The sequence below is a fragment of the Erpetoichthys calabaricus genome, chromosome 10 (genome assembly GCF_900747795.2).
Source record: "Erpetoichthys calabaricus chromosome 10, fErpCal1.3, whole genome shotgun sequence".
Lineage (NCBI taxonomy): Eukaryota > Metazoa > Chordata > Cladistia > Polypteriformes > Polypteridae > Erpetoichthys > Erpetoichthys calabaricus.
Genome location: NC_041403.2, coordinates 53,985,715 through 54,057,803, shown reverse-complemented (window position 1 = coordinate 54,057,803; position 72,089 = coordinate 53,985,715). Strand labels below are relative to the sequence as shown.

The window sequence follows — 72,089 nt, the reverse complement described above, 5'->3', positions numbered from 1 at the left end:
CACCACAGGACACCTTCAGAGCCTCTTGTGGAGTCCTTGTCACAGCGGAGCAGAGCTGTTTTGGTGGCACAAGAAGAACCTACAATATTAGGCAGGTGGTTTTAATGTTGTGGCTGATCAGTGTATATTTTATATTCTATTACAGAAAAAGGCACAACCATTAAATGGGATCTTTGTTTTTGCTGTAGCATTGAATAAGAATTGAGTATCGTGAAGTTTCACTGGTATTGGTATGAAATACACAATTCTGCTATCATGACATCCCAAGAATAAAGACTTAGGTGGTATTTACACAAAAAGGCTGGTACTTGCATAAAAAGGGCAACTTTTTTCTTGATTTAAAACTGTATGTTTCTTGCCACAGTATGCACATCCACCCATTCCTAACTTGTTAATTGAGTTTATAGTTGCAGGAAACTGTCTAGTACATGCCAAGGGTAGATTTAATGACGCTGTATTTACTACAGATCACCAACACACGAGGACACGATAAATTCCAGTTATTTACCTATACTTAGTCGGGTGTTGTACCGTGTTAGACATTATGGATGCAATGAGAAGTGAAGCAAATTGACCTTTTATGAGCTAACTGAACAGGCCTCTTCTTCAGGCAGTTTGCCTCAAAAGCTTGCATATTGTAATCTGTTCAGTTAGCCCATGAAAGGATCTCATTTTCCGTCACTTCTCATTGTAGTTATTTGCCTGGAAACAGTCATGGCTTCTGAGTCTGGCTTTGTAAACATATTGTATTTTTGCACATTTTCATGTGTTTCTTATAAAAATATAGTTTTTCAAAGAAATAGTAATTAAATAGGTGTTAAGGGTCTGACTTACTTCTATTTGTAGCATAGACATTATACTCGTCACTTATCTGTGTCTTTGCTTTTTGTCCACTAAGTAAGTTCCAACTGAACTTTCCAGCCCCATACATTATTTTGGAGTCTGTGACTTCTTTAAGCTGCTATTCTGAAACTCGTTCTAAGTATAACATTATAAAATTATGACCTTTATAAAGGCTTCATTACCTTATGTGAGTCCGAATGCATTATAAAGGCGCACCAAATGCAGTTGTTATGCTGTTAGTTTGGTGCTTCTGTGTTTTAGTCTTATAAAGAGGAAGAGGTCCAAATCGACATCATGGTGACATCAACACTTCTCTTCAAGGTTGGCTCCTGCTTTTCAGGAGGTGCTGTTGGGATTGGAAGTCAATGGATATCACAAATGCTCTACATATCTGTTTAACTCTGAGGTTTAATTGGTGCAGCCATTGAAAACAGGTAATGTAATTGTATATTTCTGCAACTATTTATTCATATATTAAAGAAGAAATGTTGCCTTAATGTTAAAATAAACTGAATGGAAAACTGTTACTAAATATTGCTTTTAATTTAATACTGTATATGAAAATTTTCTTTGTGATGTGGCCCAGTGGTTATAGAGTTAAGACAGTAAGCTGCAAAGATATCATTTTGATCCCTCAGTAGTGTAATGGACAGGCGGCCTATCCAGGATTAGTTCCTGCATTCTGCCTGAAGTTGTACGGATAAGCTCTGAACCATGTCAATAAGTTTGAACTTGAACTGGATTAAACAGGTTTGAGAATATTATATGTTATTGTAAATTTACCTTCTGACTCCCTGTGTCACACTGGCTAAGTTACTTCTCAAGCCAGCCTTGCAGTAGTGGGCATTTAGAAATACTTGCAATTTGCAAGTTGCTTTGAGTAAGAGCTTTTCATTTTATGTATAATCCTAGCCCTATGGCAAGCAAATATTTAAAGTACTTTTATCTAGCCCAGCCAATATTTGGATATCTGAATGTGGTAAGGTGGGTTCAGCAGACCAAACTGGGTCTTGAGTTGTTTTTGGCCAGGCTTTTTGGGATCAGTTTTATGTTTAGAGTCATAAAACAAGACCTGTATATGTAAATAGTAACATTAAGACTTGCTGACAATCAGCACTTAATATATACATGGATCTACCTTCTAAAACCCATCATCATATTAGTAATGCACAGACTCTATTGAAAGGCAAATAAAATATTAGGGTATACCATATAACTGTTCAGTATAAACCAAGGGACATTGTGCTCTGTGTGTATAATGCTCTAGCAAGTTTCTTTGAAGCTTTGCAGAGAAGGGCAATCAAGTTCATCCTAGTACTCCTACTCAGATTCCAACAGGTTCAAAGAATTAAACCTGTTTAGCCCCAAGCAGAGTAGACTCTATGGGGTCTTAACCTACTGTAGGTCTTCAAAATTCTCAAAGGCGCTGATAAAGTAGATCCAACCAAAGGATATCCATGGAAATTAAGTAGAAGTGCATTTAGGACTGAAGCCAGGAAGCACTTCTTTCACAAGGAGTTGTGGGTGTCTGAATCAAACTACCGTGTCATGTAGTTGAAACAGAAATCTTGACAACCTTTAAGAAGAATCTGGATGAGACATTGGGACAGCTTAGCTATTAACCTGATGGATTGAATGGTCTTCTCTTGTTTGTCAAATTTCTTATGTTCTAACCCCTTCAACCTGAGGTGTTGCAATTTGGAGCAGTTTGCCCCACTAACATGAAATCTTGAAAAATATATATATATATATATATATATATATATATATATATATATATATATATATATATATAAAAATCTATACAGTCATATGAAATAGTATGGGAACCCCTCTCAGCCTGCAAATACTAATAATAACAGTGGTATGTCTTACATTTCTTAGGAACATCTGAGTACTGGGGTGTTTTCCAAACAAAGATTTTTAGTGAAGCAGTATTTAGTTGTATGAAATTAAATCCAGGGTGATGACAAAGAAGCCCTTTCTGCACTCACACTACAAACAGAGTCACTGGTTGTATGCAAATACTCATTTAGACAAGCCAGATTCATTTTGGAACAAAGTGCTTTGGACTGATGAGACATAATTTGAGTTATTTGGTCAAAACAAAAAGCGCTTTGCATGGCGGGAGAAGAACACCGCATTCCAAGAAAAACACCTGCTACCTTCTGTCAAATTTGGTGGAGGTTCCATCATGCTGTGTGGCTGGTTCAGGGACTGGGGCCCTTGTTAAAGTCGAGGGTCAGATGAATTCAACCCAATATCAACAAATTCTTTGGGATAATGTTCAAGCATCAGTCACAAAGTTGAAGTTACGCAGGGGTTGGATCAGAGCCGGCCTTAGGGCGAAGCGAACGAAGCGACCGCTTCGGGCCCACAGCTGGAGGGGGCCCACTGCGCCCTCGGTATCAGTTTGCTTCGGGCCCGAAATTGTCTAGGGCCGGCTCTGGTTGGATATTCCAACAAGACAATGACCCAAAACACAGTTCGAAATCTACAAGGGCATTCATGCAGAGGAGAAGTACAATGTTCTGGAATGGCCGTCACAGTCCCCTGCCTTGAATTTCATCGAAAATCTATGGGATGATTTGAAGCAGGCTGTCCATGCTCGGCAGCCATCAAATTTAACTGAACTGGAGAGATTTTGTATGGAAGAATGGTCAAAAATACCTCCATCCAGAATCCAGACACTCATCAAAGGCTATAGGAGGCGTCTAGAGGCTGTTATATTTGCAAAAGGAGGCTCAACTAAGTATTGATGTTCTATCTCTGTTGGGGTGTCCAAATTTATGCACCTGTCTAATTTTGTTATGGTGCATATTGCATATTTTCTGTTCATCCAATAAACTTAATGTCATTGCTGAAATACTACTGTTTCCATAAGGCATGTCATATATTAAATGGAAGTTGCTACTTTGAAAGCTCAGCCAATGATCAACAAAAATCCAAAGAATTAAGAGGGGTTCCCAAACTTTTTCATATGACTGTGTGTATATATATATATATATATATATATATATATATATATATATATATATATATAATAATATATATATATCCATCCATCCATTTTCCAACCCGCTGAATCTGAACACAGGGTTACGGGGGTCTGCTGGAGCCAATCCCAGCCAACACAGGGCACAAGGCAGGAACCAATCCCGGGCAGGGCGCCAACCCACCGCAGGACACACACACCAAAAACATACTAGGGACAATTTAGAATCGCCAATCCACCTAACCTGCATGTCTTTGGACTGTGGGAGGAAACCCACGCAGACACAGGGAGAACATGCAAACTCCACGCAGGGAGGATCCGGGAAGCGAACCCAGGTCTCATAACTGCGAGGCAGCAGCGCTACCACTGCGCCACCGTGCCTATATATATATAAAACACACACACACACAGTGGAACCTCGGTTCACGAATGCCTCGGTACACGTACAACTCGGTTTATGACCAAAAAGTTCGCCAAACTTTTGCCTCAGTTCACGACCACACACTCGGTATACGAACAAGCCAGTTTCCCTTTCGGTTTGTGCGCGCTGATGATTTCCGCACGTGTTGCATTGTTCTCGGTCAGACGTGAACTGCTGCAATGTAAGAGTGAGAGAGAGAGAGAGAGCAGGCAGGCTCGTGTGCTGATGAGAGAGAGAGAGAGAGAGAGAGCAGGCAGGCTCGTGTGCTAGAGAGAGAGAGAGAGAGCGCGTGCAGCTGAGCAGGGAGCCTGGGTGCTTGTCAGTGTTATTCAATGTTTTTACATTAGTTTACTATTACACTGTGCATTCTATGGTGTAATTAACTATATTTGTGCTTACAAATATTTAAAAAAATATATTTACATACAGTTCGTACGGTCTGGAACGGATTAATTGTACTTACGTACAATCCTATGGGGGAAATTGCTTCGGTTCACGACCAATTCGGTTTACGACCAGAGGTTTGGAACGAATTATGGTCATGAACCAAGGTTCCACTGTGTGTATATATATATATATATATATATATATATATATATATATATATATATATATATAGTTCCAGTTTTGCTTAATGTGTTTTACATAATAAAAATTAACTTATGAATTAGGTTCATTAGGTAAAATGTGACAGTTTCCAGGACAGCAGTGTGGTGTTGTGTTCATATGACTGCTTCAATGAGTCAGGTTTCAGACTTGTTAAATTTGACTGTTTCAATTGCGAGTCCAATGGTTTAAACATGTCAATATTACCCTCTGTCTAGAGTGAAGTGTTTTGGTAGCTGTATACTAGGGAGCCTATACATTAACAGTGTTATTCTGGGAACGGTGTTAAAGAGGTGGAAATGGTTGGCTAAACTACAGAAGAGACATTCTTGAATTTTTATGCCAAAAGTTTATTTTTTTTAATTGTATTTTATGATCTTCTTTTGCACTGAGCAGTATATGTAATGCTGCATGTTGGTTTCTTTTGTGTGAGGGTGTACTTTACTTGTGCTTAATCAACACAACCTTTGACTGCCTGTGATGTGAACCTGCAGAGCTGCGTTATGTAAGATGAAGTTCTGTTTGAAGTCTGTTGTGTATGCACTCTTGTGCATATCTGTTGTAAATCAAAACTATGGTGGCCGTTATTTACAGTGTACAGTATTGTAATCATGCATCAACCCCACAAGAAGGCCCAGTTCCACTCACTAAATTTATTCTTTATTCTGCGCTCCAGGACCCTCATTTATAAAAAAAAAAAAAATATTATGCACATGGCAAAAAACAGGAAAATGTGTACACTAAAAAAATCAGATCTATAAAATCTTCCATACATACATTTCTATGCGATTTAGGGTTGATAAATCACAATCATCTTGTAAATATGCATTTGTGAATGTGCCTCCAATGCCACCCTGAAACATCCATATTTGGGACGTAGTAACCAACCTCATACAGATGCAGTCACGATGCTGTAGATTTTCCCTCCTGACACAATCATGCCTGGTATTATGGAGCCTCTACTCCATGCTCTGGGTCCAAAAAAAGGTGTTAGGCACCATCGTCTGAATGGGTAGACGCTATCACATGTAATGATGTAATTGCTCTTACAATAAACAGTACAGGCCATATGAAACACTGAGGGCTCAGCCAGTTACCTTACCAACACGCCAACCAGCAAGTTCAGCACCATCACGTCTGTTAAAGCTACTTTGCCTCAAAAGAAATGAATCACTGGTTGACTCGGACCATCGTGACATGATGTTCGCCGGTCACATCTTGGATGACTTCTGCATTTAACAGAATGTATCTGCTTACAGTTACCAAGAGCAGCTTCATTTTCGCTATGTACCGTAATTTAATATGAATGCAGTAAATTATAATAATAATTTATTTTATTTATAGGTGCCTTTCAAGGCACACAGGGACACCTTTACAGAGCACATTAATAACAACAGTCACAACATAAAATTAATAAAATATCACAGTAAAATAAAACCAGAATAAACACAATAATAATATTAAATTTATCAGCTAAAATTATCAAACAGAATAAGCCATCTTAAAAAGATGTGCTTTAAGTTGAGATTTAAAGGTAGGAACAGAGTCGATATTACGAATGTCTTGTGGGAGAGAGTTCCAGAGGCGAGGGGCTACTCGACTGAAAGCTCTAAACCCCATGGTAGTCAAGCGAGCAGGAGGTATAATAAGACTGATAGAGGAAGAAGATCTAAGGATACAAGAAAGAATGGAGATGTGAAGAAGATCAGGAAGATAAGGTGGTGCCAGATTATGAAGGATCTTGTAAGTAATAAGCACAATCTTAAAATCAATGTGATATTTAATAGGGAGCCAGTGAAGCTGCAGATGGACTGGAGTAAGGGGTTCTGGCAACAATACGAGCTGCAGCATTCTGAACCAATTGAAGTTTGTACAGGAGATTGTGAGGAAGACCAGAAAGGATAGAATTACAATAATCAATATGAGATGTAAGCAGAGCATGAACAAGCTGAAAGAAAAGGGCATAAACGGCTGATATTATGTAGATGGAAATATGCAGGCAGAGTAACATTATTAATATGTGCCTGTAGAGAAAAGCCAAGCAAAATGACACCTTTTATTGGCTATCTAAAAAGATTACAATATGCAAGCTTTCGAGTCAACTCAGGCCCCTTCTTCAGGCAAGATTTTGCCTAATCTGATTACATCTTGCCTGAAGAAGGGGCCTGAGTTGACTCGAAAGCTTGCATATTGTAATCTTTTTAGTTAGCCAATAAAAGGTGTCATTTTGCTTGGCTTTTCTCTACATTCATAATGGCTAACACGGTACAACACCCTAGTACTATTAATATGTGCCTCAAATTTTAAGGTACTATCGAGAATAACACCCGAGCTCTAAACCTGAGCGGAAGAAGGGATTAGAGAATTATCAATCCATCCATCCATCCATTTTCCAACCCACTGAATCTGAACACAGGGTCACGGGGGTCTGCTGGAGCCAATCCCAGCCAACACAGGGCACAAGGCAGGAACCAATCCCAGGCAGGGTGCCAACCCACCACAGAGAATTATCAATAGTCAATGAAATATTATCACATTTATCCAAAACAGATTTAGTTTCTACCAGAAGAACCTCTGTTTTATCACTATTTAATTTAAGAAAGTTAGCAGACAGCCATGATTTAACTTCCTGCAGACAGTCAGAGAGGGAAGAAGGTATGAAGAGTGGAATCAGGCTTAGCAGTCGTCAGCATAACACTGAAAAATGCTCTGATTATGTTAGCAACATTTTTTAAATGTATGTACACCCACACCATACAAGAACTGTATGTAGTGCAGCATTGCCAGGTCTTTAGATCTCCCGCCCAACTGGACTATTTTTGATTGTCATCCACTGGAAAAAATGGCTTTTGTGGGTTGCCGGTTTTTTGGCTACTTTTCTAAAAGTATTGTGACATTCTGGGCTATTTTTCAACAACCCTGCATTATCACCACAATTATTATCCATCTGACAGCCCTGCCCCTGCTCTTCAAACTTGTATGTGTACTTTATCGTTGTAAAATCTCTCGACCCCAAACCTCACTTTTTGGTGTGACATTTATTTACATTGGGTATTGGGCTATTTTTTGGGGATAAATTCTCACTTTTAAGCTGTCTTTAGGCTATAAATATTTAAAAGATCTGCCAACCCATTGTAGTGCCTCACTGGTCGGTTTATGGCTTCCAGCACAGCAGGCATGATGGAGTGAAGCTTGGTTTAGATATTTCTGAGTTCCCTGAGAAGTGACAACTGGTAGACTGCATCAGCTGATGAAAACCCAAAACATTTCTTCAGAGTAAATACGTAGCATTGGTCCTTTGAAAAGGAAACTAAAAAACAGTCTGTACATCATATTCATTGTTATGTTTGTAATGACAATGCACGTTTTAATAATGGCTTAATGATATCAGTAACTTATTAAGCACCTGAATCATCGTCATTTAGCTGGTTTCTCCTTATTTCCCAGTTTCTCCAAAATGTCGCGTACACATGGGTCAGAGTCACCATAGATATTTACACGTTCCCCCTTCAAGTTTTCTTTTATAAATCACGACGTGTGTGTGGAAATTTGTATACACAAATTTCCAGCCTTTGTTTGTGGGTACGCAAGCTTTATAAATGAGGCTCCAGCACTGCAAATTTCGAAGTATAACCAGTGTTCACATTCTACCGCTGCACTCTGGCACTCGACTCTGACTAAAGCCTGCGCTCCTGCTTTAACATTTAAACTGTACTCTGTTGTGGAAGAAGCAATGGCAATAAAATGAAGGTGCTGACACCAGACTCCAGCCCCTGCTTATTAATTGATATTTTTGTCAGTCAAGCTGGGAACACAAAATAAATGAACTACAACATGTCTGTTTGTGACGTTGCCTCTCAGTTATGGCCAACGAATCCTGGGAGGGGCTCACAGTGAAGACATCACATAACCAGTGGACACTGTTGGGGGAAAACTGTAATGGGAACAAAGCGGGAGAACATGTAACATGAATGGTATGTGTGACTATTGGGTGAAACCCTAAAAACATACATAATTTATACACCTGCAAGAAAAGCACACACAGAGAAGTAAACACTTTTATTTCTGTGTCGTGTTTTTTTTTTAAATAAATGTGAAATAAGTAGATCTTAAAAATGGGTGGATGGTTTATTTTTGCCATATAAAGGATGTCCCTTGTTACTTTTACTGACTTAGTCAAAGATCACAATTAAAGTTATGAGAGTTCATTCACGAATCACGCATTTATTTTGCTTGCATGACTTAACCATGGACAGCTTTTTCACTGTTCATGTGCTCCTGATAAACACACAGTGGCACTGATACTATCAACAGTGTGTGGAAAACACTGAAGGTGAGGACTTGTGCTTTAAAGGCAGACAAAAGTAACACTGTACCTCCACCAGGGGGCATCAGTGTCATTGTCATAATTAACCTTGTGAATTGTTTGTGGGGAAAAAAAAATACTGGAACTCCCATCATAGAAAGGTCACAGCTTTGGAGGAAAGAAGCGGACTATTTACTACTGTAGTTTTGCAAACCAAGAACGAAGTTTTACCAACAGTTTATCATTTCCAAAATATGAAAATCACGTCCCATTCAGTGCACACTTTATATAGCACAATTCAGAATAGGATGTAGACTTTGATTTACAGCATTCTTTGTATTTTTGTTTAATGACCCAGCAACCTAAAATAAAAGTAAAGAAGGTGAAGCTTAGTTGCATTCTAAAGTTGCCTCCTCACAGCATTTAACAGCCAGTTGTATTCCCAGGCTGAGGTGCCATATAGGTGGACTTTACATGCTCTCCTTTTACCAGCTTCAGGCCTTCTCAGGAACTTCCAGTAAAGTCTACTGGGAGCTCGAAACCTCTCTGGGCATCAGTGTGTTCCGACTCTTGTGGGCTACGCTGTGTTTTTTGCTCCTTGCTGCCAGGACAGGTTTGATCTCCGTACAACCCTGAATCTGTTCAGTAGGTTATATAAAATGGATGGAGGGATGGGTTGCATTTGAAAACACATCATTGTTTGTAGTGGTAGACACACTGCACCTTTATAATCAGCACTAGACACAGTAATTAGGTGACACAGTAAGGATTCAAGCTTCGTGATGGGCAAAGCCAGATCAATGTGGAGAGCTTTATTAGGAGTATATTTGTAATAATAAGTACTCTTTCATATAAGTCTGAGACATTTTTTAACCTTATAACAATTTAAAAATAATAATTTAAGTGGAAAATGAAAAGTCCAGGGGCCTTAGTGGACTCTACTTTGTTGAGAAAAAAGACTAGAAAAGCAATTAAATAAGCTAATGGGATGCTGGTTTCTAAAATGCAACGGTGGGTGCAAGTCAAGACAGGGTATCTGTAAGATGTAGAAGATTAGTATGATGGCTGGCAAAATGATGACATGCAAAATTGTGGAAACGCTCCCCTCTCCTCAGTATCTCCAGCCTTTGGTCTGCCTCTGCTTGTCTGCTGACTGTACTTCCTCTTGTCAGGCCTGCCAAGACTGCACAATGCTTCTCCATTCTCGCTCCAAAGCTGTGGAAATATCTCCCTTTGGCCATTTGGAGATTAATAAAGTTATCTATCTATCTATCTATCTATCTATCTATCTATCTATCTATCTATCTATCTATCTATCTATCTATCTATCTATCTATCTATCTACAGTGCATCCAGAAGGTATTCACAGCGCATCACTTTTTCCACATTTTGTTATGTTACAGCCTTATTCCAAAATGGATTAAATTCATTTTTTTCCTCAGAATTCTACACACAACACCCCATAATGACAATGTGAAAAAAGTTTACTTGAGGTTTTTGCAAATTTATTAAAAATAAAAAAATTGAGAAAGCACATGTACATAAGTATTCACAGCGTTTGCCGTGAAGCTCAAAATTGAGCTCAGGTGCATCCTGTTTCCTCTGATCATCCTTGAGATGTTTCTGCAGCTTAATTGGAGTCCACCTGTGGTAAATTCAGTTGACTGGACATGATTTGGAAAGGCACACATCTGTCTATATAAGGTCCCACAGTTGACAGTTCATGTCAGAGCTCAAACCAAGCATGAAGTCAAAGGAATTGTCTGTAGACCTCCGAGACAGGATTGTCTCGAGGCACAAATCTGGGGAAGGTTACAGAAAAATTTCTGCTGCTTTGAAGGTCCCAATGAGCACAGTGGCCTCCATCATCCGTAAGTGGAAGAAGTTCGAAACCACCAGGACTCTTCCTAGAGCTGGCCGGCCATCTAAACTGAGCGATCGGGGGAGAAGGACCTTAGTCAGGGAGGTGACCAAGAACCCGATGGTCACTCTGTCAGAGCTCCAGAGGTCCTCTGTGGAGAGAGGAGAACCTTCCAGAAGGACAACCATCTCTGCAGCAATCCACCAATCAGGCCTGTATGGTAGAGTGGCCAGATGGAAGCCACTCCATAGTAAAAGGCACATGGCAGCCCGCCTGGAGTTTGCCAAAAGGCACCTGAAGGACTCTCAGACCATGAGAAAGAAAATTCTCTGGTCTGATGAGACAAAGTTTGAATAATTTGGTGTGACTGCCAGGCGTCACGTTTGGAGGAAACCTGGCACCATCCCTACAGTGAAGCATGGTGGTGGCAGCATCATGCTGTGGGGATGTTTTTCAGCGGCAGGAACTGGGAGACTAGTCAGGATAAAGGGAAAGATGACTGCCGCAATATACAGAGACATCCTGGATGAAAACCTGCTCCAGAGCGCTGTTGACCTCAGACTGGGGCGACGGTTCATCTTTCAGCAGGACAACGACCCTAAGCACACAGCCAAGATATCAAAGGAGTGGCTTCAGGACAACTCTGTGAATGTCCTTGAGTGGCCCAGCCAGAGCCCAGACTTGAATCCGATTGAACATCTTTGGAGAGATCTTAAAATGACTGTGCACCGACGCTTCCCATCCAACCTGATGGAGCTTGAGAGGTGCTGCAAAGAGGAATGGACGAAACTGGCCAAGGATAGGTGTGCCAAGCTTGTGGCATCATATTCAAAAAGACTTGAGACTGTAATTGCTGCCAAAGGTGCATCGACAAAGTATTGAGCAAAGGCTGTGAATACTTATGTTCATGTGATTTCTCAGTTTTTTTTATTTTTAATAAATTTGCAAAATCCTCAAATACTCTTTTTTCACGTTGTCATTATGGGGTGTTGTGTGTAGAATTCTGAGGAAAAAAATGAATTTAATCCATTTTGGAATAAGGCTGTAACATAACAAAAGGTGGAAAAAGTGATGCGCTGTGAATACTTTCTGAATGCACTGTATCTATCTATCTATCTATCTATCTATCTGGATGACCCCAATGCACTCCAGTTTCTGTGTCTTCTGAAAATGCACATTTTCATTTGGAACTGCTTAGTGAGTCTTCTACAGGACAGCAGCTGTTGTGCTGACAAAGAGTTTAGGATACTGAAGTCCGTCTTAGTCTAGTTGTAGGTATAAATTATATAGTAGTATACTATGACTATTTTTACTACTACTACTCACTCTTGCTTGCTTTTCATTTTGTTGTTGGTTTGTTTTGATGTTTGCACATTCTAATCATCCTCATCATACCCTGCTTTGTAAGTCACCTTGGACAAAGGCATCTGCTGAAAAATTTTTTAAAAAGTGCTAGAAGTGTTTATAAATCATAATAAAACATTTATTTATAAAGCACATTTTATGGTACAAAATATTTTTTTTTAATTATTGATTAAAGCAATTAAAGCAGCTGTTTAAGACTGAAATAAGCAATTAAGGGTGGGGAACCTTAACAAGCGAGACCACTAAAATGAAGCATCAAAATGTCACTTAAGCAATAAGTGCTTCATCAGCAATAATTGACTTCTCATTAATAAACTGACCTGGAACAAAATCCTGCAGCCACTGCAGCTCTCCAGGACCGACATTGCCCACCCCTGACACAGACTGTCCTCAAGAAACCATGAAACACAGACACACACCCATCATTGAGATATCAATGCTTTCTGCATCAAGGGAACCCTAAAACGTCAAGATCTGTCAAAAACGGACATCGAAATTTTTGACGAATCTAAAGCTTTCGCTCCTCCCCTATGGACGATAGGTTAGGGTGATGGAGTGCGCAAAGCAAAAATAATAAAAATAATTTTGGAAGTTAGCTGAATCTGTGTGAGGACAGACAGCACAGATGACAGCTGCTCAAGAGTGAATTTTGTATAATTTTTTTAATGCTTCATATGAACTGTGTATTGTGTAAAGAAGTTACTCAGTGTGACTGGAAGTAGCACCGTGGACTTTTTGATCTCAGATTGGCCTTATTTGAGCACATTAGGTGACGCCGTATGAGGCTGAATAGCCTGTTCTTTAGCAATCATCTCTTTGTTGTTATATTATATAAACACCTCGCTTTTTATTCTCAGGTACTTGGATCAAGTCGACTTCTCTTATTCTAAGCATTTTACACTGTTTGAGCAAACAAATACTGCCACACAGAAATTAGTTTTTAAAAAAGTTATTTTTAATCTTTAAAAAACATAAATATAAACATATATTCTCAAAACATTTTGAAAATTAGAAATCATGGATAGAAGAGACTGTGTTTAAGTTTTTCCTTAAAATATTGACAGCAGAAATGTCCAGAGGGCGAGTGAATACTGAATGAGTCAGCCTGGTATCAGATTAGCTCGAGTTTTATCGCGGGGTCACACAGAGCAGCTGTTCTGCGTAGCCTACCTGCTCAAGATGGTAAATGATACATTCCTTTAACACAAAGCAATAAGAAAACAGTAACAGAACATTAGTGCTGCCCCTCCAGGACAAAGCTAAATCTAAATCGAGGTGCACTAGTTTGCTTTGGCCTCTAAATTGTGGATAAAACATAAAGTTTACATATACATATTGAAATGAATCCTACTAATTTTTTCACCTAATGAAGCATTCATTTTATTTGAATGGTAATTCTTCCCTAAGCAGGTTTACTTCGCACACTATTTAAAAATATATTTCACTCTTTAAAACACCAATAAGGGAATGATATCCCTGTAACAGTAAATGTTATTTTAAAATTGGCATTTTACTATATATCATCGAAGAAGTGAAATTCTATATTAGTAACACAAAATGGTGTTAACATGTCATAGTCATGAATAAAATCGCCAACAGGGTCCATTTTTTCCATGGGAATCTCTATTTAACATTTGAAGTCCAACAGAGTTTGCTGCAACTTGTGTACATCAGTACAAAATGGAAATAAATTACATGGCAAGTGTAAGGTACATGTTGAGAAAAAATGTGGTGAGAGTGAAAGGGAAAGAAAGGCACACAGGAAGCAGGACAAGTGGTGCATAAAAGAAAAACAACACAATAGGCAGTTGCAGAGCTACCTGCCAGCTTTAGGATTATAGCGCCATGTCCACTGTAGCACTCGCTATATATTCTGTTAGGTTCTCTCGGTTTAGCTCCTGCTTCATAATGCAAATCAAAGATGGGCCGTCTTGTGGGAAAGGAGAAAAGGTAGGTGACTATTTTATAGTATGTTGGCCACTGTCTTCTGTCACAGTTTGTGCCACGTCTTTTGCTCAAGACTCCACAATACGAGGTTACACTTTTCCCAGAACTTCAAGCCTGGGCAAGGGAGCTGGCTCAGACTCTGAAGGTTACCCCTAGATCAATGTCCAGAGAGCACACTTTTGACACACACCTCAGACGGGTAGCTTAGAAGGCAGTCAGAGTCAGGAGAACAGAGGACAGAAAACCAAGTGTGCAGTAACAACCCCATCTATTCTCGTGGCCCTGCAGTAGTAAACTGCCAATCCCTCGGAATCCTGTATTGTAGTCTCTCGTGGGTCCTCAGACTGTCTCACTTGTCACTATCTACCACATTATGACTCAGATACATTTTTTGTTATTGTAGTATTGGAGCGTGAACCAGCTTCATGAAATACTGGCGTTCGCTCCAATGTACTGTCGTTTATAAAATCAATAGGCACTTTATGCACAATGGCTACAATTACCACCTTACCATAAAGGTTTGCCGTTGGTTGAGAACCTTGTAAGGTTCTTCTGTAAGATACAAAAGTACACAGTAAGTGAAAATGTAGCAATAAATGTAACCTGCAGTGCAAGTTTAGGAAGAGTAACTGGTTTTGCAAGAAAACGAGTATTTCTTAATGCAAACACATCAAAACTAAAACTGCAGTGCTTCTGGCTTTCAGTCAAACAAATGTTAATGTCACATTCCGTTCCAATTTGTTTATGGTACTGAATTTTTAGGACGCACTTATCTTGTGTTGCGCCACAGTCAGTGCTTAAAATGTCTTCATGCACATAAATACACAAAATAAATTTGTAGTTAGCTGTCAAAATATCTCTTAGGTTTCTGTTGTAATGTCTGATTGTGGTTTTTTTTTATATGGACAAGCACTTTCTGCCACGTGTTGCATGGGGAAAATATAGAAAAGCAGCACCATTTCCCTGTTGCTCTGTAGTCTGATTCCTTTCTATCATCAGTGATGAGCGACCACTCAGCAAGTCTACCAAAAAGCTTTTTCAGGACAGGTCCACATTTTCATATTCACAATGATCAGAGTCTTCGAGATCAATACCGGGAACAAGGTTATAATAATCCGTCGACTGGGCGAGATATAGTTTTTCTCTGTCTGCTGAATCTCTCAGAACTTCAGTGACACTCACCACTTCAACATCAGGTTTGTTTTCTTCCATAAACTTGTCTCCTTCCTCAATACAGAGGTCTGGTGAGGCTGGACAGGAATCCTCTGGATGGGTCAGAGAATCCACAGAGGCACCGAGTTTGATTTCTACTTCCTCGTAAAGGTCACGACTACTGCCTAGTAAAGCAGCCGAAGGCCTCAGCATTAGCTGGTTCTTCAGAAGAATGTTTTTCTCTCCATCATTGGGCAGTGCCACCTCACAGGGAACATAATGGTGCTGCCGGTCCAAAAACCCTTTTGTTCCATTCCTATCCACTGTTGCCAGCTGTGTTTCTGGTTTTGCCAGATCAAAGCTGGCTTCCTTGCTTTTTTTCCTCCTTCCACAACACCAACAAAGCATAATCAGAAGAACAAAACAAAGTGGCAACAGAATAAAGAGAGCTGTTAATCCATGTGACCTACATAACTCAGACCTCTGCATGGCCTCCAGACTTTTTCCTATGTAATGTTTTGGGGTGGAACATTTTAAGCCCAGTTCATATCCTCCATTTCCAGCTTTGGGCAGGTGACGGTAGTTCTGAAGTTCATCGTATAATGAGCAGGAACATTCCCAGGTGTTGTTAGAAAGTACTAATCTCTTTAGGCTTGGCTTCACAAATCCAGGAGGAAGATTAGACAAATGGTTGAAATCCAGATACAGTTCTTCAAGATGGTTGGATTCTCGAAGAAAAGTGTCTGGCAGTTTTTGCAGCTTGTTTTCCTCTAGGTGCAGGACTCTTAGATTTGGTGCATTGGCCAAGAAAGTCTCTGGAAGAAACTTTAAAAGATTCCGCTCCAAGTAGATAACCTCCAGCAAGATGCTGCCATCATCACTGTGTATTATTTCCTCAATTGAACTCGATGAAAGGTCAAGAATTTTTAGCTCAGACATGCCTGAAAAGTTGCTCCATCGAAGGGTGCCGACAGTAGATCCGGAGAAATTTAGACAGCAGATCTGAGAATTCATATTGAAGTCATATGTCTCGAAGTCTGATGCTAATGAACAGGAGCAGTTCCTGCTGTTACCTTCGACAAGTGCCATCTCAGAAAGGAGTAGAAACTGCCAGGATATCACCATCCTTAACAAGTGACCTAGAAAAGAGAGGAAAGAATAAGCAATGAATGAGTGGTGTAAAGCTGGAATATTTATGAATTACAAGACAAATTTTTTTGCTGCAATCATCACCAGGAAAAGAAGTTGAGGAGATGAGATAAGAACATATCTCTCTATATCTAAAATCCAATGTCTGTCTGCTTTTCACATGAGAACTGCTTAGCGGATTTATGTCGGGTTTTTTTTCTATAATTTGTTTGAACATTCCGGTTGATTTTGCAACTTCTTTCATTGTGCTAAGAATCATAGCTCGCTTGCAGGAGCAATATATTCACGATAATCCGAGACAGAGGCTGCGGGCCGAGGGGAGAGAGAAGCGTGACGTCAGGAGTGGGGAGCCGGACAGGGCCCTCCTCACTGTCCTGTTTCACTAATACGCGGGTGGAGTCACGAGGGATGGCTAGTACTGAATATGTACAATCATATATACAGTCATGTGTAAAAGTAAGTACACCCATGCAATGTTTCTTTCTTTTTTAACGTGGACATATCAAGATTTGATCTTAGATTTACACAGTATCTATAGATAAAAGTAATGTAATAAAAAAATGACACTGCAATAATTAGTTCATTGAACAGATATGCCTTTTCTATATGTGGAAAAAATAAGTACATCCTCAGCACTCAAAGCAGGTATTGCCCCACTTTCGCAGAAACAACCGCCACATGTGCATTTCCTATAACTGTCTTCCCGTCTCTGACATTGACTGGGAGACTGTTCTTTCCACTGCACCATACATAATTCTTTCTGCTGTGTGATGTTTGTGGGTTTTCTTGTATGCACAGCCCATTTCAAGTCCTCCCATAGTATATTGATGGGATTCAGATCTGGGCATTGACTTGGTTATCCCAGAACCCTCCATTATTTTCTTTTTAGCCATTCCTTGGTAGATTTATTGGTATGTTTAGGGTCATTGTCATGCTGCAAGGTCCACTTTGGGTTGAGCTTCAGTCTTCTGACACACATCTCATCCTTATCCTCAAGCACAGGCTGTCACTATCAAAAATTAATAGCGGTGGGCTGAACAGGCTGTGATGTAGCAAAGCAGCCCCATAATGTAACATTTTCACAAGCAAGCTTTATAGATGGTATCAGTTCTTCCAGCTTTGGCCAAAAATATGATCTAGTACTGTAGACAAATAATTCTATGCATCTTTGCCATGCCTATCCAGAACACACTGTTCTATAAGTCCTGGTCCTTGCCTAGGTTTTCAGGTGTTAGTCTTGCCCTGATATTCTTTTTGCACAACAAAAGTGTCCTTGGAGCACATCTCCCATGAAGATCTCATTTGTGTTGTACTTTGAAATCAACAGTGGCAAGAGCTACCTGGAAGATCTGTAATGAAATTCAGGGGTTCTTAGCTTACTTTCAGCATTTTGCATTCTTCTTTTGGGCTGAACTTCATGGGGCAGTCTGGCTAAGTTGGCAGTTTGAAATCTTCCCCACTTGTAAATGCTCTTCCAGACAGTGGGAAGGTCGATTTCCAATTGTTGGATGATCTTTTTAAATCCCTTCCCAGTCTAATAGGCATCATAACCTTCTTTCTTAATGCCTTCTTTCACCCCGGATACCACAGATCCCTGCAGCCTTTCTTCCCCTCAGCTGGTTCACCACCTGTGCAATCTCAGTGAGATTGGGTGGTTCACAGCTAATTGGAGGATCAGCCTCAAGAACCGTGGACCCAGAGATATCCAGAGTCCTAGTCGGAGGATCAGCTGCTCAAAGTAGACGGCCCAGTGAGTCACAACTGTTCTATCACCCGGCCTGACTGTGACACTCAGAGGGTTATTATTTTGACATGCAAAATTTGTATTTATGTTTATTTAAATGTTATAACTGACTACAACATGTAAATGTGGTATGATGTTTGTTGTATTGTATTACCTTTATTCATAGATACTATTTCAATGAAGATCAAAGTTTGAAATGTTCACATAGGTTAAACAAGAAAAAAACACTTCATGGGGTACATTTACTGTCTCAAATGACTGCACCATCCCTTGTATTTTTGCTTTTGTGTTGGTTTGGCTACTTTTTATATTCATTTTCTTTTATTTTCTTACCAATTGCCAATAAGAATTACAAAGGTATTACCTACACATGGCAAATAGAATATGAATTCAAACATCAACAAAAAATCATAAGGTCGCTCAAAACCAAAAGTAGAGCTAGATCAGACATTCCAATCTGGGGAGTAGGGAACACGTGTTTAAAGATAAAATCCTTTAAATATGATTTAGTGTAGTTTCACAGTGCTGTCAGAATTTTATTTGTGTCCTGGAAAATTAAATTAGCAACCATAGCACTTTAAGAAATATTTTGCTTCCACTCCCTAATGGAGTAATGGAATAAAACCTTTCATATTGTCCAAGTCAAGTTTTTCTCAAAAAAAGAAAAAAGCACATTTTCACAGCCAAAATAAACTTTAAAGAAATACTGTCAGAAGTGACTAACATTGTTTATACATGAAGACGAAAGGAAAGACAATACACTTAAAACCAACTAATACATATAAAATACTGTGAGTGTAGTTAATGATGTCATAGACAAAGAGAAAATCATTGTAACTGTATATAAAGTGTTTTGAAGATGCTAAATATATGGATGATCTCATGTATATCCAGCATGACCTAGGCTAAAAATCTTGTCTTAATTATATGTTGATGTCTACAATGTAACCTTGACTTACTGTATTTTTATTTTTAAACCAGGGTATCATTCAGTCCTGAACTCTGCAAGTGAAGAATTTCCAGATTTGTGCTCAACCCTGACACTCTGTGAATGGAAACAACAGAGAGGAGTTCATCCAAAGTGACTCACACACCAGTTGTGCACAGTATTGACTGGTAGGTCAAATGTGTTATGCAGGACCACACAGTGAGCTGGGGTGGCATGGACACTGAATCAACAACTTTGTAGTTTACATCCACATTTGCCTGCTTATGTAAAGAATATAAACGGGGAGACATTTCACCGTGCAAAGCCATTACTAAGTGTCTTCATTAAAGCTGACAGCCATGGTGGCTCACCATGCAACAACTGAGACATGCAGGTTATGTCACATTACACTAAATTGCACCTAATGAAGGCCGGACACAGGCTGTTCCAATCAAGAATGTCCATGTCCCAGGTCCCAAACATTCTTATTTATACAGCTCCACACTCGCATTATCTTCAAGTGCCTCTGGAAAACTATTCTAACAGCAGAAATGGAGTTCCCAAATCTGTGCTTTTTGGTGCACCTTTTTCCTTCCTTTTGGAGAGAGCACTACATAGTTACACAATATATTCAGTTTATATCACTTACACAGAATTATTGCTCAGTCCTTTTACACATTTATCAATCCCTCAAAGTCTGCTTTCTAAAATAGATGGGGTTTTCCCTATTGAATGCATATTTTTAGTTAAAAAAAATGGACCCTGGTGGAGGAAGTGCATTATTTTGTTATAAAGTCCAAAGAAGACTGATTAACTGAATAAGAGGTACTGTTATGGTCAAGTTAATGCCTTATTTAATCTTTTGTTGTTTTAGAATTATTTTTAAAATTTGAATAGTTATGTTTTTGTGCTATATATATCTAATTAATTTAATGTTGTGCTGTTTATCGATTCAATTTTGGATTATGTGAACTGTCTTAGTCTTAGCATTCCTTGTCTGCCCCGCTTAATGTATGTGGTGCCTAAAAGGCGGGGCCACCTAATCAGGCAGCTGACCAACTGGCCGGCCCCCACAGTATTTAAGCCAAGGCACAACAGCTTTGGCATTCAGCTTGTGATCTTCATCTTTATCTTTTTGATACTGGATTTGCTGGCTTTGACCCCTGCTTCATATTTAAGGTACTGCCTCTAATTACGTGTTTGGATTTGGGTGCTTCAACTTTGACTTATTTAGTTTCCCAAATAACTCAGTTTTTTTGCTTCTACCTCTGGTTTTTAAAAGCTTTCATAACTAATTAAACATTTAAAATTTAAATTTTGTTTCAATTTTTGTGTTAGGGGGTTACTTAACAGTTTTTCTTTTACCCTTTTGTGGATATTTTTGATATTTACTTGCTAGAAGCCTTTGATCCATTTTTGGGCCTACGCAGGTCTGAAGCCTGCCTGTTGAGTTTGGGGCTTGGCTGCCAGTGGTAAAGCCAACTCTTGTGAGCTAGACTGGCTGGTGGTATTCAGGCCTACATGCAATTTTTCTGCGCTTCATGATTAAAAGATTCACTGCAGATCTGATGTTTGATTAAAAGTTGAAGGAAGACAATCTGCAAATGGCAGTTATGATGTAATATCAGATGGGAATTGATAAGATGGATGTTAACTGTTCTTTAAAAATGGGGGTTTCAACTAGAACATGGTACCATAGATGGAAGTTGATTAAAGTAATTTTTTTTTTTTTTTTTTTTTTACACAAATTAAAGATATATGGTCACCATCTAGGGTACCTGGTGCTATTACTTTGGAGACTTTTTAAAATTTTGACTGTTTGATATATTTCCAAAAGATATGTGAATGAGGTTTGACAAGCTATGTTGATCAATTGCTAGTTCTCCTCAAACCTTGGTCCTATGTTCCTAAAAATCTGAATGTGGCTGAAGGAGTCATCTTTGGAACCATGTTTTCGCTCAATAGTGTAATGTTTATATATGCTTACATGTTTTCTATGTTGTACAGAAATCCAATTCAAGTTAAATGTCACTTTGTTTCACTTGAGTTGGCTGGGGTCATTCCAGGGAAACATGCAAAGAATCGTTCTCATGGAAAACCGCCTTTCAGTGTTATTTTTTTACATATTCACAAAACAGTTTCATCTGGTCTTGTGATTTGATAACTAAAAATTTTATAAATGGACTACTCATGCTTGTAATAGCGATCGTAAAGACATTAATCTTATTATCAAAATAATCTACAACAGACACAGAAACATAAAAGACATTAAGTCCAATGTTTAAATGAGACATATTTAGCTTCTGAGCTTCCAAACACCCAAGTACAGAAAGAACAGAGGAAATCCTACCCTGTTTGGAAACAATAACAGCATACTGCAGCTAGAAAGGAAGCCGGCTTTGACCTTCGTGGCCATACTGAGGAGGGCTTGGTGACTCAGTAGAACATTCTAAAGGTTGCTAAATAGTGGGCTGAGAAGGGAGATTATCTTTGAATGTAAATACTGATGGATTAAGATTTTTTTTTTTGCTTACTACACCTATAAAGATTCTATGACATTTTCTTTTGGTGACTTGGAATGACCTGTAACTTTTTGAAATGTAACATGCCTTATGTTTATCTAATCTATTTTCAAACAACTGTCTCATTTACTTTTGGGGTTATCTGTTTTTGTTTCTTAATGCTGGAAAAATGCAGAGACTACTGCAAAATCTTTATTTAAAATTAGTTTCACATTTTCATAATGGTCTGGTTCACAGCATTGCTGCCTTACAGTACTTGACCCTGGATGCATAGGTGGGTTCTCGGTAATACAAATGCCTCCTATAGACCTCCCAGATATTAGCAAAATTAACACAAGTTTACTAAAAATGACTGCCGTCACACATGTGGGCTTCAGGAGTATCTGATGGGTTCTCGGTACACAAGAACTGGCTGACTAGTCTTCTGTCTGCCACCACAATGGAGGAACACTCACCAGAAGACATCTGACATCACTTCTACGAGAACGGCCATGACTCTACCTGTTCCGCCTGAATGACCATATCAACCCGAATTTGATTGAAGTCAGCATTCCGTTTGAATTCAGCTACCCAATGGGTCGACCCTCAAGGCCGCTACTCTTGAGCCTGGTGAATATTCACCCAAATTGCTTGTTTGGTTACTTTTTCTTTTTGAACTCTAATTGGGACATCAACCTGGGCTCAACTCTTATTTGTTCATTTTGTTCACATTGCCATATGACTTAGTTTGCAAAACTTTTTTTGCAACTTTTTTTTCTTTTAGCCAAGTCTTTTGCCTATAATGATTTTAAAGTTGTAATAGAGTGGTTAGTCTATTTATACCACAGGTGATTTGGCAGATATTGTGCCTCTATCTGAATCAGGGCTGTAAGCATCATAAAAAAATAGACAAACAAACAAATAACAGAAATGTGACGGATTCCATTACAGCATTTTATGGAAAAATGTGGAGCAGAGATGTTGGTGTTCAGCAGTCACAATAACAAAATGGAACCAGGTAGAGGGTGGTGTTACGAGTGTTTTTTCCATTTGTGTGCAGATTTTCTCTTGGTACTCTAATATTTGTATTTTCCTGTGTCATTCAGGTTAAACTGAGAGGAGGCTCTGTTTAAGTGAACATGGGCATATGAGTGAGGATGCCCGGGTGATGTGTTGGGTGGTCCCTGCCTCTAATTCAAAGCTTCAGAGATAGGATCAGGCCTAGCATGACCCCTTATTTGAATAGGCCAGCTTGTATAATGGGTGGACAGAAGTGTGTAATCAAAGTTTTCTTTTGTTAAACCTTAAACAGTACATTTCAACAAACAAGTTTATTAAAAGAAGGTTTATTTGCTTCTTAAAATGAAAATCGCATTGTGGAGTACAGAGATAGCAGAGATTCTGTCACAACACATGCATTTTGTGGATACAACTGATGTGCTGCCCTCAAATTATTTTTTTACTTTAAAGTATGTGTGTATTCTTAAAACTGACTTTGTCTCCATATTTGATTTTGTTGGGTTCAGTGTTTTGTTCTTCTACTGTCTTTTAAATCTTAACTATTTTCAAAACAGGAGACATTTGGTAGAAATGTAACACAGGCTGTGAAATTTATTAATGTGCTTTTTTTTATGTTGCAATATTTGCTGAGAACGCTATATTGGAAATCAAACTGCTTTTCACCAAGGGTGATGTAATTATCATGATTTATGACCAGTCACTGCAAGGAGCCTTTTTCCATGAAGTGTTTGCAGTCCCAGCTGAGTTGACATTAAATGCGTTCACAACAGTTGATGAAGGCCCACACCTTTTAAATATAAAACCAAAGATACGCCTCTTAACATGCGCCATCAAGTAGTGGAGTGTTTATTATCAGTAAGTCATTGTAGTTCAGATAAATTGTTGTCCAGGTATTTGGTTAGTTCAGAAATTAGACAAGTGGTAAATTGCACATTAAATAACTCAAACTATTTAAAGTCTTATTAAAAAGAATGTACAGTATAAACAAGATTTGTTTCTTTAAATAAATTGTCAACATCTTCAGCCAAAAAAAATGGACTTGTGAATACCATTGAAATACACAGTGGGCCTGTAGCCATATTTTTGCAACCTAATGTATTATCTTCTTCTTCTTTCGGCTGCTCCCGTTAGGGGTTGCCACAGTGGATCATCTTCTTCCATTCCTATTGTATTATAGTAAAAATTTTTCTCAACCAGCTATTGTACAAATAGAGCAATCAAAATGTTCACAACACAGAAGTCTGGGGAAGCAAAGGGAGTATTTGTAAAAGACATTTCATATTTCGTCCTCACAGGTGGCGCTGTAGTAGTGCTGCTGCTTTGCAGTAAGGAGACTGTGGAAGATTGTGGGTTCGCTTCCCAGTTCCTCCCTGTGTGGATAGCGCTTTGAGTACTGAGAAAAGCACTATATAAATGTAATGTATTATTATTATTTATTATTATTTATACATGCATCATCCCAACGATAGTCTAAAAGTGTGCAGGGTCCGCTTTGCTGGGTTTCAGTGTCATTAAACTCTGCAGACAGTTCTAGTCATGCAGGTAAGTGGAGTTTTCAGCGACTGTGCGTCATTGTAGCATATGTGAAAGGTGGATGTCTGTGCAGCTGAAGGTCACACTGCTTTCACTCCTCTCCCTGTGTTCATAATGGAGTGTCTAGTCGATAGAGAGCACAGAGTATGGTAAAAAAAGAGTCATGATAGCCTGAAAGAATAATGGTGAAATATTTCAAACAAATTTAAATTTAAAAACATTGTCTATTTATTTATCATAACATGACTGACTGCAGAAATGCTCTGAAAAGACTTGATGTTTTATTGGTAAGACTCCAGTCAAACTTTGAGAGAGGATTATAGCTTTCTGGGACAAGTTTAGTGCAGACAAAGTACTTATTCTAAGTTAAATTGTTTAGCCCTAAACACTTTTTTTTACGTGCAGCATATTACTGGCTCTCACTGCAATGGCAGGAAAGGCTACAGAGGAAGGATGCAGAAAAAAATGTTTTTTTTTTCCTTTTTTAAAATAAAATAAAATAAAAAAAAATCCCAGGGGACAAAAACTTCAAAAACGTTGAAGTGCAGCCTATTGTTCTGGGCTGCTTTTCTTTTTGCAGCCACAGCATCACCATACATTCAGCATCTAAGCTTTGAGATACTTAACTATTATTCTTGCAAGCTATTTTTCAGATTATTTAATTTAGTGACTAAAAAGGTGTCATCATAAATATAATTTTCATTGAATTTTACATATTTGTATGGATGCGGTTTTAAGCCCCTTCAACTGGTAGTTGTTTCTGCTTTTTAACTTTTTATGCAGTGTACTTGTATTCTCTTTGAAAGGTGCTGTATTAAATGCAGTTATCAATGTGAATTATGTGGATTTAATGAAGAAATGAAAATCTTAAGTGACTAATGTTTAAGAAGGGATACGTCATTAGTATTGTTTTAATACCCTCACCTATAACAAGTTACAACTTCAGGGTATATTACAGATGTTCAGAAGCACAGACACTTCCTCAGAATAAAAGAGCAAGCCAGACCTGGGGACTGTAGCAACTGCCATGAGGCCTAAAGTTCAACTTCCTAATTAAAGTTTGAAAATGCTCATCTGTGCTATGCAAATGTTTAATTTACAGGTGAGGTGGACTGTGTTAGCTTTATAAAATAAAATAGAACAATTGTGACAAGAACATGCTATTTGGCCCAACAAACACGTCTATCCTATTCACCTGGATTGCTCAAAATGGCATCATGGTGTGATTTGAAGGTCCCTAAAGTCCTGCTCTCCGACATACTTCTTAGTAATTTTATTCCATGTGCCTGCAGTCCTTTGTGTGAAGAAAGAAATGTGTGAAATCTTCCCTCAACAACTTCCCAACTATGTGCCCCCTTTTACAATATAATCTGATACGGAGGACAAATACTGCATCAAGATTTTGTTAATTTTTATTTTAATATTTCTCATTATATTTCTATTGTACCTGTGCTTAATATACGAAAATGTTTTTATCCACACCCAAACATGTATTCTTCCTTTATATTTGCAAAAAATCAAAGCAAAACAAAAAGATACAATACAAGATGACTCGTCTATTACTGATCTCTGAAATATACTTTAGGGCTGTGGGATTGGAGGCCATGTGGGCATCATCAAGTTAAAAGTACTCTAGACTAATTACAGAAAAAAGCCATCACAATAGCGGTCATAAAGCTATAGAAATACTAATCTAGACAATACAAAGGCAGTGCTACATTAATGTTTTATTAAATGCATACATATTGTAGTAACACAAATACTGTAACTGGATTATCTCTCTATTATAGAAGGAAATCCTAGGACGAGACTTTCTCGGAGATAATTTCAGGTCCCGCGAGACGAGACTATTTGCTAAGAGATTTTGACAAGTCCTGCCCTCCTCTCAAATATTTACTACCATGTCCACAGTCCAATCACTTCTCATTCACGTGAATGCTATTGTCAGACATAGTTCCTGCGTTCTCAGCTCAAAGCAGGGTTGGAAATAAAAGACAAAGTAAAACGTCGTAAAGAGGTTCAAAAATGTTTGCGCGATACACATGCAGAGCACGTTCGAGATTATGAAAGTACTAAAATTCCAAAGTCTCAAACTGATCGTAAAGATCGCATTAGTGCTAACAAATGGAAATTATTACTCCGTGAAATAACGGAACAGCAAAAAGAGAGAGAATATATGGACATAGGTGATATGACAGAAGTATGTAGATATTGTTTGGCTTTAAACTTTAAGTCGGAGACTTGTAAATCATCTAATTCATGCTGCCATCAGGTAAAAGTAGTGTTTCTTCCCAATGGCGAGGCCTATCCATGAGAATTAAAAGATCTGTTATTTGATGAAATTGAAATCCACATCAACAAATTCAATACTTTTTTCGACTAGATTAAATAAGTTATATGTATCACCTAAAAGTTGTCATTTTCTACTTTTTATTTAAGAAATTCTTAAATTAGTTTTATTACAGAATAGTTTGCCTTATAGTTCTCTAGGCCTGGCCTGGTCACTGTCTTGGTGGCTGAGGGTATGTTCTACTCACTGCCCAAATACATACAGCATGTGTTAGTAAAGTGGGAAATTCTAAAGCGAGTGAGGCTCGGTGCATGATTTAGTCATGTGATGGACGGACACCCAATCAAGAACTTAGTGAGGCACTGAGCCGAGAGCTGGGATAGGTTCTGACAACAACCTGTGGTTCGCACGTCACTACTTCAAAACACACTTGTCTGCAACTTAATAGTCAGTCTATTCTACAGTATTGTTTCACAGCATTAGGAGCTTCTTTTCCTGTCTATTTTGTGAATCAATTTATTGAACGCAGTGTTGGATCAGGATGCCAGTCCATCATACCAGGTCTCTTGACAGACAGTATGAGAACTGCAGTTCTTGTGAGGAACAAAAATGCAAAACCGAAGTCTGAAACCTTTTGAAGTGAAAATACAGGCAGAGTGTGGTGCTATTCTAAGTCAGTACTTTGGATTTTGTGTGCACTGGAAACTTGAACAGAAATGTGCTGAACGCAATTTTCTTAAAACAGCAATACAACTAATTGCAAATGGTATTCTATTCTAGGCAGTTAAGAGCAGTTGCACAGAAAAAAAAAAAAAAAAAGGCTAAGTAGAGAAAACAGAACACTAAATGGCATGTAAAGAAAAATAAGGGGCTTCCAGTCCTTGAAGAAAGGTGTTTGAGGTGCTTCTCACAAAACACAGCACTCTGGGTCACTCTACTAATTGTTTGTGCTAACCCGTGGGCCTGTGCAATGTGCTCCACTTTACTGTGCGCAGCACCCAAAGCCCAAAAACATGGCAGAGGAAGCCCGCACCTCCAGTTCTGTGTGACTCTCTGTTGTGCTCAGAGTATATGACTTGTGTTTGTGATGAAAACAATCAGTTGGCCTGTGAAATGTGCTTCACTGTTAGCTGTGATTGCCACAGTTCTTTTCCTGTCAGCAATGCCATGTGCCCTTGCCATTGTGCAGGCATGCTGTTTTTTCTGTTAGCCTGGGTGCTTTGCTGTACCGTGGATTACTGCTGAAACGACACATGCCCAATTATGTGGCAGAGGTAGCCTGCACCTCAAAAACTTGGGACAATGTACACAAGTCAAGTCATAAGCTCTCAATTAAGACATTCAAGGCCCAGATGTATGCTTTTTCAGTTCTGCTCCATTCTGACATTTGGGGCAACCCATCAACCACATAAGCCTGGTTTTTCCAGTACTAAGTCACAGGACACAACAGGAACAAAGCCTGGGTGGGATGTGAATGTGTCAGAGTGTACACGTACACTCAAACTGGATGAATTTAGTTGCCAATCATCCTGACAAACACATCTTTACTGTATAATGTGAGTGAGAACTTGTTGCTCTAGGACAAGGGTCAGCAACGTACAGCACGTGGAACGATTCTCAATGGAAGTCTGATTGAATTGAAATATAGTAAAAATTATATTTTAATTACAGCGTATGGGTTCACACTGTCCCCTATGTTTGCTCGTGCGACTCGCATGTAAATGGAAACCATGTGTTCAGTGCAGGTCGTGGTATGTGAAAACAAAACTCTTGTTGTTGTTTTATTTACCGTGCATGTGTTCGTGCTCCGTGTCCCCACCTAGGTTTTGCGCTTGTGACTCAAATGTAAAGGGAAACCATGTGTTCAGTGCAGTACCTTGAAACAAACCTCTTGTTGTTGTTATTAAGTAATATATGCTGCCCTAAAGTTACTCATAAAAGACAAAAACTTGATGTTTGCTCTTTTCAAGACTCTTGGACGAATGAATATGAATTTGTACAAACAAAAGGATCGTGCTGTGTGTGTGTTATGCTATGAAAGTGTTGTATTGTACATCAAGTGTACTGTACAAAGTGTGATGGACGGCCGGGGATCGCGCCCTGTTGGGAAGCCTGGGAGAGCAGGGGACCAAGAAAAGGGCAAGCCATTTCATGGGACAGAAAAGGACAGACACCCTGGGTTACATCGGGGACACGAGCATGGGGCTGTAATGCTCATCAAGCCTGTTGGGTTACGTGGCCACCATCGGGGGCTGCTGGGATAATTCCAGAGCCGTGGTCTGCAGCACTTCTGCCACACCCAGGAGTGCTGCTGGGACTTGATTGAGGAACACCTGGAGTACTTCCGGGTGTGGTATAAAAGGGGCCACCTCACTCCACTCAGGTCGGGTGGAAGAGGACAGAGCTTGCAGGAGAGGAGTGGAGGCAATGAAGAAAAGAAAGATAAAAAGATAAGGACTGAGTTATTGTGGTTGCATGCTGTGTTGCAGGAATAGTAAAATAAACTGTGTATTTGGGGACATTCTGAGTCCTCTGTCTGTGTCTGGGGATCAAACTCCACAAAAGACATTATGAAACAAAACATCAGTCCATGTTTAAAAACTCTGAGAAAAGTGAAACTATAAAAAGGTCTGTTTCTGGCTTTAAGAAACAAACTACTTATTTTAGTCAAATAATTGGAATAAAAAAGCCACAGAATGTAGCTATACAATTGCTTTGCATTAATTTATTAATAGCTCTAATTAATACTAAAGAATGATGACTCATATTAGAATTCTTGATAATTTTCTTATTCCAACTATGTATTTTGTATTGAAAAAACTTGTGATTTATAATCTGCAATACAATTTTTAATAAATATGTTACAATTTGACAAAACACTCTTTTCACATATGATCCTATGTATTTTAAAACAGTGAATGACCAATACTATAAGATCTGGTTATAATGGGCTTCAACAGTATATACTTTTGAAGCCCATTATAACTGTTCCAATTTTGATACTACATATAACAAAATTGGTAGAATTAAGTTGGCTCGCGGAATAACATTGTAACATTGGTTCAGCACAACACGGCTGAAAGGTTGCTAACCTCTGCTCTAGGAGAAAACTACTGGCTTGTATTTGAAAAAAATTGCCAGTCCGCAAAATGGGTGGAGAGATTTCACTGCTGTGACGCAGCAGATTAAGGTGGTAGCCATTTTCCTGAATATCGAGACTAAATGAATTCCACGTAAAACTCTACATTTCAGATTAGTTACAATACCCTTATGAAAGTGTGTTTTATTTTAAAAGACTACATTTTCTAGCTCCTACAAAAAGGAAAAACAATTTCTATTCAATGAATGTATTGGTTAACAAATGGTCTTAATACAAAAGCAGAGAAAGTTTACTTTTTTTTTTTTCTTGGTCAGCGCTTGGCACACATTATGGCAATGCTGCCCTTGCAGCAACTAATATTGACCCACTGGGGTTTTTTTTCCAGTTAAATTAGTGTATGCGTTTAAAGTGGAAGCAAGAGAGCACTTGCTCATGGAAAGAGTCATGGGAAGCTTGAACAAACTTCAGAGTCAAAAAGCTGAAGCAAAAACCTTGACATCCTTTGAAAAGTATAAAAAGGAGATTTGGGGACTTTTAGTTATAAGCTTAGCCAGACAAGCTTGTTGGACTGAATGGTCTCCTCTCATTTGTCAAATTTTCTCTTAATTTCTATGTTCGTATGTATAGCTTGGTCAAAGACTGCAGGAATGGCATTATGATTTAGGTTTCATTATGGTGCCAACTCCTGAAAACGTGAATGAAGCAATTTCGCTGCATAACGCTGGAGGCAATCTGCAACCATTTAAGGAAAAAAAGAAAACTTAAAAGTTAAATACTTCAACAAAAAAACTTTTCTCCTCTATTGACGTGTGCATAAACATTTATTCAGAAATGCATTATTGTGTTGTGTTGGATGCCATTGAAGTGCTTTTATAGTCAAAGAAATGAGAAGGCCTCATCAATAATGGCAAGCAGCCAATTCAAGGTCAAATTTCGGAGAAAGGAAGTCTTGCCAAGTGGAGATCTGAGGTGCTCTTTAAGTCTGTAATCAGGTACTCAAAGAAACAAGCAAGTATAGCTGTGCTGCTCCAGTGATATGCATGGGAATTGTAAAGCTGGCAGGTGACCAGCAACAAAGCACGACAATTGTCATTAAACAGCAGAACCTGAATAACAGGAGAAGGAACTAAACAAGAGAATTCCTCTTCTCCTGGTTAAAACAAGACTATTGTGCACTGCAGAAACTAGGCAAATACTTCAACAGCCTGTGGGAACATTTATACATATTTGCAAACAAAATGAGATATGCGACGGTTTGTTAATGCCATTACAAGACTGTTCTGTCAGGAGTGTGGTTCCAACTCCCTGCATACATTAGTTGTTTGGAATTAAGCAAGTTAAGAAAATGGAAGGATGAATTTAAATGTATAATTATCCTAGATGTGTAATTAGCAGAAAGATTTCTTTTAATTTACTACCTCTTTAAATTCATTCATTAAGATTTACAGTATAACATTTCAATTGCAAAAGGCAATCTCAGTCTAGCTTTTCAGCATATTTTCAGTCAGTCTGATCCTACAAAGGGTTCCATTAGACTGCATGGAAGACGCCTTGTGAGGTCCAAGTCCCCTAGATAGTGCAACTGCAAGTCTTAAATGACTACCGAGTGGTGGCTCTGACTTCACACCTTAGCAAGACCTTGGCCCCTGATCAGAACAGCACTGGACCCTCTGCAGTTTGCCAACCAGGACCACATATGGGTGGAAAATGCTATCATCTATATGCTGAATAGAGCCTACTCCTATATTGTTTGACTTCTGTAGTGCATTCAACACCATACAGTCCAAATTGCAGGAGGAGAAGCTGCAGTCAATGCAGTTTGATGTTACCATTTTGTGGTGGATAATGGGCTACCTAACTAGTGACCACACAGTTTGTGCTGTTTAAGAACTGTACATTAGGCATGGTCATGTAGCACAGGGGCCTTCACTGGCTCACTTCCTGTTTACCCTGTAAACCTCAGACTTTAAATCCTGTCATCTGCAAAAACTTTCCAATGAAAAGGCCATAGTTGGGTGTATCAGCAGTGGGCAGGCGAACTAGTTGCGGACAAGAGGAAAAGACTTTGTTGAATGGTGTAAACTGAACCACCTGCAGCTTAACATCAGTGAGACAAAGGGCCCCGTTTCTTGTTAATATGGTGAAGATGTGGAGGTGAAAAGGTTGTGTAAGTACCTCAAGATGCTTCTGAACAACAGGCTTGAGTAGAGTGCCAACACAGAGGCTGTATGCAAGAAGGGTCAGAGTGGTCTCTATTTCCTGAGGAGGTTGAAGTTGTTTGGTGTATACAGGCCACTCTTGCGTGTCTGTAGTGGGCCAGCATATTTTCTATGTGGTAGTGTGCTACGGAAATAGAATTAGTGCAGGCGATGCCAACATACTAAATAAACTGATTAAAAAAGGCTAGTTCAATCTTTGGAGTGAGGCTGGACTCACTGGAGGAAGTGGTAGAACAGAGGTCACTTGGGAAGCTGCTTTCTAACCTGTACAGTGACTCTCACCCCCTGTATGAGGTTTTGGCCAGACAGAGGAGAACATTTAGTAACAGACTGAGGCAACTGCATTGCTCAAAGAACCACTGAGAGAGAGTTTCTAACCTCGGCTCTATAGTGAGTTACCCCTCCATCGACGTGGTCTTGTTCCTCTGTGCTGAATGGTACTCGGCTGATCTAAAAGACCTCTTAACAGACAATGACGCTGTATGTAATATACTGAGCCAATGTCTGACATCCTGTACTGTTAACTGTGAATCTCTTTACACTTGATAAGTACTTACACTTTCTGAATTTCCTTCTAGATAATTTTTATGTGTTTTTGTGCCTTGTTAGCATACTTAAGAATATTATAATTCTTGTTGTATGTACATTTGTGCCTTTTTCCTGCAGCTGCGCACTTCAATCAATCATTTTCTTTCTTTCTGTCTTTCTTTCTTGTAAGATAACCCAAATGTGAAGTCCCATCACAGAGATTCTGACGCATCGAAAAGGTTGACCACAGCCCAGCACATAAGATGAGCATTAATACAATTCTTCCCAAATTCTAAAACTGTGAACAATTTCTCACATGGAACCACCACGAAAAGCCCCAGAATTCACTCCACATTCTGTACACCAGTGTCCTGCATCCTTTACCACTCCAGGCCAATTAGCTAATTTGTTGCTTTAATACAAGAACTTAAATTAATCTGAGTGATTTATTCTGGTTGTATTTACATCCCTAGAGGATGAGTATGTGGCAAAAGTGTCAAGAAATGGCAAGATACAATTCCTATAAATGCAAAATATGCAGTTCACACACTCGGGCAACATTTCAGGATATTCAATCCACCCATCTACCCTTTTTCTGTATGAAATTTCAAATACAAACGGAGTACACAAATACAATTAAGAAAATAAATGTGCAGAAAAAAAGATTGTTTGATAAGGCGTGAAATGCATTTGTACAACAAAACTACAAGATTTGAACATTTCTTGCTCAACGTAAAAGCAAAAATTTAATTACAAAAATACTTCTCAGTTTAATCTTCTCTCTTTGAAATGTAGCAGAGTAAATTACCGGTGTTGGAGAGTTCACAGACAAGTTCAGCCTCTGTATTCACATACTTTGTCGACACTGGCCTTGACAGATTTGTTACTGGCAATCTGGCTTTGGCTAACACAGATGTTGTTGATAGCAGAAATGTCTGATCTTCCTATTCCTTGATCTTCTTACAGAAGATAAACCTTTTCATGGCTGATGCAAAAAGACGAGCCACTGTGCAGACAAAATATGCATACTTGATCCAGCTTTGAGCAAGTTGCTGTCCAGGTAAAAATAACGCTTTTGATCTGAAATTTTAGATGGGCACAGGCAAGCAAAGATGGCTGACCACATGAGCAGCCTTGTGAAACGCAGATCATAGCAAATGTTACTAATCCTTAACTAGGACTGAGAATACTAGTGTTTATTATAACTAGTTATACATTACATAGCGCACTATTTAGAATAAAGGGTTGCTTAATACAACAATGTAAGCTTTGGAGTTGATGTGTTATAATACTGCCCCATTTGTGGCATTATTGACTTCAAGGATGAAGATTTCACCTGATAAATGTCCGTTAACGCTCACACTTTAGCACTGGATATTCTAAGGTGTCTAAGGCTATGTCCACACCACTACATTTTCATTTCAAAACGCAGGGATTAGTCTCCATTTTTTGTTTTCAACCCTTGAAAATGGACAGTTTTGAAAACGCTCTCCAAAGTCGTAGATTTCTGAAAATGCAAGCTTAGCATTGTAGTGTGGAAAGAGTAAAAATGGAGAGAAGTTTGAATTCACTGATTCACTGACTCTAATCCTGCAATGATTGGTTCATGCTTATTACGTGGCACCTCCCTGATTGGATCCTGCTGATTACATCTCATCTCCTGATTGGTAACTATTGCCATTGTTTGTGCCTCTTCAGGTGACAGACAGTGCTCCTTGTAGTGCTGTAAAATGTCACTGTACTTGCACCAACATGACTCCAGGTCTGTATTCTCAGCCACTTTACTCATGCGTTACTCTCAATAACAATTCCACCTCATTGTCAATCTAAATAAAAACTTTTTTTTTTGTTTTTCATATTTGCCATTGCTGGGTTCTGTGTGTAAATGCAAGTGACTAGTGTGGAGGACACTTCGTCTGCCTGTTTACGATGTGCACACACCCAGTATGGGTGAATGGCTACAACATATGCATTTTCTGCTGATTTAGTGCGTATGGAGATATTTTTGTGAATGTTGTGTTGATGGAGATTGTTTTTGTTTAAAAATTCTATTTTTGAATGAAAATGCAGTAGTGTAGACAGCTTAAGTTGGCCAAGTATGATTTAAGATTTAAGTATGGGTGATGTTTGCAAATATGCCTTGCAGTGGAATTTTATCTCCTGTTATTGACAGGTTTCTGCCCAATGCCGGCAGGATAGGCCTAGCTCCCTGCAACTCTGAAATAGGGGGAAAATAGATAGTTCCCAAGGTAAATATTTCTTGCAACATCTTCTTTTTCAACTGTATAATTATTGTAAGTTTACCAAGGTCAGAGTATATAACAATATAAAAAATGTGTAATCGATACAGGTTGAAACAAGATTTACACCAAGTGGACATGTTCCACCATCTGCTCTCAGAACAACCCAAATTCTCAGGCACCAATTCAAAAAGGTGTCAAGAGTACAACACAGGGTTGCTGCCCCATGCAGATTCATGAGGTTCTCACAGTTCTTGCTGTTAGCTGCTGGTGGAACTCTACTCTGATCGACATGTTCCCTGTCTTATCCCATTGATGCTCTATTATATTAAAATCTGATGACTAGGGAGGCCACTGTATCAAGCTGAATTACCTGTCCTCTTCTTAGACTTATTCCAAAGCTTTCTTAGCTTTGTGCCATGGAACTGCCATGGTGGAATGGGCCTGATTAGTAAAAAAAAAAAGTAAGATATTGTACATCGTTTAAGTGTTGTAAACATGGAACCACCACTTATGCAATAAAAAGAAAAACAATCACTCTGCTACCAACTGTTGTTAAAAAATGAGTTTGGTACTTTTCAGTTATTTCTTCACAAACTTGTTATATAGGCATTTGCCACAACAATTGTGTTCTGAAATTACATGTTTTTATAGATTTAATTTTTCCCACATTGTTACTTTACAAAGGAAAGTATGGGGCATAGGACTCCACCGCAAAATTAAAACCCTCCTAGATATGTTCAAGATTGTCATTTTTTAAGACAACAAGCAGTGCAAACCCCCTCAGTGTTTGTGTTCTTCCATAATAACCTTTCACTCTCCCTACTGAGCGTGGTTTCTTCTCGAAAGACCAAATCATAGCAAACTGTTCATGACACGTGGTTAGTTTTGTATGATTTACTTCTGTAAAATGACACACATGGTTTTTCTATCACAAATCTCAATCTTCATATAAGTGCTTTATTCACCCCACTGCCAGCCAGTGAGTTCTCCCATGCTTGAAGACGTACTGGACAGCAGGTTAACTGATTTCTGTTTTTTAATTTTGTAATCAGTTTGCTCCTACTGTTTAACCCTCCATTAGTTTTATTATAAACCTCCTACTTTTGGGCTTTTGACACCTTTGGCCCTTATTTGGGTTTAGAGTGGCTGAAAAGCGTCCACAACGTGCTGTAATCCACAGAGTCCCCTTTTGAGAGATCTGTTTAGGTAAAAGTAGATGGATTCATCTAAATGGATCTAACGCACAAGTGCATTGGTTCAGATGTTTTCATGGTTTGGGTAAATTAAGTGTCATTAATGTTGTTTTAATTACATCCAGGATAAGTTTTGATAATTCTTTTTTGTTGTTATTTAGCTTTTATCATTATTAATAAATTTCATGTGGCCATGTTGTTGTGGGGTTCTTCCCATAGGTATTGATATTTTGTGCATTAGTTTCATGGTGACAGCCATATTGTGTGTGTGTGTGTGTGTGTGTGTGTGTGTGTGTGTGTGTGTATGGATATATAGATATCTACCTACCCCCCCCCCCCCCTCTCTCAGATAGAGAGATATGTGTGTTTGTAGATATAAAAATGCTAAGGTTTGCATCATCTCCTACAATTACTAGCAAACCACTGGGGATAGAACCTTGATATTGTGTTTAACCGAGAGCTTATGACGTGACACATGCTGGTGAAACAAAAAAAATGTGGCTATCGGTGACCACCATAAAGTTATTGTTTCAGGTCTTTCTTATAGTAAACACAATTAGCAAACTGATCGAAAAGGTGACATGGCAGAAAGAAAGAAGAGCTGCAACGTCTGCTGAGCTTGAAGCAAATTTTGGAATGCGAGTAATAAGTAATAGGAAGGAGAAGGACAGCTCCAGCATCTGCCACACATCAACGTGTACGTGTTGGAACCTTAATCTTGGGATGTCCGGAGGTCCGCATGCTTGCTACTTATTATAAAAAGATGGTGGAACACAGTACTCTGCATCCAAATTTTTGGATAAAATCTAGACAAGAAAAACTAGAATTGGCACATACTGTATTTGTTCAGGTAGGAACAAAGATTTGATGTTCTGGTTTAAGAATTTTACCTGTCTATCAGAACTTTGTTCTTGGTGTAGCGTTTAGAAATGTTGGCAAATGTTTCTTGCTGTTTTTGGCCCCGGCTATTCTTTTTGAATATTCCCATGGTATTTTTTTCCCCCACTTACTGGGTGGCAGTTTTTCATGCTGCCTTTCAGAGCATATTCCCACCTTCTGTGCTCACAATACTGTGGGTTACAAGGTGACTCCGTGGTGAGACATGAACAGGGAATCTAGTGATCTGTAATCACAATGCTGCATCAAATACACAACAATAGAAACACAGTAAAGAAAGGTGCATCTTTAAAGTTCACTCTGTTGTTTTAACTCAATGTTTAATTCTGTTAATATGTCCCAAGTACATGGCTGTCTGTAATTTTCAGCACCATGGAGTGCTAATCTCTCTGGTTTTAAGTCTTTATTGTATAATCTATACACATTATTTTAAAGCAACAGTAACAATGGCGTTATCTTGGCATCAACTGCATAAACAGCTGCCTGCGGCTTTAAGGGACCTGCCAGCTGCTGGGCAGGGTTAACGACTGTTGGTACAAAACCTTATAAATGACGCTCGTCTCCGGGGGCAACCAGATCATCTGGACTGATTATTTCCTTCGTTTCAAAAATAGGCCTTAAAGGCCATGCCCAACACACAATAGAGACAGTGGGAAAATGCAGGGGCTAAAAAGTACCAAATAACTTACACAAAATTTGTACTGATGTGAACAGTGCCTAGCAACCCTCAAGAGCTCCAAGTGGCCTGTTAGTCAAACTGAAACTTTGCCTGCTCTAATTGTCCTGCTGCCAAATTTGTTGCCGATTACTATTAGCACAAGTTTCCTATGTGCTGTAAAAATATTTTCCGCCTATGCACGCAAATTATTCTTGTTATAGTTTAGTTGATAATATCATTTGGCAGGCAAAAGTCTGAGGACTCAAAAGAATGTGCAAATATTAGTCACAGAGGAGTAAACAACAGGTCTGGATCTCTTTTTGTAGTGTTATTTGAGATGTCATCTTTAAGATTAAAGTGCTGCCAAATGTCCAGCCCACACAGTACTAATAAGGACTTGCACTTATCCTGTGTCATGTGCATACTTAAGTTAAAGGTGCACTAAAGCAGGTACAAACCTGCATTTTCTGTGAAACTATTTAGATGAACTCTGCTTCAGAAATCCTGCAGTGACATGAGACGATAAATCTCTCCGGCTAACAAACCTGGCTACAAGATCTTGTAGGACTGAGCCATACTGTCCTTTACATATAATGATTGAAGTCTGACATTTTATATTGCCTTTTAGGCACAGTGAAGCTTTAAAAATAGCTGAGTGAAACAATGTGTCCTCTAAACCAGGGGTGGGCAAATTCATTCCTGGAGGGCCGCAGTGGCTGCAGGTTTTTGTTCCAACCCAGTTGCTTAATATGAAGCCCTTATTGCTCAAGTAACACTTCTGCTTCATTTTAGTTATCTCCCTCATTAAGATTATGAACCCTTATTGCTTATTTAAGTCTTGAACAGCTGCATTCTTGGTTTTTAATTGCTCCTTATTAGCAATAAGATGCAAATGACAAAAGAAACCAGCAGTTATCCATTTTGCTTGTTACCCTTTACACCTGTGTGTATTTATCGTGCACTATTTGGTTTAATTAAATACTTGGAAGGAAAGAGAAGAGAAAGTGAAGGATTGAGAATTACCCATCCGTTTTACACTTCAGAGTATTTGGATGATATCCTTAGAATGGAAAAAAAAATCTAGGATATGAGAATGACTTGACATAGCAGAGTTAAAGCACTAGCAAGCCATGAAATGTAATTATTGGCAAGGATTGTTTTCTAATTAAGCAACTGGGTTGGAACAAAAACCCGCAGCCACTGCGGCCCTCCAGGAATGAATTTGCCCACCACTGCTGAATCTCCACCTAATCACTTTGTACATTGTGTGGAAGTCAAGTCAAGCAACTTTATTGTCATACCATCCATACACCATACTGCAGCAAACAGTGGCATGAAATAACATTCCCTAGGACCCCACTGCAACATATACGTAAATGCAGGACAGATGTAAAATGGGTAAAGAACTATACTATACTATAAATGGATAATAAATAATTGGTAATTGAATACATAGTAATAAATTAATAAAAACAACTAATAATAAACCACAGCAGTAACAGGTGTGCTGCATATAAACCGCCTACTAGGAGCGGGTCAGAGTTCAGAGAGCTGAGGGATGGAAGCTGTTGCAGAACCTGGCAGTACTGGTTCAGATGCTACAGTAAGAAGGCGAATATGACATTAGGTCAGAATGATGTGCATGATGTGTCAAGTATGAGTTCGAGAGGTTATACTTAGGATGTACAGGATAAAGCAGGTTTAGAGGATGGATGGAAGTATAATGCACTAGTGTGGCCTAGTATGGAATCCAGTGTGCATATCACAAATAAGATACGGCACCACTAGAGAAGATAAAGTATTACATGTAGGGAAAAAAATTAACATTTGAATAATGGGAGGCTGCGGTGGGTTGGCACCCTGCCCGGGATTGGTTCCTGCCTTGTGCCCTGTGTTGGCTGGGATTGGCTCTAGCAGACCCCCGTGACCCTGTGTTCGGATTCAGCGGGTTGGTAAATGGATGGATGGATAATGGGAGGTCTGAAACTTGTAAGCGCCCCTTACAACAAGGACCACCTAGATGTCATGGTAGACTCAACAGTATCAGCCTCCAGCCTGTGTACGGCAGTAGTCCCCAACTCCATTTCTGGAGGGCCACAGTGGCTGCAGGTTTTTATTCTAACCCTTTTCTCAATTACTGACCTGTTTTTGCTTCTAATTAACTTTTTGAATTTTAATTGACTTGCTCTTAAAGACTCAGACCCCTTAATTGTTTTTTTTCCTTAATTAGAAGCCAGACAATAATGAGATATAAAATGAAGCAAAACAAGACCAGCAAACTGTGTCTATCATACAATATCTGAAAATAAAGAAAGATGAAGGTGTCAGGAATGTTGATCTGCTCAGGTCCCCAAAACAGAGCTCTTAGAAAAGAGAAAAAACGTTGGAAATGTATGCCATTGCACAATGTGAGCAGCAACAAGCCATGGAATTAAAGAACAGGTTTAATGAACAACCAGAATTGGCAGCTAATTAAGCAATTGGTTGGCATGAAATTAATTGGAGATGGAGGCCCTGACTTAGGTGGTCTTCTGTTGGCTCACTCACTTCACATTTATTACTGTTTAGGTGCCAATTAAGGAAAGAAAGGAAGAAATTCAGGTGAACAAATCTTAAACAAGTCAATTAAAATAAAAGAAAAAGGAGTTAATTAACAGCAAAAACTGGTCACCAATTAAGAAAAGGGTTAGAATAAAAACCTGAAGCCACTGCGGTCCTCCAGGACCAGAGCTGGGGATCCCAAAGTACAGAAATGATCAAGAAGGCTCACAGAATGTTAGATTATATAGCACAATTGTAGGGTACAAGTCAAAGGAGGTTATGCTCGAGTTATGTGACAGACTAGTGAGGCCTCATCTGGGGTACCACATGCAGTTTTGATCTCCAGGCTGCCAAAAAAAGACATGGCCGCATTTGAAAAAGTCCAGAGAAGAGTGAACAGGCTGATTCCAGGACCGCAAGATATGAGTTATGATGAAAGTTTGAAAATGTTGAACCTTTCTGGTTTAAGCAAACTGAAATTAAAGGGGCCATGACTGAACTTTTTTAAATTATGAAAGGCATTTGTACATTGGATCCGGGATGTTGTTTTAAAATGAGTTCTTCAGAAAGAACAATGCAACATAAGCAAACACATTAAGGGTAAATGTCATACAAATATTCAAAATGTTTTCTTGACATAGCGAACACATGGAATAAATTACCAAGTAGTGTGGTAAACCGCAGGACTTAAGGCACCCTCAAAACTCATAGTATTTTAGAGAATTTAGCTGAATAGGATAGACAAGCCTTATTGAGCTGAATGGCCTGTTCTCATCAAATTTTTTCTCAAGTTCTACACAGGTTCCCGGGAAGAGCAAAAATAGAATAATTAGTACCTCAGGAGCTCATGGGAAAATATTGAGGCCCCCCATATAGTTTTAAGGAAAGGAACTATAAAAACTTAAGTTTGGGCACTGCAAAAAACAGCTATTACTCGTTTACTCTTAATTAACAAAACCTTAACAAAGGCTTCCCTTTATGACTGCAGTTTATCCATCTTGTGATGTCTACTTCCATCAGGATATTGTACCATGTCACAAAGTTCATATCATCTCAAACTGGTTTCTTGAACATGACAATGAGTTTACTCTACTCAAACGGCCTCCACAGTCACCAGATCTCAATCCAACAGAGCACCTTTGGGATGTGGTGGAACGGGAGAGTCGCATCATGGATGTGCAGATGACAAATCTGCAAGAACTACATGATGCTATCATGTCAATATGGACCAAAATCCTTAAGGAATGTTTCCAGCACCTTGCTGAATTTATGCCACGAAGAATCACGGAAGTTCTGAAAGCAAAAGGGGGTCCAACCCGTTACTAGCAAGGTGTATCTAATAAAGTGGCCAGTGAGTGTGGACTTAAACTTACTAAGTGTAAACTTCATATAAATGTGATCAAAGTTCTTAAAACAAGGTCAACCCAGATGTAATTTAAAGTGAGTGGATAGAAGGTGCAATCATGTTTGTAATAAATAGAAAACTTCTCACAAGAAAGTAATTTCTGCTTACCACATGCAGTAAAACATTGTTCTATTAACTGGGGGGTTGTCTATATTTGGACATGGTTCATGATTTGGTGACACAGTCTGACAATTCTGTAAATGCATAGATTTGTAAAGCTACCTATGATCACTGTTGCACAATTCTAAATTTGACCATGTTCGTATTGTTTTCCAGCTCATTCTTTTTTATTATCATCAGTCTGTCCTAGTCCTGTTTGTCGTGTTTCATGCAGGTCATGATTGCATGCTTGACCCCAGTTCATTTGTTGCCATCACTACAGCAGAAAATGAAACATTCATCTCTAAAGTGGAAAAAAGTGTCAGTTGCTTTTAGGCCAATGCATCAGGCTAAAAACAGTAAATTTGCATTTTGTTTAATATTTACAAATAGATTACTATTTTGGGCTTTATGTGCAATCCCAAAGGATGTTTGACCGAAACAGAGCAAAAGAAACTAGAATTCTGTGCCCTTTTCCCAGGACAGTGAGGGCTGGTGGCCAAGATGTTAACTGTAAACCAAAAGGTTGCCAGTTCAGTCCTCACCATTGACTCGCTGTGTGACACTGAGCAAGTACATTAACTCTTCTGTACTCCATATGTACTGTACATACTATACACTGAGGCAACCATGACCTGCACTGTAAGTGACTTTGTGTTCATTTTTCAGTTAAATTCAAGTATTACAGTAGTATTTACCTAATCTATATTGTTAAAAAAAAAATCTTCATTGCCTTACATACAGTAGATAGAACTTCATTTGTCTTTAAGGTGAAATTTGGCTTTTTTTTTTTTTTTTTTTTTACAGAAGCTCTCTAAATAAATAAATACAGAAATATGTAAGTAAGTAAATAAATACATATTCACACTCACTTTGGTCTGAACACACATCAGAATGACTATAAAGTAAGAAAATTAAAAAGAAAAGTTCTGCCTTGGCTGTCACAGTCACAGTGAGGCATTATGCAAACCTATTGCTGTTGGAATAAAGGAGCCCCAGTCGCGTTTCTTGACACGCTTTGCTAAATGATTCATTGGCTGAAAGTCCACAGTGTTAGTGTGTCAGACAGATGATGTACAGCATTGTTCATAACGACACTCACGTTTTATTTTAATTCTATCCTTTGCTATGACATGCAGGGGATCCAGAGTCTGTCCTGTAACTGAGCTTACACTTTTAATTAGCTTGTTGATTTGGTGGGCCTCTCTTGAAGTGATGTTACCAGCCCAGCACACCACAGCGTAGAAAATCGTACTGGCCATCACAGAGTTGTAGAAGATGTGAAGGACGTCATTACCTAAATTAAAGGAACCCATTCTCCTAAGGAAAAAGAGTCTGCTCTGCACTTTTTATACAGTTCCTCTGTGTTCAAAACCAGTCCAACCTGTCAATAAAGTGGACCCCCAAGCAATAGTAGGATTGGACCACCTCTATATCCACTCCTTATAGTGACTGAACATAGAAGCTCTCTGGTGCGGTGAAAGTCAGTATCCAGTATAAGCATTACATACATTTTACTAAAACCAGAGGAAATGAAATTTACAGTGAAGTAAAATTAAACTGTATGTCTTTATGAATAGAAAATGTCCTCCAAGTAAATGCAACAGCTTGCTCAGCTCCTAAGACTGAACCCCCAGTCTCAAAACAGACAAGAAACGTATCCAACCTAATCTGGTTCTGCTGAAGGATAATTCTGGCAGCCCAAGCCACTAGCATCACAATCTGTGGAGAACTGCTGTCATGACACGATAGCAGGTGCCACATTAGACATTATTAAGCTTGTCCCCAACCTTAAACTGCCATCGTCGCACTGAACTGATTGCTCATTCTGTCACCACTGCAACAAAGATCAGGTCTGACCAGAGTGCCCACTGCAGCTTCTCCACCATTTTGCTACTGTACTCTGTTTAATGAGCTTAAAGCCTGACCCTGGGCAACCAGCATGGTGTGTCTTCTAAACATAGTAAGAAAGATGCCTCCGCTGCAAATCTTCACTATCCTGAATTATAATAAAGCCAACTCTGCCATAAAATGGATTTGAGTGAAAATATTGTCAAGTAAGTAGATCCAATATGGTGTGGTACCCAGCCGGGACGCCTGGAAGGACCGGAGGAGGGATTACGCCTCCTCCAGACCACGAGGGGGCGACCGCCCTGATGGCTATGGGGACCACGGGAAAGGAACTTGGAAGCTCAACCCTACAGGGGTGCCCCGATGCCTGAGGAGCCCTGGCCCTCAGCACTTCTGCCACACCCGGAAGTGCTGGGAGGAAGAAGACCAGAGACACCCGGAGTGCTTCCGGGTGCACAGTCGGCACTTCCGCCACACCGGGGACTGCCGGCAGGCACACATTGGGAGGCACCTGGAGCACATCCGGGTGGATATAAAAGGGGCCACCTCCCTCCATTCGAGGGAGGAGTGGAGTGGAGTGGAGGTGGACCTGAAGACAGGCATTGGTTGTGAGGCCTGGACTTTGGGGGTGAAAGTGGGTTGTGTGCTGTCACTTGTAAATAGAGTTGTGTAAATAAACGTGTGTCTACCTGTCTATGTCCGGGCCGTATCCCACAATGGAGAGTTTTATTGAAACGTGTAACAGTCCGTTATGAATGTGAAGGGTCTCACACTGGAACTCTTTGTTGCTGTACAGTTTTTGTAAGTTACTTTCTGATTGTTTTAAAAAGGTATAGAGTTTTAAACACAGAAACTTTAATCTTTTTTGTTAATAGGATTGCAGATTTCCAGGAACATTTACGATAACATTTCATCACAATAGTTTAAGTTACAGTAAGCAAATATGGACTTTTTAATGTTTTGTTACATTAAATAAGTGTAAATTAAGCCTGCAATGTACTTTAATTTACTGCCTTTTTTGAATGGAATTAATGATGAAAATCATATCCCTATTGAAAAAAATATGCTAATCTATTATGCCTACCAAGGAAAAAACTTTGAGTAAATTCATTCTACTTTTTTAATCACATAAATAACATTCAGATATTTCAGTTGTTTCAAAATAAAGCTAGAAATAATTATTTATGTTTATTTTTGCAGTGTGACTATCCACAAATAATTGAGACTGTGGTATTTTATATTTTAAGATATGTATTTGCTTTAATATCTTTAACTGTGGGATGAAAGTTGTTTGGGGTATATACTCCACTACACTATTAACAAATCCTTTAAACATTAAATGACATTTTCATTTGTTAACCATCAGGAGAAACAACATCCACTCCTTTTTTAAGGGTTCTTCAATCTTTCTTCCTTTGTTTGTAGAGTTTTGTTTCCGCTCAGGTCAGATTTGAACTTCTTACAGATGTAAACTTTGGTCAGTCCGGATGAAGGTGTGTGGTGGGTGAGTGTGTAGAAGGAACCCCAGGTGAAGCCAAAGGTTTTGAAGCCCTGCTGTGTATGATGGGTTGAAAGAGATTCATAATGTGACTGTGGTGTACTTTTTTTCTAATAAAAACGTGATGTTTTGCAGTAAATCCTGATTCATAAAATGGCTGATTTGGTTGCTAACCACAAATTTGACCTTCTAATCACTTCAGCTCTCTGACATTCTCTATACATTACCAATAAGTGAAAAGCATCTCTCTGACAGGTCAGTATTCTTCACAATAAATAACTTTCATAATAACATAAAACCTGACAATTATGTGTAAGTTACTACTCCTCAAGTACAATTTATAGTTTATGTCCTAGAAGCCAGTGAGAAGTCAAGCAAAATGACACAATTTTATTACATAATTAAAATGATTAAAATATGAAAGCTTTCAAGGCAGCTCAGGCCCTCAGTTCTTGCCTGAATTAAATAAAATAAAATAAAAGATAAGATAAGATTATGAAATAGATGGATGTATACCCCAGAAGCAGCCCAACATGTCATTAAACAAGGGTCTATCTATCTATCTATCTATCTATCTATCTATCTATCTATCTATCTATCTATCTATCTATCTATCTATCTATCTATCTATCTATCTATCTAGTATTTCATTCAAAAACTACAAAAGTGTTGTAAAACAGTAATATAACTAGTGAAATGAAAAAACAGCTTTTTTTTTTTTTTTTTTTAGACAAAGAAAACACAGTAGTAGGAAAAATTTAGTTTTTATAAGTTTTGGTTTCCGGGTTCGACTTTGTTTCCCAGCCCTGCTTCAATAAGACATCTACTTTTCTTCCCAGTTGCCACATTATCTATGAAAATCCTAAAGCCCATTTCTTACTTTCTTTGTATTTAAAAATGAATTAACACTTTAACTTATGTGACAGACATGACACTACTGCAACAAAGGTTTTGCTCCCCAAAAGAAAATAAATAATTGGAAGATTTTTCTGCAAAAAAAAAAGTACTTTGTGCAACCATCCAAGAAAAACACAAAATTTAATAAATAAAAGCCAACTAAATGGTTGGCTCCAAATATGCAATCATTAATTGTCACACGTACCTGCTTGGCCAGTAACAAATATATTTCATAGGTACATAGGGTCATGATTGTCACATGTCATTTTGTCAAGCAGTGCTTTAGATGAACACAGATGTAATGTTGTACCTCTGAGAATTTGCTTTAAGGCAGACCCAGGCCTATTGCCAGACAACTGTGCTGCACCCAAATTCTTCACAAAATTAGAAAGGAAAAGTGTGCAGTGGAATTTTGAACATTTTGAGCGAAAACTGTTATCAGCCACTGCCTACAAAGGTCTTGTAAACAAAAGAATGCCAAAGCTATTTTTTTTGAGTATGTTTAGTTATCCTCCCAGACCAACCCCACTTGATACTGAAGCCCATTGTTCTTGTATCCTTTTTGACTTTTTTCATTGTACTGTATATTGGGAACAGACTCAATAAAAACATACACAATTGGCCTAGTATAGATCCCTAAAAGATAAAAGAACCAACAATAATAAAAAGCACAGGTTACTGATTTCAACGACAGTCTGATAAAAGTCAATTAATAAAGTGACGGTAAAGTGTCCAATTGTGCTTGTTCACGAGTCAGTGATACGCTTTGATGTATTGTTCAGGCCAATTCCTGCTTCTAACTGCAGTCCTTTCTTAACATGCTGTTATTTTCCAAATCCTGTCTTTGTGTCTTTTCAGAAATTAACAGCCTTGACAGACTTTTGAAATACGTTTAACAAGTTTTCTTGTTCTTGATTTTTAAGATTTTTTGTTTTACTAGTGTCTTGGTTACATAGGGCATAGCTTGCTAATGATCACACTTGCAGTAGAAGTAGATCCTTCTGTCTTTTTTTACCTGATTTATTGTCATCTGTACTCTTTACAACTTTGCTATGTGCTCTGCCTACATTACTTTTATAAAAAGCAATGGACTTAGACTTGTGGGATATATATATATATCACCCTTTAATGAAATGCTTGCAATACGGAATAACAGATATCACCGGGCGGCTTTCGGTCAATGATAAACCAGCATCTCATGAGGTGAAAAAATGGGACGTACTGCGGTTGCGATCAATGCTTTCCGGTAACTCTGCTTTTGAGAAGAATCTGTCATGGGAGGGACAAAGAGCGAGTGAGGTGGGTGCATTGAGCCGGAGCGGGGCGAGGAGGCGGGTATCTGTGCGAGTGTTTTAAATAATGAAAGGAAAAAAAAGTGCTTTGAAATCGAGGATCCCCAAACAAGACGGCGTACTAAACAAAACGCGACAGACAGGCATTTGCTACTTGTATAAAATATGCACAATAATGTTGAAGCAATGATGAAGCGAAAGAGAGATGCTAAACTTGGGTGGCCGCATTGTGCCTGCCCGTAAATCCCAACCAATGTATATATCTGAACGGATCTATCTGAACCAATATATATATATATATCTGAATGGATGTATCTGAACCGATGTATATATCTAAAGCAATGTTTATCAACCAATATATATATCTCAACAAATATATATATTTGAACGGATGTATTCAAACCGATGTATATATCTGAACAGATGTATCTCAACCAATGTATATATATCAGAATGGATCTATGCAAACCAATTTATTTATATATATATATATATCTCAACCAATGTATCCCAACCAATGTATATATCTGAATGGATATATACTGTATATTTGAACGGATGTATTAAAACCAATGTATATATTCAAACCAATGTATCTGAACCGATATATATATCTGAACCAATCTTTTTTTCCTGAACGGCCCCTCATAATATATATATATCCATCCATCCATTTTCCAACCCGCTGAATCCGAACACAGGGTCACGGGGGTCTGCTGGAGCCAATCCCAGCCAACACAGGGCACAAGGCAGGGAACCAATCCTGGGCAGGGTGCCAACCCACTGCAGGACACACACAAACACACCCACACACCAAGCACACACTAGGGCCAATTTAGAATCGCCAATCCACCTAGCCTGCATGTCTTTGGACTGTGGGAGGAAACCGGAGCGCCCGGAGGAAACCCACGCAGACACAGGGAGAACATGCAAACTCCACGCAGGGAGGACCCGGGAAGCGAACCCAGGTCCCCAGATCTCCCAACTGCGAGGCAGCAGCGCTACCCACTGCGATAATATATATATATATATATATTTATAAATAAATACACATACTGTGCATATTTACAGTGTATACATATACATACATACACACACACTCCCACACTTCTCTGGTCACCACTTTCATTACTATCATTCAGATTCATCTGTTATGTTTTATATACACTACCAGTCAAATGTTTGGACATGCCTAGAAATGTTTATGTTATTGTAGTTATGTGAATTTATAAATTAAAAATCAGTTATTTCAAGTAGTAACCACCATTAGAAACACAATGTCCTGGCTGCATTTTTAAATCAGTTTAAAGGTATATTGAGAAAGGAATCAATTTCTATATAAGCATGACAATTTCTGAGCATGTCCGAATTTCAGACTAAGGGGCATCTCTCACCCAATCTAATACCGCAACTACATGAATACAAGCCCTGGGTTTAAGAACTCTTATTTGCTGAAAACATTTTTTCACAGCCCCCCATTATAAAACAACAGAGTCACATTCTGGGAGGCAGTCTCCCACTGTCCTTCCATTACCCTGGCCTCTCAACTGCTATCATAATGTAACAGATAGACATAAGCACTCCCACACTCTCATGTTGCAGTGGCGTTCATTCTGTAAGCATGAAACATTCTGGTTAATGCACTAAACATTTCTTGCTGGAAAAAACATAGATTTTTTTGTTTTTTAACTTTCAAATCTGCCTGTATTGCCCCACTGTAGCTTATAATTGCCTTTCTTTCACATTCAAACATTAGAAGCATTAGTGGCATAGTCACCCTTCACAAAATCTCATACTTTGTCATTGAAATACATTTTTACAACATTTTAGATGTTTTGGTTTGGCATCCCTGCAATGACATACAGGAAGACCTTGCTGGCAGCAAACAAACACCACTCTGCCCAGAGTGTAACAAACAAGGCGACAAATTTGCTCTGTGATGACAGCACGCTAGGCTATCCAACTCATTTGAGCTCACAAACTTGTTGACACAATTTGACAAAGCATAACAAGCAAACAATCTTGAGAGAACAAGGAGTCTGGTGCAACATGTGAGTGCTCTGAGGAGAGCTTCTTAATGAAGAAAGCACAAAAGTACAATCTGCAGTGCAAGTAGCATCTCTTAAGGGAAAGTGATATGGGCTACTTTTAGGAAGGAAAAAAATGTGCTTTTAATAGGAAAATAGTGTTTTGTTTTATTGAAATTAACTATTTTCTACACTGCATGTTTTTTTTTTTTTTTGCAAGACATGTACCATAATAAATGGGTCTAAGTAGTTTTTTTGCTATTGGATCAATGGATGGATTGCATACTCAAAATATGAAGATTAGGAATTGGTGTATATATCTATATCGTCGTCTTATATAATACGTTACCGTGGCTGTCCATTTGTCTGTCCAGGACTTTAAAACACCTGTAGCTCGCAAACTGCTTGAAATATTGACCTGAAATTTAGTACACATCTACTACGTGACGTCTGCTATCCGCTTTCGGGGTGATGATTGACCTCCAAGGTTATTCCTTTTTTTATTTTTATTTTATTTTATTGTAGAATCAACTCTCGGCGGTAGGGCGGCCATGTAGCACATGTGTACGGGTGCCGTTCTCATTCCTTCCACCTCTGCCATCACTTCCCCTACCTCTCCATATCTTAAGTCTTTAATCTGCCTCAAGAATGATTTAAGTGCCAAATTAAGGGAAACGTACTAAGTAATTGCAACACAAACACTGACTTAAATCGTTTTTAATGTGAAAAGATGCCGACGAAAGAAGAGAAGAAATGGGCTGCTAGGATGGAGAAAAGAAGAGCTGCTCAGGAAGCAGCAAGCGCATCAACCTCTGAGCAAATGAATGCTAAACGTACAGAGAAAGAGTATGAAAACTATGAATGCCCAAGTCAAGTGTATTCTGCGCCATTACTGGTATATATATATATATATACACAGTGCATCCAGAAAGTATTCACAGCGCATCACTTTTTCCACATTTTGTTATGTTACAGCCTTATTCTAAAATGGATTAAATTCATTTTTTTCCTCCGAATTCTACACACAACACCCCAATGACAATATGAAAAAAGTTTACTTGAGATTTTTGCAAATTTATTAAAAATAAAAAAATTTGAGAAAGCACATGTACATAAGTATTCACAGCCTTTGCCATGAAGCTCAAAATTGAGCTCAGATGCATCCTGTTTCCCCTGATCATCCTTGAGATGTTTCTGCAGCTTCATTGGAGTCCACCTGTGGTAAATTCAGTTGATTGGACATGATTTAGAAAGGTACACACCTGTCTATATAAGGTCACACAGTTGACAGTTCATGTCAGAGCACAAACCAAGCATGAAGTCAAAGGAATTGTCTCGAGGCACATATCTGGGGAAGGTTACAGAAAAAATTCTGCTGCTTTGAAGCTCCCAATGAACACAGTGGCCTCCATCATCCGTAAGTGGAAGAAGTTCGAAACCACCAGGACTCTTCCTAGAGCTGGCTGGCCATCTAAATTGAGCGATCGGGGGGAAGGGCCTTAGTCACGGAGGTGACCAAGAACCCGATGGTCACTCTGTCAGAGCTCCAGAGGTCCTCTGTGGAGAGAGGAGAACCTTCCAGAAAGACAACCATCTCTGCAGCAATCCACCAATCAGGCCTGTATGGTAGAGTGGCCAGATGGAAGCCAGTCCTTAGTAAAAGGCACATGGCAGCCCACCTGGAGTTTGCCAAAAGGCACCTGAAGGACTCTCATACCATGAGAAAGAAAATTCTCTGGTCTGATGAGACAAAGATTGAACTCTTTGGTATGAATACCAGGCGTCACATTTGGAGGAAACCAGGCACCGCTCATCACCAGGCCAATACCATCCCTACAGTGAAGCATGGTGGTAGCAGCATCATGCTGTGGGGATGTTTTTCAGCGGCAGGGACTGGGAGACTAGTCAGGATAAAGGGAAAGATGACTGCAGCAATGTACAGAGACATCCTGGATGAAAACCTGATCCAGAGCGCTCTTGACCTCAGAATGGTGCAATGGTTCATCTTTCAGCAGGACAACGACCCTAAGCACACAGCCAAGATATCAAAGGACAACTTTGTGAATGTCCTTGAGTGACCCAGCCAGAGCCCAGACTTGAATCCGATTGAACATCTCTGGAGAGATCTTAAAATGGCTGTGCACCGACACTTCCCATCCAACCTGATGTAGCTTGAGAGGTGCTGCAAAGAGGAATGGGCGAAACTGGCCAAGGATAGGTGTTCCAAGCTTGTGGCATCATATTCAAAAAGACTTGAGGCTGTAATTGCTGCCAAAGGTGCATCGACAAAGTATTGAGCAAAGGCTGTGAATACTTATGTACATGTGATTTCTTAGTTTTTTTATGTTTAATAAATTTGCAAAAACCTCAAGTAAACGTTTTTCACGTTGTCATTATGGGGTGTTGTGTGGAGTAATTCTGAGGAAAAAAATGAATTTAATCCATTTTGGAATAAGTCTGTAACATAACAAAATGTGGAAAAAGTGATGCGCTGTGAATACTTTCCGGATGCACTGTATATATATAATATTACACACACACACATTAAGAAAGTATAGAAATATTGTATTTTGGACAGTTGTCACTAGGAGATATTACACTCCATAATTGTAAAGATTACCAACAAGAAAGTGGTATGACTACTCAGTCCAGTAGGTGCTAGAAGGATGACACCTTGTTTTGTCCATGTTCACCTGGGGGCCAATGAAAAGATCTGCTGAGTAGGCCTGTTAGAGGAGTACTAGGTGTGTGGACAGAGAGCTGTGACAGTCTATACCAACATCCAAAAGTACCTCTTAGAGGTTTACCTGGAAATGATATGTGGCCAAGGCGTAATAGCCATATCTGGCCAGTCTTACTTGGAGCTTCGAGTTCACAGGATAACAGATGATGAGTAGTTTACTGGAGGGAGGAAAAGAAACAAACCAGAAGTTGTAAAAAGTACAGAAAGTGAGAAAAGAGAGGTTTTTTTGTTCTTTCTTTGTTAGAATTTTGGTAATTTCAGTTTTGCAGTTAAAGTGAAAGTGCCCCTATGGGTCAAATTATACTGTATACACACACTGTATAAATATAATATGACAGGGACAAACCAGATTATGTAGAAATTGTGATGGTCAAGACAGGGTTACTCCCCTGTCTTATGTTTACCTTGCATTTTCTTGTCTGTTCAATTTTCAATATTGTTCATTGTTTTCCATCATTTTTTAAAATACTAAGCAACATTCAAACCTACTTTTATCAAATAAGGGTGGTTTATATAGTGCAAGCTGACCAGTTATCATTTTGGTCAAACATTTTTATGAAAAGACACCAGCCCACAGTGAGCACATTGCTGAACCAACTTCTGAAAGTAGTACATTGATGTAAGGATGTAAAAGCAATGTTTGCATATGGGTGAAAGTGGCAAATATTTGACGATGTCCTCAATTTCTGGCATACATTTTTCAGCCGTTGTCGTTCTTCTAGTCTGTATGGTTGGAGTACGTGTGGCATGTCGCTGAGCAGTATTATCAGCTAGCTGGTCTCAGGTCAGTTTGTGCAGGCACTTGTGTCTGTTGTTGCATGTATGTTTCATTCCCTGTACTTGACACTGCTGTTCGTCGTCTTTTTCTTCTTTTTTTATCTTCTTCCTCTGAGTGGCCTCAGCAATGCATTTGATTATCAGCAGATGTCACCCACTGCTTCCTTCCCTTCTGCCATGTTACTCTATTGAGTCGTTTGCCATAACATAGAGATGAACATCAATAACTTGGTAGAGCTTGCAGCAACCCCAATTTTTAGCTTCACCAGTACATATCTCGTCAAAAGTTTTCAATTAAGACCAAGATCAATGTTCTATTCACAGTGGTTTTTCAGGTAATCGCATGACAGATGGACACAACCCTTAGATTTCAGCCCATCTTATATTGGTAGAATGGCTAGTCTATATATAATGCTAAGTTTTCTGGGCACCATCTTTTTGAATGTATTTTGTAATGCATGTAGTAATAAAATGCATTGTATTTTTCATTCTAACAGATGGTACATCACACACATTAGCGCTGTTTTTATGAATCCCATTATCAAATAGCATTTAACAGAGATCTAGCAAATTGGCGGACAAACGGATACACAGACATTTGTCCTTTTATTATGGTGGATTGTTCTGTTCAGTTATTATTTATCTAACTGTGCATTTTCTGTTAATTCTATTTAGCTATTCTTTAGTTTCTATCGGTATATTTTGGTTCTGCCATGTTTCGTGTGTGGATCCCAAAGAAACAGGACAGCCTTGATCTCATTGTTAGGGCTTTATAATTCAGCTGGACCAGCAAATTCCTATCGCTCATGTGAATATGTGCTAGCAAATGTGTTTTTTCTTTCTCTGCCTTGCAGGTATTGAATTCTTTATGTTCTCTAGCTTTCCTGGTTTTCAACTTTTAGCTCTGCACTTTGGAATATCTTATGGATTGTGTGTCTGGTAATGTTTGCTTTTGGCAACCCCTTTTTGCCCTTTAAAGTTTTTTTTTTTGCATTTGCTGTTTTGTTAATAAAGTCCTACTTTATAAAGATTTCTTGTGGAACTTGTCTCTGCTCTAGCTAGAGTTTTTTCACAAGTTTGAGATTATTGTCTAATTTTTTAAACATTAAAATCTTTATTTACATTTTGAGGCCTAGCCAGGCCTTAAGCCTCACACTTTCCTGGGGGACAGGCTAGCCTTGGAACGAGACCTGTTTTGTAAGCCATTTTGGAAGGCCTCTCCCTTGGCTGTATTGTAGAGCCACCATAATCATAACAGGACGTCTTAAATTGTTAGGGTGCGTGATTTTTAATAAGAATATATAAAGTAATTAAGTCATAGGCCAGAAACATTAGCATTAATAAGTAGCATTGCTAAAAACACAACTTATACCTTATATGACAAATTAAATATCCTCAGGTACTCAAAAACGTCTCACTTCTTTAGCTAAATGTCACTTTTACTTCTTTCTCTTTAAGGTTTCACATTCAAATTCTAGTAATCACAGGGAGCAGAGAAATTTCAAAACAACCAAACAATTTAAAGAACTGTAAAGTCTGTGAAGAGCCACTGGAGCATAGCAATTTAATATTAGGAAGTGAAATTTGTGTCATACGCCACAACTATGACCTAATCAGACTATTCCTCTAAACCAACAGGCCACACACTTAGTAACACGTGTCATAATAAGGCCAACGGTAACAGAAAAAGACGAGACATGTTTAACAGGAGGTAACAACATCTAGGAAACTCCACAAAGCTGCGATGGCTGATGGAGTAGCAAGTCATCTTTGTCAAACACAACTTCTCTTGCAAAGAATTACAAACAGAACTTCTGGTTAACCTCAAAGTTGACTGAGCTGCATTCCACTTTTAATCTCCAATGCACTTGCTGTAACTGCCGTAAACGTTTGTAGGATGTAGTAATTCATACTTCCTTTGTGGCCCTGTTAACACGGCTTTCATTTATAAAACAAATAGTCTGGATGTTGTACTGGCTGCACTAAAGTAGGTGACAGCTGTTTGAATTGTACATGGAATCAGGAGACACATTGTAAGAAGCAGAAGGTCAGGACAGATCTGAGATGAGACACAAGATAGAAATTGTAGTATAAAAACAGAGCAAGGTTAAAGCTGGAGAAGAGCCCTTTATTAGAGCTAAAACGAAAGACGTCAATCTAAGTTAGGTACAGGGAAATGCAAAATTTAACATTATTTATTATTTCTTTTTAGGATGATTCCACAAATTTGGACAACCAGGGAATGCAGGGCACTGACCTTTACATTGCTGCAGTAAAAATGTTACATGTTGCACAATACTTCACATCCTGCTAAAAAATTAAACACAGTTCACAAAATGGTGGCACCCATAACAAAAACAAGATGATGCCATGGGAGAATGCAATTTGTTTCTAACATTAGATGTGTTTAAGTACACTTTAATAATCTGGTTATTCACAGAAACCTAGTACCATGTATACCCTTATTCTGGTTAGTGAAACTGGGTTAACACAAAGATTTCTTGGCGAGTAACCCCGTTATGTGGTTATTTAAACCCTTGACTAGGCTACAGTTAACGATTTCGTAGTCTGTGCATGTCCACTGTGACCTGGTTAGCCTGCACATGTGCTAGCATCACACATGCTTTCAGGAGCCACAGATAGAAAAGGGCGAAAGCAGCCACAAAGGTCAATTTCCTGAGGCAAATGCTTAAACTATCACATTATTTCTTCTCCTGGTTGAAGCAATCTGGCTCAGTATTTTAGAAATCCCTAAATTTATGTTGATGAGCTGAAAGTAGCAAATTGTCAGGAGCAGTGTTTGAGTAATGCATTAAAAGTAATGTGCGTTACATAGTCCAATTACTTTTTAAAGTTACCAGTAATGTATCTCAAAACTTATTTTATTGAAGTAAATACCTGTTTGTATTATACCAGCAGCGTTTGGTGTAAGGCAAGAAGCACTCGAATTGGTAGGCTGGTCATTTATGGGGCTCAATCGTACAGCCAAGCAGAAAAGACTGTGCTGCATGCAATGCACTACCAGAAACCTATAAATAAAGTGTCAGTTAAGTTTTAAGGCAACTGTTTACTATTGATATGTTGGGTGATGCAGTAGCCAGTGCGGAGACTGGCCCGGAAACAGACAAGCAGACATCGTTTTAAGCACCACAACACGTTTATTTACAACTAGCAAAATACCCGTGCTTTGCAGCGGCGAAGTACTGCCTTAAAATTTTTAAGAAGAAAAGTAAACATTTTTAAACTGAGGGAAAATATACAAATTGTTAAGGATCTCTTTGTACACCACGTTGTCAGTTCGGCCCTCTGGTTGTAATATGACCAAGCTGTGCGCTGAGCTTACTCTTGAGCATGCAACGTATAGTTGGCCATGTGAAAAGCAATCTTGCCTCAAATCAATGCCAACCTTTTGTAGGGTCTGTCCCTGAGACTTATTAATTGTCATTGCGAAGCAGAGCCTTAGTGGAAATTGGAGGCGTTTGAATTGAAATTGGAGATCAGAGGGTATAACGGGGATGCGAGGAATAAAAACTCTCTCCCCCGAGCCACCGCCAGTAAAAATAGTTGCCTCAATGTGGTTCTTTTGCAGAGACGTGACCTGAAGTTTCGTGCCATTACAAAGTTTCAGTGGCTGTACGGAAATCCACAATCGGCTAATTTGAGCCAAACCTGTTGTTTTCGTATGAGCCGCTTTTTATTATTGGGATCGTACCTAGAAACAGAAGCTCTATTAACTTGTGGATTTGCCTGCGAGTATTTAGCGACCGTTTGTCTAACTTGTGGATTTTTCTGCAAGTATTTGGCAGCAGTGTCACAAAGTTGTTTCCGTCTAGCTGCATCAGAAAATGTAACACAACGTCTGACACGCCTCCTTTTTACTATTTTCTCACAGCTTGGATTGCTGCTGTCATAATCGGTTTGAATTTCATGGTTTGTTTCAATTACGTTAGTATTTGCAGGACTTGTTGTGTTGAAGTGACATTTGGCATCTGTCAAGCGTTGTAAGCATACAACCGGTTTCATCGATAACTTCGCATCCAGCTTTTGAGAGTTGAAACATTCATAAACATCAAAGTGTCCACTACTCAAATCGTCACCTGTGAATCTAAGATGTTTAAGAGGCATTGGCAGTTCTCCAAATATGTAAAATAGGCAGGCAGCCAACTGCGTGGAAGGCCGGGGGACGCAGGACGCAACCCCGCCTCACATGGCGACCGAGCTGCAGGCTATGGACGTACAGTATATATGTACATAAGTAGGATTCAGTTATGACCGTTAGCGTAGAATTTCGAAATGAAACCTGCTTAACTTTTGTAAGTAAGCTGTAAGGAATGAGTCTGCCAAATTTCAGCCTTCTATGCCCCAAAACAAATTGTGTGTATGTACAGTATATGTCACATAATCTACATGGCAAGTTATCTAGTCATATGGTCACAACATCCTAAAGATATTTTTTTTTACTAAAATACTATTTTGGAACATGGATGTGGTGAGAGAGGACATGCAGGTGATGGGTGTAACAGAGCAAGATGCAGAGGACAGGAAGATATGGAAGAAGATGATCTGCTGTGGCAACCCCTAACGGTAGCAGCCGAAACAAGAACAAGAAGACTGTTTTGGAAAATACACATGCCAATGAAAAGTGAACATGCTCCAACACGACCAAGCATTTGAACTGCAGCGTCGTCTCTCATTGTGACATTTGCGTTTATGTCCGCACTTGGACTACCTTGGGATGATGTACTGACAGTCTGCGGAGCTGCATGGACGAACTGACCACCTGCTTGTTGAAGCATCTCAGATATGCACAAGTCTACAGTACTGTATATTCTCTTTTGGATAACGTTTCTAATTGCTTTAGTTTAATTTTTTAATCTTTAGTTTTTACATGTATCTCAAAGAATGCATTTTGTTGATATCACGTAAAGTACCACGTTAGCCAATGAATAAACTGTTGTGAGCATACAACTTGATGACTTCACATGCAGATTATGTGATGTGAGTACAGTAATGCGAGACTTTTTCATGGATGTTTTGATAATGTTTTCTGTTGTCTAGTGTTGGGCACTACAGATCCCTATTCTATCAAACTTTTTCGTTCTCTCCATTCTGCATGAAAACATTAGATTATAATTTTTTTTTCCTCAGTTGTCACTACAAACTACATGGGGTAAGTACCAAAAAATATTTTTGGCTGGAGTATTCCTTTAAAGTTGCAAATTAACTTAACATGCATGGGTTTGGCAAGGGTGGTGGGGGAGCAAGAGTACCTGGGGAAAACTCCAGCACTCAAAGCACTAAATGTAAATTCATACTAACTTTAGACTTCAGACGTTTATAAATGTACACCTCTAGTACGCTGTGAAGAGCACAAGGAGTGTCGAGCATAATCAAGGCCTGCTTCCAAGAATAAAGATCTTTAACAAATTAAGAAAATGTTTACCCCCTTTAGTCTTACTGACTCTAAATGAAATGAACATAACTGCCCCTGCCATGGCTGTGTAGCAGACAGTGTGCTTGTCTTACAACACTTGGAGCTCAATTCAGTTTCCACATTATGGGTAGAATTTTCTTTTCATCTTTATGTAACGGTGCTCAAGTTTCTTTCAAAAGACAGTCCGTTAGGCTGACTGGTGAGTCTAAGTTGGCCAAGAGTGAGTGTGCCACTGTCTAAAGGGTGAAGCTGTCCTTCCTGACGCTGCTGCAACCCAATATGGATTACTGTGTTTTAAAATGATACACTTTCTGACTATTAAACAAGTGACATACTGTCACAAGACACACAACTGACTGGACTGTAAACTAGAAAGCTGATCATTCAGTCCCACCACTGACCACTCCCCTAACTGCCAATCCTACAAGTGTGTACAGATATATAAGTATTCATACTATAAGGCACTATATAAATGTCATCAATCAGTTAAATGGAGCAGTATGTTCATTCATACATCCATCTTCATAACCTGCTTATCCTTAGGAGGGTCATGGAGAAGCTGGGGGCCCATCCCAGCAAGCATTAGGCACAAGGCAGGAACCATCCCTGGACAGGGTGTCAGTCCATCACAGGGTAAATACAAACACACACATTAAGGGTCAATTAAGCATCACCAATCCACCTAACCTGCATGTCTTTGAACTGTGGGGGGGAAACGAGCATGCGGAGCAAATCCACAGGGACACTAGGAGACAATACAAACTCCACACAGGGAGGACTTGGGACATAAACAACAAATTCCTTGTTGTGTGGCAGCAGCGCTAGCAGTGCCCCTGTAAACAGATTGTAAAATTGTTAAACATGCTTAAATTTTTATTAGTTTAATTTCTGTTTGAACATACAAGTACAAATACTTATTAGCTCCTGGACCTAATGATTGATGCTTTCTTTAATCTGTCAGTATGGCATAGTAGTTAAGGTGCTGGACTGCCAATTCAATTACCACTATCCACTCACTATTTGACACCAAGTAGATCCCTTAACTCACCAGTGCTCCAAATATGTACTCAGTGCTAGATTTACGTATAAGCTACACAAGCTATAGCTTAGGGCCCCCGCCTTCTTGGGGGCCCTCAAAACAAATTGTCCGAGTGAGCAATTGTCATATATACTTAAATATACTACAGCATTATTTGTCCCAATCAGGCCCGGCCTTAGGCATAGGAGAAGTAGGCGACCGCCTAGGGCCCCGGCGTCCGGGGGGCCCCGGATCGACTCCTTGGTCTAATTTTCACGCATTTCACAGAGCTTCCAGGGGGGCTCTGCCCCCCCTCAGGGGGCCCCTGGACCCCCCTTTCACCTAGGGCCCCATAATACCTAAGACCGGGCCTGTATGTACTGTGTATCAGAGTTAGGAATGGTGTTAGCTATGAGAAAAGTGCCATTTGCAAAAACGCCTGTCTGTGTTATGTGTAAACTTTGCCATTTTTATCTGCCTGCAGCTATCCACCCTGCTTCACAACCTGTCTTGTGAGGAGCCAAGGCCCCTCCTGGCATCGCGAAAGCAAGACGGAGCCCAACCCTGGGTGGGACTTCTATCTATTCCAACTCCAAAATATGTTTTACCATTTCTCATCAAAAATTTTTCTTTTAAGCAAATTAAGTAAACTAAAAAAAACACTATTTGGGAAAGGTCTGCACATTGGCGTGTGAGAATTCTTACAAATATAAAGGTAATCTCTGCCATTGATATTTATCCTAAGAAGTCCTTAATGATTTCCATTAAAGCATCCGCTAAATGTGAAACAAACTAACGAAGCGAGTGTCAGTAATATACAGTGATTGTGTCTTAACGTGTACCAGTCACCTGTATCAGTGCCCCGTAATTGTGTTTGTACAGTGCATTACTCAGTCTTGTTTTGCAATACTGTAATGTGTTACCGGTCAGAGCAGGAAGGCCACTATATAAAATCAATGTACAGTATATTAACCTGAGGAAAACATCAATCACTTTATTTCTGACGCATGAATTAATAAAACATGAACACAGTCTGAGTAAGTAAGATTCAACTTGACCGCATATTTTAAGAGTAAACCACACAAAAACAGGTAACTTCAAATAGACGACCGTAAACCATATTCCTGTATTCTCTCCCCCGTATCTGCCAGCCTGCCCTTGTACAGAATCGGCTCGATTTTCTGTTTCATAAACAGTGAGCTCAGCGAATAACAATGCGCACACTTTTCCTTTCGCCGCCCCGTTACGAGACGCAGCAGCACTTTACTACGCTAGAGTCTGAACCCGAGGGCATGTTCTAACTTCTGAAACTTCGCAACTTTTGGTATCAATATTTCAATGAAGGCTTCTGACCTTTAAGTTTTTTTTTTTTTTAGAAGCATGGCAACCCAAGTTTCCAAAAAATAAATAATTGTGCCTTTAGATTGATGATCAGGGTCAGCATCTTCTTCACTGAAATATAAAATATAGCAGACATTCCGTTTTTTCGAGTGTTTTTAAGTCCATCTTGCCGCGGTCGTTATGGGCACTGCCCGTCTTTCTAGCCGGGCAGCGTCTACTCTCCCCTGGCAGCTGGTCCGTATGCGTATTCTCGCTTCAGGTGGGATGTCACGGTGAACACATCCTTAAAGTGCACGACTTCCACTCCGGAAGGTCAGCCACGAGCTGTAAAAACGCGGCAGGACTTACCTGCGAAGCCCATTGCGGTGCATGCGAGCCCGGTCTGGTTCACGTCACTAATCCGGTGTGAAGCTGAGGTGAGGCTCTCTGACGCCTCGGTTACTAAGCGCAGCGCAGCAACCCAACTCCCATTTCCCCAGCGCGATGGGTGTGTCTTCAAATAATAGAAAGGGCGAGGAATGTGGAAGAGCGGCTTTATTCGAAACGGGAAATGAGTGGCAAAGTGGCCAAGGAGACGTGTGCGAAAAATCGGGGCAGTGCGAGGCCTTTTGTTCCTTTATGGGGTGTTGTCTGTCACAGGATTTTAAAGGTAATCATTAAAAAAAAAAACTAGTCGGATGGGTCACCCTGCGAGGAGATCGCACGAACTGTAATATTTTCTTTCGTGGGAAATTAGAAGAATCAACGTCAGAATTCATATAAGTTTACCTATCGGATAATAATTCGTTTATTAAGTTATAACTCCTCGTAAAGACTGAAACAAAAAGCAACGAACTTGTGTGGTCGACCAAGAACTCAAACTTCAGGAAAAGAACCGTGTCCGTGCACCCCCTTCTGGAAGCTCGTGGAATTTGAGTATGAACTTGACGTCATCTGCACAAAATACAGGTGAATACTCGACAGGTGTAACTGCTTGTTAAAACCAAACGCAAGCCAGTTTCAGTTTCTGCTTTGTTCAGTACAGGAGTCACAACACGAGACCATTTATACACAGGCCGACACCCGCTTGCAGACGAGGAGTATATGTAGTGAGGACAACACACATTATGAGCAAAACCACCTACACTTTTGCACATCAGTCTCAGATGCTGAAGAACGTTTGCACAACACAAGATACAGCAGTCATCTGTCAATACAAATATTCAAAGGAAGTATTGGGTCCAACAAATAATCATAAAATGCCTTGAGGTGCTAACAGCCAGACCCTGAACACAGCTTCAAACTGGCCCAGCCTTGCAGTGCATTTACCCACTTCCTTCAGATCTGTCTAAACCAATCAGCACAAACTAACACACATCACAAGGGGTTTGTGGCTTTATTTGAACACAACATTCAAGAACAACCTCGATGCCGAAGAGGAAATGGAAAACAAAGATGAAATGAAGATGAAGACAACTTTGGGCTGAAGGTTTTCTGAGAAGATGACACATAAATCATGGGCCCTCTTGGTTCAGTCAAATGTTCCACATTAATAGGTGGCATCAATTATTTTGATGTTCTTGAGGGAGAATCAGTATGGCACAAATACATACGGTAATCAAGTTTGACATGCACACATGTATGAGTGTGTGTGTGTGTGTGTTTATATATATATATATATATATGTGAGATCCCTTATTTGCTCCTGCTTTTTTCATTTGAGAATCTTGTCCAAGTTAAGGCCTGTTGTTTCTAAGGTCGAGATGGAAATGCTTATTCATGCTTTTATCTCATCAAAAATTGATTTTGTAATTCTCTTTTTACCTGTCTAAGCAAATCTGGTTTAACTCTCCTTCAGACCATTCAAACCACAGCTTCCAGGCTTTTAACATGCTCCCATCAGTGGAGTCATGTGTTTTCTATCTTGTTCTGTTTGCGTTGGCCTCCAGTAGAATTCAGGGTACAATATAAAATTCTCTTAATCGCTTAGAGAGCCCTGACTGGTCAGGCTCCACAGTACATTATGGATCTCCAGCTCCATTACACCATTAGTCAAGCCCTGAGATCCAGCCAACAAGGTCTTCTTTCTGTCTGTCGCTCCAGGCTGAAGACACATAGGGACCGTGCATTTCAATCTGTCATTCCCAGACTGTGGAACAGTCTTCCTCCTGCTCTGAGATTGGTGCAATCAGTTAAACAGTTTAAAGCCCAGCTTAAGTCTTACCTTTTCAGACAAGTTTTTGGGTGTTTTTTCTTAGTACATTTTTACTTTATTGTATTATAACTTTTTATTTTTTTGTACAGAACTTTGTGATGCCTGTCTGAAAAAAGCACTTGCCAACCCACGGCGTAGTATACGCCACATAATTATTTATTGATGGGTGAACACTTCCTGAAAGACACAGTTGTACAAATGGGGTGGGTTTGAGGATACGACTGTGAGTGAATGAAAAGATGGAACTCTGGAGAGAGCAACATACAATTGTCTGTAACTGAAAACTGGTTTTGGCAGAAGCAGGCATATCTTTTTGAAAGTTTAGCCCTGTGCCTTATTAATTGTCATTGCAAAGACTAATCTAACAGGAAATTGTCTGCGTGTAAAAGTAAAAGGCAAATTTGAATCTGATGGGGTCAGGGAAATCCGGGGAATATGGACAGTTTGTGAGGTAGCAGCTGTGATTGTTTTACACTCTAGTACATTGTGGTGAATGCTGGTAACAGTCCGTCTAGTGCCTTTACAGAGACTTCTTGCTGGCATGAGGTTTCTGAGAAGCATGACGACTGAACCAATTTTAAGTTTGAGTTTATGCGGAGGCATGCCAGTGGGAGTAAGACTGCTAAGAAATTCTTTGGGGAATGAAAGTTGATGTGTGGGATCATCTGTGATGATGGAGTCAATGCTGGTGAAAGTTACTTCGTCAGTAGGGATAAGTTTCAGTACCTGTTCATTAAGGTGTAGCGAGTCTTCGTTGATGACGCTTGATATAGCTTGCGTACTGAGTTGTTCCGGAGTCACAGCTGAGAAGTCGATGTCGCCACATAGTTGTTGAACAGGATCAGAAATAAAAGGAAAACAATGTGAAGGTAATGTTGCAGGTGTTCCATTGTTCCCGTCTTGTGAAATCTTGTGCGTGAGGAAGAGCTATCATATTTGTCGTCAGTGTAAGTAAATGCATGTGACGCCACAAAGGTTGCTTGTTAATGCAACCGGCGACGGTAAGTGCTAGAGTTGGCGGGCGGGGCTCTGTCGTGTGTACCCCAGGACGCGGGAGGAGGGTTAGAGTTGGCGGGTGGGGCTCTGTCTTGCATGCGTGCATATCCCATGGTTGGGCGACTTTGTGGATTATATATAGAAAAGCAGCCAGAACTGAAAAGAACAATGAAAAGTCAACGTGGCTCAGAGGTGCATGTGGACTGTAGCAGAGACGAAAGCGACTGAGGCGGTGTTTATTGAGGTGCTGCGTGCCTCAAGAGCGAGGGTGGACTTGGGAGGAGGGTTAGAGTTGGCGGGTGGGGCTCTGTCGTATGTATCCCATGGTCTTAGAGTTGGTGGGTGGGGCTCTGTGAGTTGGTGAGTGTGGCTTTGTCTTGCGTGCGTCTTGCTTGCCATGGACTTAGTGAATTATATATAGATATATATATAGATATATAGAGATATATAGAGATATAGAGATATATAGATAGATATATAGATTTTACTTACTTACTAATAAGATTATTATTATTTGTCTAAATTCTTTATCCAAGACATTTGGTTCCATTTCTTTTGTTTCTAATTGGAGCACAGGCAGGTGAAGTGACTTGCTTGTGGACACACAGTGTCAGTACCAGGATCTGAACCCACATCTTCAGGGTGTGAAGTACTAAGTCCAACACCTTAACCACTACAACACATTTCCTGACAATTACATCAGCTCCTAGTTTAAAAAAAAAAACAAATATTGTATACTAGCTGACGCCCGCCATAGCATACGGCGGTGTAATAGGAACGGAAAACGGTGAGAAAGGAATTCAGAAATAAATACTTCTTGAAAGACACAGTTGTGCATAGGTGTTTCGCTGCAACATCAGTGTGACATATCGGGGCATTGTATTGTCGTAAATCCTGCCTAGGGTTTTCCTTGAAAACCATTCGTACAGATGCTGTTGGATTGGACTGAGCGATTTCATGCATGTGTTTGTATGATTTAGCGAAGGGGTTGATGGTTCTGAGCATGGAATCTAGCTGGAGAAGTACATTTTCACTGCATGCAGAGTTTGCTTTATTTTGTAAGCGTACTTCAGTAGCTTGCGCTGTGTCAAAAACATACAACTGTCCATATCCTGGAGAGGTAGAAGTGTTAGCGTATAGTGGAGAGATTTGGTGATAAATTTGTCCATGTATTTTAAAACAGTATGGTCCGTGGCCAGGAGGTTGAGTTATCTGTGCACCCATGGAAGCAAATGCTAGAGAAGAGTTGTATTCTCGAATGTACATGAATTTACGATAATTTTTAGCTTCTGATGTTTGCTGTGTAAGAAGCTGTTGTAAAGACACAGGAGCCACAGGCAGCATGGGGAAGGGTTTGGAAGAGGGCGCACAGGAATTGAGAAATGCCGTGTCGGCTGCATGTGGGCGGGACCGGTTTTGAAGTGGAAACAGGATGAACCAGAAGAGAAATATATATGAGACCGTAAAGCATTTACTTACATGTGCTTCTGATACACAGAAGGCACTATAACTGAGGTAAACTGTCTTAAAAAATTTCCTGAGTGATACTGAGTAAGTTAGTCCAGCATATCACACAATGTCTTAGAAAGGCTAAGATTTTTTTATTAAAGACCTCTACTGTCCTGCAGTGTCACCTTTCTCCCTCATAAAAGCTGACAAACAGAACTGGATCATCGTCACTAAATTCAGGGACATATTTCATGCAAATGTCACAAGGTTACTCAACATCTGTTCATCCTGACCACTGTGTGAGTCATCACTCGTATTGAGCATATACCTGAAATCACTATTCCAGCAAGCTGATTTTATAAGCACCCAGAGAATATCTCCAAGAACTAAAATGGGTGACTTACAGATTACATCCTTCGTGGTTCATATTGCTTGTTTCAGGTCAAACAAGCCAACATAGATGCTGAAAATAGCACCTTTGGAGATTTATTCCCAACTATTCAGCATGTACTATGGCCATATTCCACAGTCAAGAGTTTGTCTACAGAACTCCATTGTGGCAGAATACCTCTTTGACAGTGACAACAGAAGAAACTGTTGCATTCCTAGAGCAAACTAAAGAATGCTGGTGTGTGATAAAGCCAACATTACAAAGATTAGTTGTGAGTCACTTGATTCCATTCTTCTTGAAGAAGACATATGCTAGATGGATAGCCAGAATGTTCACTCCTGAAATGTGTCATCACATCTAAACTTCCTAGGAGAATCTCAAGCCAAATCCATATTACTAACCGAGAATGCTAAACCGGATGATGGACGCAGGCACATCCGGCCATGGGCCGTAGCTGCAAAAAGACGTACTGCGCAGGCGCAAAAAGAGTCCGCGAGAATCGGCTGAGGAGCCGAGAAAGGCGGACAAAAGAGGGCGAGAAGAGGCGGATGAGGGGCCGCGAGAGGCGCAGGCGCAAAAAGAGTCCGCGAGAGTCGGAGAAAGGCGGAGAAAAGAGGGTGACAAAGGCGGATGAGGGGCCGCGAGTGGCGGACAAGACCACAGAAAAAAGGAGTGAGCACATACAAAATGGAGAAATGAGACGCAAAGTCAAACGCAGGAAAAGCACGAAACACATTGCACACGAAACTAGACCCGAAAAAAAAAAAAAAAAAAAAAAAGAGGCTCGCGCACAACAGCAAGGCACCCCCCCCTACAGGCACCGGACGGGACACACACCAAGAGGGGGATTCAACAAGCCCATGGAACACAAAAAAAAGAACACAAAACCACCCCACAGACCCTACAAGCGAGGGACGGGACACACACAGAGAGGGGGATTCAACAAGACACAGGAACACAAAAAGAAAGAAGACGCTCACGCAACAACAATCCTCAACAATCCCCCCCCCCCCCCCACATCCATAAGAAGTCACACCCAAAGCCACATATTCTAAAGTGAACGTCAGCACCTTCACACTAGACAGCATAGGTGTCAGCATTGGTGGATCTCCTTACAATAAAGCACTATTAACCGTTCAACTGCAGAAAAGGAAACATATTAACAGTGACTGCGACCCTCCTTAGAAAGAAACAAGTCATGAATACACGGTCACGGGTACAAAACGAAAAGGAAATGATAACAGGAACAAACACACGAACACGAAAGAAACAACAAAATAGACGGCTATGCGGCATAGGTGGATCTCATTACAATAAGGCACTATTAACCGTTCAACCACAGAAAAGTCTCCATATTAACAGTGAGTGCAATACTCCTTATTACTTATCCATATTTCTAAAAGAAAAAATGTCTCGACTCCAAAAACGCAAAGCTCAACTAAAGCTTCTAGCTAACGATGTACCTAAAAGTAAAAACTTTATGAACTGCGTTAGATCCTACAATAGTTCATTTGCTTTTAGTAAATATCAGGCCACCAAAAGGCAATGGCCCATACTGCTTTCCCATATGTGCACAAATACTGCATCGCATTGGAACAGTGCACCCTGAAACAAATCAACAACACAAATATGCACAAATCTACATCCTGGATCCACATGACGCAAACTATCAATCAAAGTGCTGCATCGCAACAGGCACGGATTCAAAACGAAACACCTCCCATCTCAGACATACGTTAACGGCAAGGAAGGCTACAACGGGCGTCTCACACAGCACAGGCAAATCGATTACAGCTCCAAAACAACACGTCCCAAATACTACATATGCAACAACGCGCCTCTCAAACGGCACAAGCAAAACATACACCGGGAAAATTCATTCGGATTAATGAATGTCATTTGCAATCATTGTCATTCAGTTCACTTCCCTGAAGAAACAACTGGCAATACAAGTAATACATTTAGACGTTGTTGTCAAAAGGGTCAAATTAGACTGCCTTCTTTACATTCATATACTGAATATCTACAGAAGATTCTAACTGATGATGTACCTAAAAGTGAAATCTTTATCAACTGCATTAGATCCTACAAATGGGTATCCACTATGAACATTAACGGTGACACTGCACGTGACATCCGTCTTCAAAAAATGTTGTTTATTGATGAATGTACAATGGCATGAAGTCACTTACTCAACACCATTCATAAACTTCTACAAACGTTTATGAATAATAATATTCGATTTGGAGGAAAGGTACCTTTATTAGGAGGAGATTTTAAACAGTGATTAGCTATTCTTCCAGATGCCATGCACTCAGCTATTGTTCAGTGCACCTTAAAATACGCAGACAATTGGCATTGCTTTCAAAAGATAGTTAGTAAAAAAGATACGATGTCCAGAACCAGATCATAACAATTGCTTATTACAACTGAGAGATGGTACACTCACCAATACAGATGGACAGCCACATATTATTACAATTCCTCAAGCCTTTATCTGCGACGACTTAGTTACAGAGAGATTTGGAACAGCAATCTCATTAGACCAAATGCCCCTTTTAACACAACGCACTATATTATGTCCAAAAAATATTAATGTGGAAAACATAAATACCCAAGTCATTCCATTACTTCCTGGAGAGACACAACTCTTTCTAAGCTCTGACAAAGTTGACTCTGATCACGATAATGACCATCTTCATTGACCTTACAAGTTCTGACCTGGAATTACCTTTTACACTTAAACGGCGTGTACAAAGAAATTTTCCAATAAACCTTTACACTGTGCCACACACTTTATTGTTTGCTTTCTATTTGCATCATCTACACCGTCACACTATTCTATATCTCATTCATACATCACGCTCTTTGTCATTCCCAACACCAGGGGTTGGCGAGCGAAGCGAGCAGGGGGCGGAGCCCCCTAGTAATTCAGATTAGGGGAAATTTAAGAACCGTTTCATAACTGGGGATGAAACTCGGACACGTCATTATGACCCAAAGTCTAAATAACAATGCAGCAATACATACACAGTGATTTTCCAGCACCAAAGAAGTTCAAGGTCCAAGCTTATGCTGGTACGCCATGTGCAGAATTGTGGGTTGAGTTTTTCAAAAGGCCCACATACCAATTGATTTCATTTTGTTTTGGGGAGAGCTTTATGGCCAGTCAATCAGGGAAAAGCAGAGAATAAAGCTGCCAACCAGTCCTCTTCTGTTCCATTGCAATGGACCCCTGGTCATATTACATGGGTTGCAAAGATGTCTCTGTAAACTGAATTCAAAAGGGTGTCTCACTCACCCAAATCTTAACATCTGACCCTGTGTGACTCCCTCCTGCACCCGATTTGATGGGCTGCTTTCATGGAGCACACTCTACCTGGGATGAAGATGTCAAGTCATTTTACAAAAGACTGGTTACACCAGCAAGATAAAACATTTGTGTGGAAAAGAATTTGAATGTTGCAAGTGTACTCAAGTACAAAAGGATTGTGTAAAAAAGTTAAACTTTGATCTAACAAATGTTTTTCTTAAAGCATTAGGTGCAAAGGTTTCGATCATTTCTTGAAAACTCCCCTGTTTCAGTTCTATGATTTTACATATGAGAACATGACCTTATGGTCCTCACTATAGCGTAAAAGCTCAGCCATTCTGCACAGTCACTTCTTATTCCTCCGTTCTGGAAAATGGAACACGAACACTGGCATTCACACCAGGAGATTCAGGGACAGCTTCTACACAGAGGTCATAAGGTTGCTGAATAGTCAATCATGAGAACAAAAATTCTATATTGCATGCCTTGTGTAGTTTTTATTTATTAATTTGTATTGTATTTTTGCTAACTGTTCTAAGGAGACATACTGTACAAATAAGAATTTCATTGCACTATGTACACATGACATAACTTGACAAAGAACAAACAGAACATTGTTTATTTATCACAAAACTAGCCAACTAATTCTGGAGTCCACATGTACCTCATGAGGCGGTAATACTAAATGCCATACCATTAAAAACATTTATTAACATTAAGTGAAACAGAGACATCTGAAAAATCCACTGTGTCTACTAGCCATTTTTAATTTTTTTAAACCAATTGCCCCCTGCATGTTTGAGAAGATGCACAAATCTGGAAGGTTACTGCAAGATACAGTGCGCATTTAATCTTAAAACAATAGTGCCGTAAAAGTCATTAGAAATCTGTACATACATTTGTAGCCTCGGCTAACAGTGTTCTCCATACACTGCAGGGGGCTTCGTTTTCATTATTTGTATTCCTTCTCTATGAAAAAGACTCGGTCCAGGGGCCGTGTTTACACAGGTGTTAATTGTAATGTTGAATCAATAATGTGTAGTCCAAAGTCTCACACATGTCATGTTCATCAAGCAGACATGGTATGAATTGTTATACTTGTTTCCATAAAGTTTAGTGAGTGGGTAAAGAGCACTGGATAAAAATCATTTTTATATACAAGTATGGTTTGTAGGTGGCATTGTAGTTAAGTGGCTAATGCTTCACAGCTCCATTGTCCTGGGTTTGAGTTCCATGTCCAGTTGTTTTCTGTGTGGAGTTTGCACATTCTCTTGGTGTCTGTATCACTTTCCTCCCCAGTACTCCAGTTTTCCTCTCACATCCCCATAGATGTGCAGGTTAGGATCAATGGCAAATAATAATAATAATAATAATAATAATTACATTTTATTTATGGTCTAAATTGGTTCCAGTGTGCATGCAAGTGTGTGTGTGTTTCAGTGGGTGGGCCTAAAAATGGACTGGGGTCTTACCTAGGGTTATTTCCAGAATTGCCAGGATAGACTCTGGCTCTGTGACACTGTAGTAGGTTTGAGAATGACTGACTGGAAAGTGGCATTGTCTAGTGCTGAGGAGGCTATACTGTCATTTTTTCTTTTTTATATGTTTAAGATTGATCATTCATATGCTTTTCAGAGGAATTTTCAAAAGATTTATTATCACATTTGCCAAGTATATATAGACAGTGTGGTCCAGTAGCTAAAGCTGTTAAACTATAAGCTGCAAGGATGTGCTTTCACCCGCTGGCTTGGTGTATGCCAGTTTTAAAAATGTAATGAACATTTGTAAATTTTTAAAACACTTTTCACAAAATGGTCAGCTATATTGAATGCTTATGAGCACAGCAGCTACCTCTGCAACATTTCTATTAACAATAGGAAATCCTTGGACCTCCAGTCCTTGCAGAAAGGTGGTTCAGGCGGTTCTCATGAAACACAGCACCCCAGGTCACTCTGAGGGTGTCGCCACCTTTGTCATGCTGGTAGGTCAGCCTGTACAATGTGCTTCACAGCCATCAGACATCACCACAGTTCTTTTCCAGACACCATGCTTGGGCTGCTATTTACTGCAAGGCCATCTTGACTCTCACAGTGCAATGGACTAAAAGTCCAATAACCTGGTGGAGGAAGGCCACACATCAAGTTCTTTGGTTGTGATTGACTTTCTTTTGCCCTCATGTTTGCAATGAAAACTAAATGCAGTGTGCTTCACTGTCTGCAGAGCTCGCTGTGGTTCTTTTCCTGTCAGCAATACTGCATGCCCACAAAGCCATTCTTTTCCTGTCAGCCAGGAAATGTGGCAGCATTGCTGCTTGCTACAGAAAAGACCCAAGGCCCAATTATGTCACTGAGGTAGCCTGTGCCTCCTGTTTTTGGGTCTCGTTAGGTGTATTACATCATAAGCCCTCGATTAAGACCAACATCAAGGCCCAGTGGTTTGCAAATTTTTGCATAACACACAGATAACCCTAAGCATTTTATATAAAGAAAGCAACAGAATAGGTATATTCTCTGTCATGTTTGTTATTTTTGTTTTTTTAATTATGGGCTACTTTTTAGTTTTGCATTGTTGAATAGGCAATACAATGTGCTAACGTATCTTAATGTGTATGCCTGTAAAATAGTGAAACCATTAAGTATGTCAGGTCAGGTTGGAGAGCATGCACTGGTTCGGCAAGTTGTTGCAACCACCACATGATGAAACAAACACCTTGGGATCCTGGTTGGCAACCGACCAGGCAGACACACGGTCCAGTCCCATTCTCTGGAAATGACCATCTATCTGTTGCAGACAGGTGTTACGTGGGTTTCCCCTTTCCTGGTCCGGCTGCTCCTGCAAGCTTCATCTCCCTTTGGGGAATTTCACTACATGGCCATTAACTGGCGCTCCCTTACAATGCAGGTTATGTGCCTCATCTGGGATTCCATGAGCAACCACTCATTCAACACAAAGTCAAACCAGTGGTACCCAAGGATACTCTGAAGAGACACAGGAGAGCGTCAACGTCTCGCAACCATATAGCAAAACAGTTTTGCTAAGCATATCAACCATCTGTTTATTAATGAAGCCATTTGACGTTTCATGTGCAGTTTGTATTTGGTCTTTACAGGATTCAATATTAGATGCTGCTTTTTTAATCTAAAACAATGATGTGACCTTGAGAACTCGGTGCTTTTCTGGCCTTCCTCTGGGGTTTGTTATTAATTCATTGCTCTAAAAGAACATTCAGATAGCTCCATGGTCTGTGTTTCATACTAGAGATCTTTGACTCACTTGCTGACAGCTCCACTGGCTTATCATAAAAGAGCTAAACTTCAAATTCAT

At 39.5% G+C, this 72,089-nt stretch overlaps 1 protein-coding gene across 2 annotated transcripts; it reads right to left on the bottom strand.

Moving 5' to 3' along the window:
- Nucleotides 1-13,332: 13,332 nt before the first annotated feature.
- Nucleotides 13,333-69,708, bottom strand: si:ch211-106k21.5 (uncharacterized). Of its 2 annotated transcripts, none has more exons than XM_028811242.2 (2): nucleotides 69,663-69,708; nucleotides 13,333-16,635 (listed from the first exon to the last, which is right to left on the bottom strand). In XM_028811242.2, exons 1-2 carry the CDS (start codon nucleotides 69,691-69,693, stop codon nucleotides 15,383-15,385), a joined length of 1,284 nt encoding a protein of 427 aa, XP_028667075.2. In that variant the 5' UTR covers nucleotides 69,694-69,708; the 3' UTR covers nucleotides 13,333-15,382. The 2 variants fall into 2 exon arrangements, with proteins under 2 accessions (XP_028667075.2, XP_028667076.2); XM_028811243.2 differs by lacking the exon at nucleotides 69,663-69,708 and adding an exon at nucleotides 60,771-60,923.
- Nucleotides 69,709-72,089: the final 2,381 nt, after the last annotated feature.

Bases quoted from the DNA above. Each gene is read 5' to 3' on its own strand.
- si:ch211-106k21.5 (XM_028811242.2), bottom strand. From the start codon at position 69,693: ATGGAGAACACTGTTAGCCGAGGCTACAAAT. The intron at 16,636-69,662 runs GTATGTACAGAT...TCTCTTTTCTAG, and splicing joins TGTTAGCCGAGGCTACAAAT to GTCACTTGTTAAGGATGGTG.